The 72,089-nt window shown below is 34.5% G+C and overlaps 3 protein-coding genes and 1 long non-coding RNA gene across 5 annotated transcripts; 2 read left to right on the top strand and 2 right to left on the bottom strand.

Annotated features, from left to right (window-relative positions):
• Positions 1-1,194: 1,194 nt before the first annotated feature.
• On the bottom strand, positions 1,195-14,161 carry LOC117326824 (zinc finger protein 239-like). Its single transcript, XM_033883563.1, has 3 exons — positions 14,099-14,161; positions 5,880-5,948; positions 1,195-4,178 (listed from the first exon to the last, which is right to left on the bottom strand). The coding sequence occupies exon 3, from the start codon at positions 3,955-3,957 to the stop codon at positions 2,827-2,829; it is 1,131 nt and encodes a 376-aa protein (XP_033739454.1). The 5' UTR covers positions 3,958-4,178; positions 5,880-5,948; positions 14,099-14,161; the 3' UTR covers positions 1,195-2,826.
• A 12,781-nt stretch (positions 14,162-26,942) lies between these two features.
• On the top strand, positions 26,943-48,167 carry LOC117326822 (NXPE family member 3-like). Its single transcript, XM_033883560.1, has 6 exons — positions 26,943-27,042; positions 29,968-30,088; positions 38,466-38,546; positions 39,258-40,022; positions 40,380-40,426; positions 47,352-48,167. Exons 2-6 carry the CDS (start codon positions 30,024-30,026, stop codon positions 48,149-48,151), a joined length of 1,758 nt encoding a protein of 585 aa, XP_033739451.1. The 5' UTR covers positions 26,943-27,042; positions 29,968-30,023; the 3' UTR covers positions 48,152-48,167.
• A 5,575-nt stretch (positions 48,168-53,742) lies between these two features.
• Positions 53,743-60,569, top strand: LOC117326823 (NXPE family member 3-like). Of its 2 annotated transcripts, XM_033883562.1 has the most exons (6): positions 53,743-54,939; positions 56,423-56,599; positions 57,799-57,879; positions 58,448-59,212; positions 59,596-59,642; positions 60,231-60,569. In XM_033883562.1, the coding sequence occupies exons 2-6, from the start codon at positions 56,535-56,537 to the stop codon at positions 60,383-60,385; spliced, it is 1,113 nt and encodes a 370-aa protein (XP_033739453.1). In that variant the 5' UTR covers positions 53,743-54,939; positions 56,423-56,534; the 3' UTR covers positions 60,386-60,569. The 2 variants fall into 2 exon arrangements, with proteins under 2 accessions (XP_033739453.1, XP_033739452.1); XM_033883561.1 differs by lacking the exon at positions 53,743-54,939 and having other exon boundaries at positions 55,023-56,599.
• A 7,537-nt stretch (positions 60,570-68,106) lies between these two features.
• On the bottom strand, positions 68,107-71,734 carry LOC117326825. The gene is made up of 3 exons (XR_004532517.1): positions 71,635-71,734; positions 69,026-69,163; positions 68,107-68,219 (listed from the first exon to the last, which is right to left on the bottom strand). It is a non-coding gene; the product is annotated as an uncharacterized LOC117326825 (long non-coding RNA).
• Positions 71,735-72,089: the final 355 nt, after the last annotated feature.

Below are 72,089 nucleotides of genomic sequence, written 5' to 3'. Positions count from 1 at the left end.
TAGTTTAAACAAGGTGAATCTTCTTCCACCATGAATTATCTTCATGTATAATGAGATCAAATGACCATTTATCCTTGTATTCAGTGTTTATTGTTAAATGTTTGGTAAATAAATCATATTAAGAGATGCTTTTATGTTAATTTTTCATAACTTTAAGGATATGGTTTGGACAATGTGGAAGTCTTAGAATATAAATTATGCATTTTCAACAAACGTCTTGCAAGACAGTCACATCTCACTTGCCCCCACAATAGTGAGAGGCACCGTAACACTGTACATCTATTTTGGTAAAATATTATAAAAGCGTAGTCTAACTTGAATTGCTAAAGAGTAATTATTGTACTGATTTACACACGACTGTCAATCATACTCTTGTGTAATATAATCACTTACTAACATTGCCATTAACAGGGTTCTGTTAATATTGCTTTACATGACAGGTACATTTTTTTCTAACATTTTCAATGTATTTCTACATTTAAGATACGTGCATTTGAGTAAAACAGATTTGAAACAGAACTAACAAGAACACAGACAATTGTTGATATGTGAAATACATGAGGTGTACATAGTCACACAATTTGAATATGAATTAGATAATCAATAGGAATACTAAACATAAAAATGTTCTTTCAAAGAAAAATAGAGATATAAAAGTATAACTATGTTAATGTACACGTAGATTGTATTAACGTACTGTGACCAACTGAACCGCCGTGGGTCTGCATACGTTACAGGATTTAGCTACATCAATTCAGATGTTGTACAACGTTTCCGAGGTTTGACTTAAATTTATTTGTCAATTATGGACAAAGTTCCATCTTTTAAGCCTTAGTAGTCCCAATGACATTGCTAATAGCAGTCGATATCTCCTTAACAAGAAAACACGAACGTCGAGGTTCATATAAGATCCGTCATATGTTTACATCATTTGGCCGGAACACTCAAATACGAGCAATCAGATTGGTCGATAAGATATTAGATAGGACGCCTCTCATTAGTCGACCAATCGCCAAGCTTCTTTTTCGAAGAGTTAAAAATTCGATGGGGTAAACTAAACTCTCGTGATGCCTTTTGTACTTAAGAGCTATGAAATACATTTTCACTTACGTCGAAAAAAAAAGCACACTGTTTGGTATTGATGTTGTATGGTTTCCTCAGTCAGACCTGCAGCATAGTAAAATTGACCAATGCTTCAAGTTTTGATTGAAAATAGTCATTTTATTTAAACGGCATAACATATAATATACATTTTACAAATCTTGTAACAAGCCCCTCCAAAGGATGCAAATTTAAAGACGTATAACAAAAAGTGGCTCCCTGATGCAACCACCAAAAACATGGCTTTACCGGGACAACACTTGCATCGTCCAAATCATTCCCGCCTATTTGCAGAATAACATCAGGTTTAAAGTGTGCAACAAATTTTGAAAACTCCCCTGACATCATATCGCGCACCCTCCCGCCATCCTCTGCCTTTAAATGAAACCAAAACATTGGACAAACACATATTATTAATCCAGTCTGATTTAGACCCGTTCACCGCCTCTCCGATAACTACGCCCCATCATTAGCACCTTCACATGCACGACAAAGCAAAAAGGTTGTGACCCGGAAGATAAACAAAATGGCGAACGTGAACTAAATCAATACTAAAATGGCGCCTACCTTTTGGCCTTCTTGAATTTTCTGAGCGAGTGATGCTTTCCAAAGTCACATTATCAAATATCCCTCGGTATCGATAGTATCCAAAAGGGACACATCACAGAAAATGCCACGTTACACCAAGGAAAATACAACATAATAAAATACACCATCAACATAAATGCACTTTCATACTCTGTATTAATTTTTTTATCGTGAAACGGCCGCCACTACGAGCAGCTCCCAATTGGTAATATTCAAGTTGTGTCTTGTAAATAGTACCTAAAAGGTTCACAACAGTTCACAACATTATTAGTTTACTTCAATAAATTATCGTGCACATATACTCTGAACGACGTACTTCAATGAATTTGAAACTCCTTGGAAGAGAAAATGTATACTGAATATTTCTTTTTCGTGTTATAGTACTTTGCTTGTAACTTTGATCTTTTTCATGAACGTATGTATACTTCAACTGCAGCATATAGGCCTATATGAACAGAAAGAAAATGCAAAACGAATTGTGAAAGGAAATATAATTGAAATGAAAGTGAAACGTTATGACATAATATCTCCAGGTGATTGCAATATGGCAGGCGTAAACGACTCCTTAAAATGACTAATACTAATCAACACAAACAACTATCATGATTCACCAGCAAGTTAAAGTTACAACCGCGACAATAATGTCACAAAATTGCTGTCCTAATTGGGAAAACTACATAAGTGAGCTTTAACGCTATATCACTTTCAGCGTTTTAATTTTTCTCCTGTATGTACTCGGCTATGTGCCGACAGGTGACCGCTCTGAGTAAACCTCTTATCACACATGTCATACTTAAATCGTTTCTCTCCTGAATGTATTTTTCCATGCTGCCAATGGCCACTTCTTTGAGTAAACACCTTACCACAGATGTCACATCTACAAGGTTTCTCTCCTGTGTGTATTCTGATACGATTCAAGAGTTTACGGTTCGTTCTAAACCCCTTCCCACACACGTCACACTTAAATGGTTTATCTATCGAATGTGTTTTGACATGTATCGGCAGATAGTTTTTTGAAGTAAACCCCTTCCCACACACGTCACACTTAAATGGTTTATCTATTGAATGTGTTTTGACATGTATTGACAGATATGTTTTTAAGTAAACCCCTTCCCACTCACGTCACACTTAAATGGTTTATCTATTGGATGTGTTTTGACATGCATTGACAGATAGTTTTTTTGAAGTTAACCCCTTCCCACTCACGTCACACTTAAATGGTTTATCTATTGAATGTGTTTTGACATGCATTGACAGATAGTTTTTTGAAGTAAACCCCTTCCCACACACGTCACACTTAAATGGTTTATATATTGAATGTGTTTTGACATGTATTGACAAATACTTTTTTGAAGTATACCCCTTCCCACACACGTCACACTTAAATGGTTTCTCTATTGAATGTGTTTTGACATGTATTGGCAGATAGTTTTTTGAAGTAAACCCCTTCCCACACACGTCACACTTAAATGGTTTATCTATTGAATGTGTTTTGACATGTATTGGCAGATAGTTTTTTGAAGTGAACCCCTTCCCACACACGTCACACTTAAATGGTTTCTCTATTGAATGTGTTTTGACATGTATTGGCAGATAGTTTTTTGAAGTAAACCCCTTCCCACACACGTCACACTTAAATGGTTTCTCTATTGAATGTGTTTTGACATGTATTGGCAGATAGTTTTTTGAAGTAAACCCCTTCCCACACACGTCACACTTAAATGGTTTATCTATTGAATGTGATTTGACATGTATTGGCAGATAGTTTTTTGAAGTAAACCCCTTCCCACACACGTCACACTTAAATGGTTTATCTATCGAATGTGTTTTGACATGAATCGGCAGATAGTTTTTTGAAGTAAACCCCTTCCCACACACGTCACACTTAAATGGTTTATCTATCGAATGTGTTTTGACATGTATCGGCAGATAGTTTTTTGAAGTAAACCCCTTCCCACACACGTCACACTTAAATGGTTTATCTATCGAATGTGTTTTGACATGTTGAGACAATGTATTGTCATGAACAAAGTCCTTACGACACATGCCATTCTTTAATTGTTTTTCTACTGTAGCATGTATTCTGACATGTCTTGACAGGTGATTGCTCTGGGAAAACTTTTTATCACACAATTCACACTTAAACGGCGCATGTTCTGTGTGTGCCCATATATGTGCCAAAAGGTTATTGCTCTGAAAAAACTCCCTTCCACAGAATATACATCTATACAAATTCTCTTTTGTGTGTGTTTCGACAGTTTCTGCCATGCTGCTGCTACATACAATTCCGTTTTAGAGATATCGATGCCACATCTTTGTATGCAGTCTAGATTCACACGGAAATCCTTACGTTCCATATCACATGTATGGCGACCATTGTACGTAGTCAAGATTCACACGGAAATCCTTTCGCAGACACCACTTTGTCTATGACGTGAAGACTAGAGTACTTCAACTACCACAGCTTCTCGTCTTGTCTCGTGTTGCTTCTGCAAGTTAATGGAGACTTTGAAACGAATATCACAGTATTTTAAGGAACAAGCCAATTCGTATAATCTATATCTCCCGCTTTCCCCATTTAGGCAATTAATGTTGTTATCAAATTTCAAGAAAATTCAATAATATATGTTGCAGTTATTGCACAGAAACGTAAAAAAAAAATACATTTTTTGTCAATCAAGAGGCCGTAACTCAACCAAATAATGTTCACGAAAAATGGCGATTAAGCTTGGCCGGGCTATTAGGTATTTAATAATGTTACAAAGTTTCAAGAAAATCCGATGCTATTTGCTACTGTTGCTAGTGCACGGAAACGAAGTGTGACAGACAGAAAGACAGACATGCAGACAAATGGACAGACAGACTGACTGATGGACGGACGGATAAACCCAAATTTATATCCCCGTTTAGGTGAAAGCGGGGGATAATAATGTATTTGTGTCGCCGGGGTATTCTCTGAACGCCACCATATATTTCAACAATAGGTAGGTGTTGTTTAAAAAAAACACAGTAGGGAGTAAATTATTAATTGTATCGCCATGTATCGTTTCGCTCAGAGAAGTTACGAAATATTTTGACGTGTACAGATCTAGAATTTATGCCTCTGAATACATGCATTTTGTATCGAAAGACTTGATACCAAAAACCACACGTATCTATGTTCGATTCCTTGTGTCCACGCCGGTCCAGATAAGTCCAAGCGATTCTCTACACTAGTTAATCTACCAGCATATAGTAACATTACCAACATGTCATTGAAATATCGAAAGGTTACTTACCACAATCTATCGAAAGGTTACTTACCACAATCTATCGAAAGGTTACTTACCACAATCTTTCGAAAGGTTACTTACCACAATCTATCGAAAGGTTACTTACCACAATCTATCGAAAGGTTACTTACCACAATCTTTCGAAAGGTTACTTACCACAATCTAGAGAAAGGTTACTTACCACAATCTATCGAAAGGTCACTTACCACAATCTAGAGAAAGGTTACTTACCGCAATCTATCGAAAGGTCACTTACCACAATATATCGAAAGGTCACTTACCATAATCTATCGAAAGGTCACTTACCACAATCTTTCGAAAGGTTACTTACCACAATCTATCGAAAGGTTACTTACCACAATCTATCGAAAGGTCACTTACCACAATCTCAGATTGTGGTAAGTGACCTTTCGATAGATTAAATCTATCGAAAGGTCACTTACCACAATCTATCGAAAGGTTACTTACCACAATCTTTCGAAAGGTTACTTACCACAATCTATCGAAAGGTTACTTACCACAATCTATCGAAAGGTTACTTACCACAATCTATCGAAAGGTTACTTACCACAATCTATCGAAAGGTTACTTACCACAATCTATCGAAAGGTTACTTACCACAATCTATCGAAAGGTCACTTACCACAATCTATCGAAAGGTTACTTACCACAATCTTTCGAAAGGTTACTTACCACAATCTATCGAAAGGTTACTTACCACAATCTATCGAAAGGTTACTTACGACAATCTAGAGAAAGGTCACTTACCACAATCTAGAGAAAGGTCACTTACCACAATCTAGAGAAAGGTCACTTACCACAATCTATCGAAAGGTCACTTACCACAATCTAGAGAAAGGTTACTTACCACAATCTATCGAAAGGTCACTTACCATAATCTAGAGAAAGGTCACTTACCACAATCTAGAGAAAGGTCACTTACGACAATCTAGAGAAGTGTAATGAGAGATTGCCGCCGAGACATACCTGTAATACAAAATAATGTCCAAATGAAATAAAGTGTTCAAGAATATTGGTTTAAAAAAAAAATCGGAATATCAGCAAGAATTTCTCATTTTATTTATTTAAGGTAATTACGCCGATCTGTCTGAAGGATCGCCTAATTTCTGATAAACTTGTGATCGAAATATTTTTATTGTTGTGACACAATAGATAGCTCGAGGGGGCTTGGCCAACGGTAACCAGAAAGTCCACCCCGATAAAAAAGAATAACCATAAGCCTGACCTCGTCTGATCATAAATTCAAATTCATTTATTTTTACTTTGTATGGACATGTATATTAATTAATACAGTTTACTAATCTTGAAACAAAATGCAGTTGTACTTAATAAAATATAATTGAATTTTTACCTAAAAATCTGACTTATTACACTTATCCAATGAATACTAACTTAGCCTATCAAATAAATGAATCAGTTATTTAACCATAAGTTATTGTTTTTTTTATTTGAACGTCGGATTCATGCAGTTTCTGTTGATATAAGTACCCCATCTATATGTTTTTGTTATATGTAATATTTGGTAAATTGAAAAATTGCTTGAACATATTTACCCTACCGATGATATCATATGACGTGTTTTATTAATGAAGGTTTTGACCAGTGGTTTAATTGCGAAAACACTCTGCATAAGCAGGTAACTTTCGTTTTGCGGGCGGTTGGAGCCATGAGTAAGCTAGAACAAATTAGAAAATCTGTAGATGCTGTTACATTACAGTATCGTCGAACATATATTGTGCTTTTATTAAAATAGGTGTTTCAGAATCATATATATTGTGTTCAATAGCTGTATAAATGTGTAAAGCTACACAAAATGTCAAAACATTGAAAATAACTCTCATTTACCTCTCACTATATTGCATGTAAATCCCATCTTTCTGTTACACATAAAGCTGTGAGTGATGCTTTATTACAAGTTTTTCAATACAATTCATTAAGTGTATGAGGAAAACATATGATTTGTGTTTACACTCCAGGAGAAAAGCTAGTTCTATTTTTAGATTTCTTTTGCAAACAATTCAGTTTTTTACAGAATGAAACTGAAAAAGTTCATATCAATTAATAAACCTGTACCTATCATACTTACAAAAGCATAGCGGGACTTGAATTATATTCAAGTACATAGATTTGAATGTTACGTTATAGGAACCAGTCGTCCTAGTTCCTTTGACTATGGTGACTTATGGAAATCCTCGATGCATGACAGGGATTCCATGTCACATAAGTATATAGAAAGTAAGACACCATGATACCATGAAAATCCACGATGTATGACAGGGATTTCATTTCACATTAAGTGAACAGAGTATAGGACAGTATATGGTGACATTGAAAACCTTTATGTGTGACAGGGATTTCATTTCACCTAAGTATACATAGATTAGGACGCAGTGGTGACTTAGATATCATTGCAGTATGAAAGGAATTTCATGTTAAATATGAATAGAATGTACATAGACTATGATGACTTTGAAATCCTGAATTTATGACAGGGATTTAAGTCACAAAAGTATACAGAGACAGAAGATCATGATGACGTGAAAATCCTCGATGCTTGACAGGAATTTCACGTCACATAAGTAAACACTACTAAAATATACAATGGCGACATGAACATCCTTGCAGTATAATGGGAATGGCATGTCATATAAGCACACATATGGTGGCATGGATATGCCATCACATAACGAGATAATTTTGTCAACATAGCGAGATAAATATACCATATAGCGAGATAATAAAACGACATAGCGAGATAAAACAACCGACATAGCGAGATAATTTAATGCGTTTACGAAGTCGCTATCTCGACATCTCGCCGCATTAGATGCTACTACTGACATGGATTTTTTTTCTTGTCAACGTCACGTGACCCCCCATTCGGAAGTTCAGCGCACCAGTGCACACGAGGCTTGGACAGGGAAGCTGAACGGCCCAACACCTACAACAAACAGGTAAACTAAGCATGTTAGATACCTATGGCAAATGTTAGAATTATCCCTGTGCAAGCTTCGTGTGTACTGGCGCGCTGAACTTCCGAATGAAGGTCACGTGACGGTGACAGGAAAAAAATCCATGTCATTAGTACTTAGCATCTAATGCGGCGAGATGTCGATATAGCGACTTCGTAAACGCTTTAAGTTATCTCGCTATGTCGGTTGTTTTATCTCGCTATGTCGTTTTATTATCTCGCTATATGGTATATTTATCTCGCTATGTTGACAAAATTATCTCGTTATGTGGTGGCAGATCCATGCCACCATACATACATGATATAAAACGCCACGTTATTCGTTTGACGCGAACATGCATATGGTGTATTACAAAGCGGATAATTCTTTTTGATGGAGAAAAATTAATGTCTTCTAATGCGTTTAAGCATTGATAACAAAATTATATCAGTTTGAATCATTTTTGGTGATAATAAGACTGCATTTAAATCAGGAATATAATTGTATTATTGTGTCATTTGAATAAGATACATCAACTTATTCAGCTTGCATTCAATCTTAACATTTAGCATTTACCGCTACATTGACCATACTTCATCTTGACCAGTAACGCCACCTGTCACGGCATATCCGGGGGCAAAAGAATATTATACGGCTATGCTGAACCCCCCCCCCCCCCCCCCCCCCCCCCTAAAAAAACGACAGTGTTAAAAGGGCATTCTTTCGTTTAAATAAAGTTTAGGTCGCTGAAGAGCCCAAATAGTTTTATTTGATATTTTGTCTTTATTTCATCATGTTTATTTACTTTTTATCTACATATTTATTTGTTTAATTTACTATTTATTCAGTTTTTGTATTACAGTTTGAATGTACGAACATTTATTACAATGCTAAATGAAACTATACCGTGAAAAGTTGAAATATGACCTATCATAAACATCTATTATAGAGCCACCTATAACAGGCAGCGTCGCTAGTTATCATGTCATCAAAACATTTAACAAGAGATCCCAGAGGGATCTTGGCGCCCACCATTGAATGATCTTCATAGGTTCCATGTCAGATTGATCTTTTCTCTACTTTTCCCTTCATTTTACTAATCTGTGCAAATCGAGACATCCCTCCAGTACTTTTCAAACAAGGGAATCCTAGCTATATAAGAAAGTTGAGATTTAACGATAATGGCTGTTTGTTTGCCAGGGTGTTTTCAGGACAGACTGGTCCAAAAATGCAATACAAGGAACCAAGGGGAACCTACTTATGAAATTTGAGAAAGATCCATTCAGTACTTTGAGAAATAGAGATAACAAACTTCAATTGTCAAAATCCAAGATGGCGGTCTGTCGGCCATGTTGTTTTCCGATTGGTCTCAAATTGCAATATGCATAACTAGGCACCAAGGGAAACCTTCATATGAAATTTGAGAAAGATCCCTTCAGCACTTTCTCAGAAATAGCGATAACAAACTTCAATTGTCAAAATCCAAGATGGCTGCCTGTTGGCCATGTTGTTTTCCGATTGGTCTCAAAATGCAATATGCATAACTAGGCACCAACGGAAACCTACATATGAAATTTGAGAAAGATCCCTTCAGTACTTTCTCAGAAATAGCGATAACAAACTTCAATGGTCAAAATCCAAGATGGCTGCCTGTCGGCCATGTTGTTTTCCGATTGATCTCAAAACGCAATATGCATAACTAGGCACCACGGGGGCCTACATATGAAATTTGAGAAAGATCCCTTCAGTACTTTCTCAGAAATAGCGATAACAAACTTCAATTGTCAAAATCCAAGATGGCTGCCTGTCGGCCATGTTGTTTTCCGATTGGTCTCAAAACGCAATATGCATAACTAGGCACCAAGGGAAACCTACATATGAAATTTGAGAAAGATCCCTTAAGTACTTTCTCAGAAATAGCGATAACAAACTTCAATTGTCAAAATCCAAGATGGCTGCCTGTCGGCCATGTTGTTTTCCGATTGGTCTCAAAAGGCAATATGCATAACTAGGCACCAAGGGGAACCTACATATGAAATTTGAGAATGATCCCTTCAGGACTTTCTCAGAAATAGCGATAACAAACTTCAATTGTCAAAATCGAAGATGGCTGCCTGTCGGCCATGTTGTTTTCCGATTGGTCTCAAAACGCAATATGCATAACTAGGCACCAAGGGGAACCTACATATGAAATTTGAGAAAGATCCCTTCAGTACTTTCTCAGAAATAGCGATAACAAACTTCAATTGTCAAAATCCAAGATGGCTGCCTGTCGGCCATATTGTTTTCCGATTGGTCTCAAAACGCAATATGCATAACTAGGCACCAAGGGGAACCTACATATGAAATTTGAGAAAGATCCCTTAGGTACTTTCTCAGAAATAGCGATAACAAACTTCAATTGTCAAAATCCAAGATGGCTGCCTGTCGGCCATATTGTTTTCCGATTGGTCTCAAAACGCAATATGCGTAACTAGGCACCAAGGGGAACCTATATATGAAATTTGAGAAAGATCCCTTCAGTACTTTCTCAGAAATAGCGATAACAAGAATTGTTTACGGACGGACGGACGGACGGACGGACGACGGACCACGGACGCAGGGCGATTTGAATAGCCCACCATCTGATGATGGTGGGCTAAAAATGTGACATCCCTCCGACGCACAATCGATAAAAGTATCATATTTTAAGGCCTGATAATCTTTCTTTTTTTTCGATACGTATTTACTTTTTCGCTTGGAAATTTAGAAAATCATCCATTTTAAATACATGTAACTATAGATTCTGACTCATACAATCTAATAATTCTATGTCGTATTCTAGCCCCTGCGAGATGATATTCATGAGTTCATGAATGTTCATGAATCATTCATGAACTTTCAAGAATACTGTAAGTTTTTGATTCATGAAAAATTTTTCATGAATATTCATCAAATACCTCTCATGATCTCTTCATGAACTTTTATGAATAATTTTACAAATTCATTAAGATTCATGATCGTTCATCATATGTGATTATGAACTATTCAAGAACTTTCATGCATAGATGATATTCATCAAATTTCATCAAAATGAATGAAATAGTAAGACAGTTGATAATGAATTTTGAAGAACTTTAATGAATGAGAATTTTATGTGATTATGAACTATTCATGAATTTTCATGCATTGATGATATTCATTAAAATTCATCAAAATGAATAAAATAGTAATGAATTTTGAAGAATTTTAATGAATGAGAATTTGACTTTAAAATTGAACATTTTCTTGAATAAAAAATACCTTACATTTTAAATTGAATAACAAACTTAATGTCTAGAAAGTTTTTAAATTTAATTCCATGTCTATATTACAATTTTGTTGTTGGCTTAAAGAAGAATAAGGAAACTACAGGCTTACTAAACCCTTTACAATAAGAAAACTTCAAATTCCCCGACAAATTTTCCCACCAAATTTTTCTCGCCCAAAAACTTCTAGCAGGAGAGTTCCAATACATGGCAGTCATGAGGCTTTTCTCACAGAGATAAGTAACATGTTATTTTACAAATGAAGGCAAATATTTATCTTTCATACCTGCTTCGTGATCAATACAACACTACCAGGAAATGAAATATTCAACTCTGGAAATATGTCGACCTGTTTATAGGTAAGAATTAACTTAAAACCAATCACCATGCATGTGATCTAAATTTACCCAGTCCACATAATATTCAAACAGCTTTGGCATTTCTTAAATTGCATTACCCATTTAACTAAATTGTACAAACACACATCATATGAATTAATGCAATAATGAACATAAATCACTCTTATCTGAAGAATATTAAAAGGATTTTGCGTCCAAATGATTGTGTACATATACTCATTTCAATCAGTTATGCATTTCAAAACAAGTGATGGATCCATTTGAATGCAATTTTTAATGGAAGGACTACAAGAATATTGTCAAACATGCATAGTGATACAGTTCATGACAAACTTTGATGAAATTAAGTGGTAAAATGCATGCAAATTCATTTTCTAAATAAGTTCATAACTCATGAATTAATCATGAATTATCATGAATAAAATAGTTCATGAATATTCATGAACTATGATGATTTTATGAATGAAAATCTTGATTTCAGGATTAATGAATATTCATGAACTAATCATGAATTGTCATGAATGAAAAAGTTCATGAGTTTTCATCATAGTTTTAAGTTCATGAATATTCATGAACTAATCAATATTCATGAACTAATCATGAATTGTCATGAATGAAAAAGTTCATGAACATTCATGAACTATGATTTCATGAATGAAAAACTTTCTTACATAATTCATGAATATTCATGAACATAACTTGAAAAAAATGTTCATGAAGTTTTAAGTTCGTGAATTTCATGAAAATATTCATGAATAAATCAAGAATATTCATGAATTTTGTTCATGAATAATTCATGAACTATTCATGAATGTTCATGAATTATTCATAATCGTTTCACAGGAGAATTCATCGCTCCCGTTTAACCAATCGAAACATATTTTCCACAGTTAAACCATTTGTCTGCTGTTGTTAATAAGGTAGGAATATTTTCCAGATTTTCCTATTCTCTCCATATGCTGATGTTAACTGCTTTTCCAAGGATACTGACAAATCATTCTGCTTAGTAATACCTATCAAAATATCAAGTACATATATCTCATTACCATCTACCTCTTGTACTGATACTACCCATTGGTCGTCACCTGTATGATGAGTTTTAAATTTGCTGCTGATGCTGTTGTTGGTTTCATTCTTATTATTAATTTGATCCCACTTATCATTTTTTCAAAATTGGAGCTTAGTCTGTATGCAGCATACCGTTTTTATGGGGAAACTGTTTCTTTAAAATGTCCTGAACATAACACATAGTATTTCCGTAAAGCTTTCTATCCATCAAAATATCATTTTTTTCTTTAAACTTATTGTATTCTTACCGTTATCCATCCAGATGCGTTTTGTTTCTACTGGTTTATAAATTAATATCCTATCATCTGAAAGATCGTCTAAAAAGTGCTTACAGTGCCTTTAGGTTGTGTCTTTTTTGGCAATGACAATCTTTTCATATTAGGTTATGTGATATCGATAATCTAGATTTTTCGGATTACCGATGTCTGCAATATCATGGAAAGGAGAGGTTGGATTTGACTTAAATAGGAGAAGATATTAAAGTGCTTGGTGTTGAACACAACAGAACCGATTCGCCAACTTAGTTTATTTACTGTCTGGTAAAGGAATGATATGTTATCATCTCTATCCGCAATTAAAACCCCCCATTAAAAACAACTTTAGTTTAGCCGTTACATAAATAAGTAATTCAGTTGCAATACACAGATTTCGGGATCAGTCATACACCTTTAGCTCGTGCTGGGTGTACGGGATCGAGTTATCTGCCCTATTTGCGGGCTCGGGTATAAAATACAAGACCAGTGATCGTTTACGCATGCAGTTACAAAAAGGTCAGGATTTTGATTACATCGAATTCATAATTTTGAAAACAGCTAGATTTACTTGGTGTGTATGTAAAACTTTTCACAAAAAGTGTGTATCTCGAATAATTAGCAAAAAACTTAAATAGTCACGCCTTGTGCTGGCTGCACAAAATCAACCCATAGAAACAGAAAAATCGTCGATTACTAATGTTAGAATACTTCTCAGAAAATTTTGTATGGATAGCTGATTAACAACAGCAAGAATCGATGTATAAAAAACACTTTGATCAAGTAAGTCTTTGAGGAGAAAAACGAAAATAAGCAAAGCTCGGGCTCGGCTCGCGATCGGTATACACAATTTCACCCCCAACCAATCAATCCGTAGTCCGCGTTGTGATGATACCGACATTATATATAGCCAAGATGAGTTAGCTCGAACTCCGTCAATTTCACTACAAGGCTAAATATTGTTATCAAATAAGGAGATATACACATGTCAAAATTATATAATAAATATATGCATGACAGAAACGGGAATCGCAACAACAGTGGATGATATACAGATAAAAGGTACACTCTATACCGGTAGATACTGCAGCATGATATTCAGTCAACAGTGTTATGTGATTTCTGTTTCACAAGACACCGTTCCGTAAGTGACAGCTGACCTTAAATGTGGACGATAACTTTCCTGAAAAAAAATCTTACCGTTTGCATTCTATCGTACATCTACCTCGTACATCACATGTTTGACCGGAAACCATGTATGCCACTATAATAACCTTTGCGTATTTGAACATTACTTCCGCCGCACTAATATAAATGACGAATGTTATGAAAATACTAAATAAAACCAGATATTTCATTCATTCTGATGGACATTTTATAAATTCGACTGCCATAATTCTAGATGATCTGCATTTTTGCTATTTTAAGCCAGCACGAGTCAGAATAAAAAGTACAGTAAAGGTCGAGAAATATTTCATGAAATAGCGATACTTCAGCAGACAAAAATGCAAAATTGAGAGAGAGAGAGAGAGAGAGAGAGAGAGAGAGAGAGAGAGAGAGAGAGAGAGAGAGAGAGAGAGAGAGAGAGAGTTTGTACTTGTCAGAAAGAGGTGATTGAAAACGCTAATTGATACTTAGAGTGATCGTGGGAACAATGTCTGATGTATGGCCGCAGGTGTGGGATATAATGGCAGGTGTGGGATATAATAGCAGGTGTGGGATATAATAGCTGGTGTGGGATATAATAGCTGGTGTGGGATATAATAGCAGGTGTGGGATATAATAGCAGGTGTGGGATATAATAGCAGGTGTGGGATATAATAGCAGGTGTGGGATATAATAGCTGGTGTGGGATATAATAGCAGGTGTGGGATATAATAGCAGGTGTGGGATATAATAGCTGGTGTGGGATTAGTCCGAATGAGCAATTTTTCCGACCTACCCTCAGGTCGGCGTTTGAACAACATTTACTCCATTTCCTCTCAATCTGACACATAAAAGGTATACATCAATTAAAAGGTAAGATAAAATTTTATTAGCTTACATACATATATTACACACTGGTCATTGTTCACTAAATATATCCGTCCGCATACTTTGCCATCTCGTTTTCAGAGAACTTCAAAGCTACCACCATAGTTAATCACGTGACCCAAATCTCGTCACAAGGGATTTTTGCCCGATCTGTTTACATTGAAATCTCGCGAGATCTTGTGTCCTGACGATGGCGGCCATTTTCAAAACTATGCTGAAAACGGGTTTGAAAAGAATGTTGACGGATATATATAGTGAACGATGACCAGTGAGTAAAATATGTATGTAAGCTAATAAAATAATATCTTACCTTTTAATCGATGTATACATTTTATGTGCCAGGTTGAAGGGAATAAGGGGAAATATTGTTCAAACGCCGACCTGAGGGTGGGTCGGAAAAATTGCTCGTTTTCTGTATGGGTCGAGTTCTGATGTTAAATCGCCACAAGGCAGCTTGAAAGGCGATATTAGCATCAGAACCCTTCGGATTAGTGTGGGATATAATAGCAGGTGTGGGATATAATAGCATGTGTTGGATATAATAGCATGTGTTGGGTATAATAGCAGATGTGGGATATAATAGCAGGTGTGGGATATAATAGCAGGTGTGGGATATAATACCTGGTGTGGGATATAATACCAGGTGTGGGATATAATAGCAGGTGTGGGATATAATAGCAGGTGTGGGATATAATACCTGGTGTGGGATATAATACCAGGTGTGGGATATAATAGCAGGTGTGATATGATTTTGGTCAGTCAGTCGAGTGTGAGCAGCGAGGAGTGGGGATGGGACAGCGTGTGGTTGTTTGATTCATGTACTCACTGTAAATACAGTTGAGTGTAGACTAAAGGTTACACAATGTGCACTCCGAGTGCACTCCGTTTTGACTCGGAGTGCACTCCGTTTGGACTCCACGGAGTGCACTCCAAGTTTACCTGGAGTGCTATCAGGCCCCATCCTACCTGGGTCCACATGTATCACATGTACCTGTAACCAAGTACATATACATAATGTTTATAGATAGATGTATACTCTTATACATTTAGACTCCTTAAACATGTAACAATAAGATATGTGTTACTGTTTTATCTTTGTATATATATCATCTTATTATTTTGTTGGTTCATTTTTCGTTGGTTAACTAACAGCATCTTATATAATTGATTTTTTTATTAGTTAACCCTATATAAAAAGAATAGATCTGGCACTTCGTTGAAAAATGTATGATATAGCATTCCTTTGATTTGAAGAGTTTTAACAAGCCACGTCAATTAGTAGAAAATTGGCAGTTTGTGGTCTCTCAAAATGTAGAGTTTGATTGTGTACTGGATATAACTTGTACTCGAAGTACTAAGTACTGTTTTATATATATTTCAAATACTTTTCTTCCAACAGTTTATATTTATCTTAACATACAATAAAAAAGAAAGTTGTTGGGGTTTTTTTTATCACCTTGATAGCATATTTCTGATCTAATATCTAATTTTGATTTACAGTTTAACATCAGATTAACTTACATTTCTATTTGGTAAACCAACTTTTTTTTTTGTTTTGGTTATACCTGCCTCATTAAATCCAGGTCATACATGGAGTTCTTTTAACAGTTATATAAGATATATACAATCCCCCCTAAGTTGTTTGTGGTCTCTTAAAATGTAGAGTCTGAATGTGTACTGGAACTATCTTGTACTCAAAGTACTACTGTTTTTAATATTTCAAATACTGTACTTCCAACAGTTAATATTTTTATCACCTTGATAGCATATTCCGGATCCAATGCCTAATATTGATTTACAGTTTAACATCAGACTTAAATTTCCAATTGGTAAACCAACTTTGTTTTGTTATACCTGCCTCATAAATCCTGGTCATAAATGGAGTTCTTTTAACAGTTATATAAGATACAATCCCCCCCCCCCCCCCCCACCCCCACCAACTTCCAGGTAAATATTTACCTGTATATCAAGCATGATTACAGGGGTGTGGAGAAAAGACAGACTTGCACTGACCCCAATAATGACCCCTTCCACCAAGTTTACCTCATAAGGTTTGAAGATTTGGACAGGTGTACACACGGTCATCTAACTAGATAAAGACCCCCTTAATTGTTAGATGGAAACTGGTCATCACACCTTACCTTTACCTAGCCCGAGTTACCTCTGGCCCTGACACCATGTCTGGTATGGTGTCAAGGCTAGAGGAAACTCAGGCTGACCTATACCAAGGTCATATAGAATATTGGTACAGACTTGTGACGGTCGATATATGACACTTTTGAAATGATATGATTGTCCATTCCTATTACAGTATTATTAAAACAGTTATAAGTCATTATTATAAAAAAAAATATTTGAAAAAAACAAATTTCAAACTGGTACTATTCCTTTATGTCTTTGATATTATAATGGAAGCATGCATAGAGTATTAGAGGTCAATATGTAAATCAACATAGATTAATATAATTTTCATGTTTGAGTTAAGTAAATACTTATCAAACATTCCATACACCAACTGCAGCTGGCCTTATGTCATTTTTTTTTTGAAAGTTTGAACATTTAACTTTATGATTTTATTATTGGCTTGAACAACCATTGTACATTCATGACCTGTATCTGTATCTGTATCTGTATCTGTTACATATAATGAATGAGTGACACATATCATGATAGATATTGACTGAATGGGAATAGAAAACGATGTAGTTCCAACAATTTTGTAACATAAGGGGAGATAACCAAGAAGTTATAGATGAAAGTGTCAATAAGTTTACAAATATGTTAAATGAATTGTTATTGCCTTTAAATACTATTACAGGTACACCAAGACGGACTAGAAAAACTCGAGTAGAGGACAAGCCGTGGTTTAATGAACTTTGTAAGAAAAGATATACTGATTTCAAAAACGCTTTATTTATTTTCAATTCTGATAAGTCAGAAGAAAATAGAAACATTTTTACATCTAAAAAGCGTATTTATAAAAAAAACTCGAAGCTAAATTAAAACGTGAATATGTAGCTCAACAGGGAAATATGATGGCTTTTCTGAGAAAAAGTAATCCTAAAGCTTTTTACAGTAAATTCAGGAAAAAGAAAAATATTGTTCATGGTAATCTTAACGAACAAGATTTTTACAATTATTTTAGTGAATTATCAACAACAGCACCTGTGGATAATCTAATGGTCAATGATTTTTTAAATGATTATGACATAAATGTACCAAATAATATGTTTCATGAATTAGATAATCAGATATCTGATAGTGAAGTTCTTAAAGCTATCAGAAACTTGAATAATTCTAAGGCTTGTGGGCCAGACTTACTATTAAATGAGTATTTTATTAAAGGAAAAGAGGTACTTTTGCCTTGCTTAGTCAAATTGTTCAATAATATCTTTAAATCTGGTTTTTATCCTTCATCATGGTCATCAGGCAATATTATACCTATCTTCAAGAAAGGTGATAAAAATGATACCAATAATTACAGGGGCATCACACTAGTTAGTTGTTTAGGTAAAATTTTTACATCAATTTTAAATGAGCGCCTAATGAAATTTTATAGTGATTATTCTAAATTAAGTTACGCTCAGTTTGGCTTTAAGAAAAACTTATCTACTGTAGACGCCATTTTTGTTTTACAAACCTTAATAAGTAAAATTTTAAAAAATAGGAAAAGACTATATTGCTGTTTTATTGATTACAAGAAAGCTTTTGATTTTATAAACAGACAAAATTTGTGGTACAAACTTATTAAAGAAGGTGTTGAAGGGAAAATGTTGAATATTATAAGAGCACTTTATAAAAATGTGAAATGTTGTGTCAAATATAATAATAATATGTCCGATTTTTTAAAATGTCAAAATGGGTTATTCCAAGGTGAAATAATGTCACCATTATTGTTCTCCATGTATGTCAACGACTGTGAAATGAATTTCCTAACAGAAGGATGTCCATCTATTGAGTTATATACTATTAACTTGTTTTTAATTATGTATGCTGATGATATGGTTTTAATGGCAGAAACTCCCGAGGGACTGCAAAAAATGTTAGATACTTTATTACTTTACACAAAGAAATGGAACCTTACTGTAAACACTACCAAAACTAAAGTAATGGTTTTCCGAAACGGTGGTAAATTAAGAAAAGAAGAAAAGTGGTTATATGACGGATGTGTATTAGAAACCGTAGATGAATTTAATTATCTGGGGATACAAATGAATTTTAATGGTAAATTTAAGAAAACTCAACAAAAAATTGCTGAACAAGGAAGAAAAGCATTATTTTCAATTTCGGGAGTATCAAAGAAAAATGTTTTAACGTTGAAACCCAACTACATGTTTTTGATACATACGTCGGTAGTATATTTAACTATGGGGCTGAAATTTGGGGTTTTCAGAAAAGACCGGATATAGAGAAAATCCACTTACAGTTTTTAAAAAGATTATTGGGGGTTAAGAAAAGTACTTCTAATTGTATGATTTACCAAGAATTAGGGAGATTACCTTTTGTAATAGTGAGGAAATTTAGAATTTTTAAATATTGGTTGAAATTAAAACAAACCAATAACTGTGTGTTAAATGCTTGTTATCAAGATATGTTAGAAAACGGGAATGAATGGTTGAATGAAGTAAAAGAAGAACTGTATAGAATGGGTGTTGGGTATATATGGCAAAATGGGGATATTTATACAGCTGATTATATTATGAATATTGTTAAATGCAGACTATGTGATATATTTATACAAGAATGTAAAGAAAAAATCAATTCATCTTCCAAGTGTTCACTGTACAAGTTTATTAGTGAAAAGTTCTACTTACAGCCATATTTATCAAAACCAATAGGTACTTCTAATTTAAAAGAAATAACTAGAATTAGATTGTCATCACATAAATTAAATATTGAAATTGGTAGATTTAATAACTTAGAAAGAAATCAAAGAATTTGTTCCTATTGTAACAGTGGAGACATTGAAGATGAATTTCATTTTATTATTAAATGTGAATTTCATTTAGACCTAAGAAAACGTTTTATTAAGAAATATTATTATAATAAACCTAGTATGTACAAATTTATTCAACTTCTAGAAACAGTAAACAAAAAAGATCTTTCAAATTTAGCAAAATATATTAAATACAGTAATAAACAAAGAACAGTTTTTTTATTAGTATAAAAAAAAATGTCCTTCTACACTCTACCTGTTGTACAATGTATGTGTTAGTCCGGTTGTGTGTGAGTGTGTGTATGCGAGTGTGTGGTTTTTGTATTGTATCATTTCTGTACATGTATATATTTGTTGAACCGATGAGCCGTAAGGCTCAAGGAAATAAAGAACTTGAGAACTTGAACAGGTCAGTTTTACAGGTAAATGGTACATAGGTTGCCGTGTCCAACTGCCCTTAGGCAAATTTTACCTCAGGCTCCATAATCTTATTTCCGGGATGAGAACAATGTGTACTAATGTCTAATTACGGGTAGAAGGCTATAGGTTGGTTTGGGAAAAGGTGAATTTACATTTATTATACCATTTGGAATTACACTGAAATTATTATTTTTTTTTTTACTTTAATCTCGTTCTTTACAATTAATTTTTTAAAGCAATGTCTTTATATTTTTGAATATAACAAGATAAGAACTGCATCATTTCTTAATTTGATTTGCATTAATTTTTTTTGAACTTATATCATTCAACATTGTACCTCTACATACCGGACACCTGCATAAACCAGCCAATACGTTTGGTCTCAATTACTTACGGTTTAGACATATTACAATGTAATAAATATAAGAAACAGCTTATTTTACTTTCTAATTTCAGTATAGAATGACTTCATTTCAATAGAGTTGGTCTTCTTAAACCTGTTAACCAATTTGTTAATGGTTTTACTACTTATCTTGACATTTCCACCTTAATTACACTGGTATTTCGTTTATACATGTAATTTTGGTCTGATTAAGGCCTCTCAAATGGAGAGCTACAATCCTTTCCTTCAAGTCAGGAGATAATCTTACTGTTCTGTTAATTGGCCTGAGGTTATAACACTGTGACCCTGTTTTGCACAGCTTCATCATTTGAAGCCATACAGTGACAAAATTGACACAGGTATTTCTGTGAACCCAGGACAGTACATGTAGCTGGCTCCTAAAACGGTTCATTCCCACTCAGCCAACATGTTGTTTTTGCTATATAAACATTACCTGAGTTTACCTGTGGAAAATGTAGGTATAGTCTGTTTCAGTACATGTATACGTATACATGGGATTCAAAGGTGACTAACAACAATAAAATTGAAGAAAATGTTTAAGAATACCTTTAAAAATATACATTGATATTTACGTATTAATAACAGAATACATATAGTGATAATTTGTCACTTATATTAATAATGATATTACACAACACTATAAAATGAAATAATGGGGAAAAATATTCATAATAAAAATGCACCATATACATGTATAGGTAACAATGATATACAGTGTACTTTCAATCATTTTTTTCTTGGTTTTTTTTCCCCTTTCAATTAGATATGATTACTATATTATAATAAGCAACTAATTCTTACTAATTGAGTTACTGTTTCAAAAAAAAAAAAATAATAAAAAAAAATAAAGGTGCATTTTTTTATAATCACATAAAGAGTTAACAGCATAAACTTCAATGATATGTAGTCAAAACATTTTACCAATTCCATTAGTTATTTTTCTCTGAACACTGACTTGACGTTACTGAAAATAGATTATAGATTGCAATTGCAATGGCAAATGCCCAGATTAGGGTTGATTTCTTGGAGAATGGTAGAGTATCAAGCTGGAGGTAAACCATGCGCAAAGAAGAGGAAAAATCGCCAACTGAAATCGAGACTCCAGACTCTCAAGATGAGACTACGAAACAACACCATGGATGTGACTGCATATGCTGATGCAACTTCACATCTTATCCACTTGGAGTAATAAATCCAGGATAATAACAATTATATACACGTGTATCATATACTTGCAATTGTGTTTCCTGAACATTAACATTCAATATCATAAAGCGACCTAAGTGATTATGATATACTTTGAGAAATGGAACTTGTGTATTCTAAACATTATATACAAGTGTAATTTAACATTCAATTTCATAAAGTAACTTGAACTTGCAAGGGCTATGATTACCATATACTCGTGTTAAAGGAAGTGACAATTATATAGACTAGTGTTTCTTTGTAATAACAAGATTAAACTATTTATTACGTGAATAATTTCGTATGTGAAGACTGCATATATGAGAACCGCCGATATGATTAAACAGTGACTATGGTGATATTGTGAACTTTATCCGTGATTTCTAGGATTATACTGATTTATGCTTTATTATTCAATCAGTTTCATGATCATACGTTATCTAAATTGTTTTACTTGAACTATTAAAATGTCATTTAAAGTGTTTTTGTTTTTAATCGTTTTCTATTAAGTACATTATATCAGAGACTTGTATATCACATATACAAACAATATACAAGTCTATGATTATATATACCTGATATATATCACAACTTATTGATAATGTGCCATTGCAATGTAAAGGTTAAAATTGAACAAATGTATTTTCTGTTTTATTTATAACACATATTAGTTATGATAAAGTGTGAAATTTATAACAATGAAAGATATAGAAATTTATGAAAATTTGAGTTATTCGATTTTAATATTTTTTAATTATATAAAAGTATTTGTGATCTATATATATATATATTTAGTATACATTATCTATAAACTGTTAACAGCATGTAGCACAGGTAATACAGGTAACCTGAGAATCAAATACTTCTCCAAAACAGGCTATAACTTACCTGTAATTAGTGCCTATTGTTCTCTATTGTTCCTACCCCCAATGTTAAAATAGGATATGTTGGCTGAGTGGGAAGACACCCCTAAAACTCACCTGGCACAGTTATCAGGGGTGTCAGACCAGAGTCAGTCATGCATGACCAATAATAATAGCAATTAAACAGATACTGTCATTCATTATGGGTAGTCCAGAACTGCATACTTGTGTGTACGTTATGTCAGAACATTAATTTAACTAGGTAATGCTCGTAAATGTATATTTTTCTAATGAAACTAAAATGATTGTTTATTTTATAACTACTTGCCTGAATTGAGTACATGTATGTAGAGAATGTCTTATTAAAAAAACACATAATTCATTAAATACTGTAAACTTTCAATAACATAATATAGATATATTATCTAAACTTCCTTTACAGTCATGATATATGTTCAGTAATAAATATTCTAATTGAAATAATTTTCAATTCCTTAATAAAATGAAATACAATTTACTTACATCTTAATGAAATATGAAATAATAAGCAATTAACTTTCATCGAAACCTGATTATAGCATAAATTGTATAACTGTCTTTTATGGATCTTAATAAATATAAATTTAACATGAAGGCATTATTACCATGTATTAACAATAAAAGAAATATTCCTAGTAGACTAAACAAATGTTAATAGTAATATTAACAGAACAAAAGTAATTTGTAAAAATCTATTTATTTATAAGTAAATTATATTAAAAGCATCAAAGTATTAATAAATATATATATAGTCTGATTATAGAACTGGGGTAGGCATGGTGTCTTATAGGACTCCAGGTAGACTCGGAGTCCACTTTGAGTGCACTCCAAGTTTACCTTGAGTCCAAACGGAGTGCACTCCAAGTCCAAATGGAGTGCACTCGGAGTGCACTTGGGTGTAACCTTTAGTCTACACTCAACTGTATATGTGACTTGTAAACAGAACTTGTAAATATGTGAATAAACTGTAAATAGAAAACTGTCGGATTATCGTTGTGAGATAACAAACCAGTTGCTCCGTCACATTATATAATGACTGGTTACACTTTGGGTGAATTCACAGGTAAAGATATCGTCACTTGCGTGTAGACAGGGATTATTGTCCTTTAGTAAGTTGACTTCAGAGCTAAACGCTAGATCTACAGAATGAGCAATATGATCCCAGGCAGAAACTGGAGCATATATTAGTCTATAGAAAGTCCCATATAAAACTGATCTATCAGAAGTATTCAACTGCAACCATACACATTCGACTGAGGATAAATCTAGGTCAAGTCGACGTTGGAGGAAATGCCATTTCTTACATAGACGGACACTCCTTGCCTGCTTGGTCTGCAGTAGCACTAAGAGGATGGTAAATTAGGAAAGTCTAAATCAGACGTTATCTCGTCAAGACTAATCCACGTTCCTGTTAAGAACAGAATAGTCACATTGTTTAATTCACTGACAAGAATGCTAAGCTTTTGTTTCATACTGTGTACGTTTAATTGCACAGAAGAATAGCTGGCGTCGTAAATCAAAGTTGTAAAATACACAGGGGGCTAACTCAATGAAAATGGAATTTACCATACATATTTCGTATTTACTGGATGGACTGGTCAATATACTTAACGATCATATGATTTTTTTCAGAAAAATCGAGATTTAAAAAATTATTAAAAAATCGAGGTAATTACTAATAAAACAGAGAATGCATTTATTAGTAATTACCTCGATTTTTTACTGAAAACTTACTTACTGAAATATAGGACAAGTCAAATTCAGGCTCATTTGGTACAGGGTTTTACTCAACACAGGGGCAAGAGTCAAATACTTATCATAGCATGGTAGGGAGATTAAAAACTCTTAAGCCCATTAGGTACATTCATAGCGGCAAACTTTTTAAACAATCTTGTAAAATACAGTTCCATGCATATATGTGTAGTTACACAATACAGAATGATAATGAATATAAAAAAGACTTATCGAGATACAATGCAGATTAAGGCAGATCAGCATTTAAGTTACAGAGGATAATCTTTGAAGATAAATGAGAAATCACACCAGGATGTAAGGTCAAACAAGACCATCAGAGTACTAAGTAAGAGAGGTTAATCAGTTAATGTATAGATGTGTATAATTACAAAAGAGAAATATGCAAATGGATCGGGCTATAGATGAAAAGCTAAGTATGAAGATTATTGTCATCACCGTACAAATATTAACCAAAAGATCTTCACAACACGATTCAACCTAACGAACATTGAATGGGTGGCAAACTATAGCTAGATATCGATACAAATATAAAATATAAGTACTGGATATGGGCATAACAAAGTAAAAGAATATATGGTAAGTAGCTTGTGATCATAGTACATACACGGATGATCAGGATGGCATGGTATATAAGTTAAGTAGAATTGACTACCACCAATGCATGTCAGAGATATAGGTAGAACACATATGTTAACCTCGATATTGGTGGAGTTAACTCATATATGGACGAGTATTATTCTCATGTTACTAATATCATACCTTACCCAGTCGAAAACTTTCTAGATGGAAATAAAAAGTTACCCAAATTAATGTTAAAATTCCTTGTTAAATGCAATGTTTTGTAAATAATAGATTACAAAAATATATATTTACTAACTCCCCCGTGTGAGGTTCTCATTTTCATTTATTTGGATTTTTCTTTGTTTCCTATTTTTAAGGTGAGTAAAAAGTAAGAGGTTACATTTTGTAATTGTAGAGGGTTAGTTAAGTGGTAATATGGAAGTGGCCTCTAATTGGCCTTGGCGACTGTGAAGATCAGAGATCAGGTTTTAAGTAGTAATTGATAGAGTTAACACCAGTGGAGGTTGTTTAAGCCTGTGGTGTAATTATTAGGTCTGAAGTATGTTAGATGTGAACAGTTGTCAGTTCCTTCTGGGGATGATGTATTGTAACTTGGTGGTCATTCTCAGAGGCTGGTGTATATATATTATCAGAGGCTGGGTTAGGTCCATATGGGTGGTGTATAAATAGACATGTGGTCAGTCTCCAGGACTGGTAAATGCATAGCCGCCTGGTCAGTCTGGGGGACTGGTTTATAAATAGGTATGTGATCATCCAGGGGGTTGCATTGAAATAGATTCTCAGCTCTGGTATAAATAGGTATGTGGTCATTGGGTGGACTGCCTTAAAATAGCTTCCCAGGCTGTGGTATAAATAGGTATGTGGTCATTGGATGGGCTGCATTAAAATAGATTCTCAGGCTGTGGTATAAATAGGTATGAGGTTATGATCTGTTTATAGTTGGTTCCTAGATGATTTATATATAGAACTTGACTATGATGTCATTCTATGATTAGACTGTGTCAGTGGTTAAGTTTAGCATCTATAGTGTAGGTAGTGGGGTTTAGTAAGTGATGTCACTGGTCAAGAATAGTTTGCTGGCCATATATAAAGGCCTGTTCACTTAGAGTAGGGGCTGCTTGTTGAGATTGAGTTGTTCGAAGAGTTTTCAGAGTGAGTCTTTGGAATATGGAGTTAGTTTTAGAGAGTTTTTAGGGTTAGTGTTTGGAGTTGGTCTTATTAACAGAGAGACTTTGGGTTTTATTATCGTAGTTTAGATAGAGAGTATAGAAATGAGTAGTTTAGTTTATGGTTTTGAGTTGTAGTTTAGTTAAGTCATAAGGAATAGCAAGAAACTTGTATTGTGCAGTTATTTTCTTTAAGTTGGTTACTTCTAAAAAGAATTGGAGTGAATTTTATTGGATACTGCTGGACTTGATCTGACTTTAGTCATTTCTTATTTACTTTGTGAATTATTTGTGAATTTATATGTTCTACTCCTGGAGTATATATTGGATTGGAATTTGATATATCTTGATTGGCAAGTACTTTGAATGAAAGTCATATCTTAATAAATCTGAAGGAATTTTACATACCTGTGTATGTTTTTAATTTCATCGATTAACGTAACGATGTGGTGTCAGAAGAAATAAACGGTTAGCAGAAACGCAACAACAGTATAACGTAAATACTATTATTATATTGCTCTTTACGGTCCAGCAGACCAGGACAATGTCCATAGGGTCAATAGTAGGAGGGTAAAAAAAGAAACCGGTATCGACCTACTAGAGCAACGTCACACAAATTCAAAAGATTTATATTTACCTACAGTGAAAAACAAGCTCGTGTTGAATAGGCAAACAACTATACTGACAGACATAAGTAGAGATAAGAGATTTGTTACCCTGGCGGATGTAAACAAATATCCAGCAGTTTATACAAACGTGAGGTAAGTGTTCTGTTATAATATTAATAAAAATATAGATAATATATCTATAACCTGTCAATATAACGAATTCATGTATATTAAATGTTCTGAAAATGATATAGCGCAACTTGCGTCGTATATGACACTCTGATAAGAAGCTCCTTGAATTTTAACTTATAAAAGAAATGCTCTTCGAACTCACTCCGTGTTTGAAACAATGTTCATAACAATTCATATTTCTAAAGCATTTGAATGTAATACATTGGAATATTACACTATATAACATGTTAACCTGTGATAATACAGTATATAACATGTTAACCTGTGATATTACAGTATATAACGTGTTAACCTGTGATATTACAGTATATGACGTTTTAACATGTGATATTACAGTATATAACGTGTTAACCTGTGATAATACAGTATATAACGTGTTAACCTGTGATAATACAGTATATAACGTGTTAACCTGTGATATTACAGTATATAACGTGTTAACCTGTGATATTACAGTATATGACGTTTTAACATGTGATATTACAGTATATAGCGTGTTAACCTGTGATATTACAGTATATAACGTGTTAACCTGTGATATTACAGTATATAACGTGTTAACCTGTGATATTACAGTATATAACATGTTAACCTGTAATATTACAATATATAACGTGTTAACCTGTGATATTACAGGTTAACCTGTGATATTACAGTATATAACGTGTTAACCTGTAATATTACAATATATAACGTGTTAACCTGTGATATTACAGTATATAACGTGTTAACCCGTAATATTACAATATATAACGTGTTAACCTGTGATAATACAGTATATAACGTGTTAACCTGTGATAATACAGTATATAACGTGTTAACCTGTAATATTACAATATATAACGTGTTAACCTGTGATATTACAGTATATAACGTGTTAACCTGTGATATTACAGTATATGACGTTTTAACATGTGATATTACAGTATATAACGTGTTAACCTGTGATATTACAGTATATAACGTGTTAACCTGTGATATTACAGTATATAACATGTTAACCTGTAATATTACAATATATAACGTGTTAACCTGTGATATTACAGTATATAACAGGTTAACCTGTGATATTACAGTATATAACGTGTTAACCTGTAATATTACAATATATAACGTGTTAACCTGTGATATTACAGTATATAACGTGTTAACCTGTGATATTACAGTATATGACGTTTTAACATGTGATATTACAGTATATAACGTGTTAACCTGTGATAATACAGTATATAACGTGTTAACCTGTGATAATACAGTATATAACGTGTTAACCTGTGATATTACAGTATATAACGTGTTAACCTGTGATATTACAGTATATGACGTTTTAACATGTGATATTACAGTATATAGCGTGTTAACCTGTGATATTACAGTATATAACGTGTTAACCTGTGATATTACAGTATATAACGTGTTAACCTGTGATATTACAGTATATAACATGTTAACCTGTAATATTACAATATATAACGTGTTAACCTGTGATATTACAGGTTAACCTGTGATATTACAGTATATAACGTGTTAACCTGTAATATTACAATATATAACGTGTTAACCTGTGATATTACAGTATATAACGTGTTAACCCGTAATATTACAATATATAACGTGTTAACCTGTGATAATACAGTATATAACGTGTTAACCTGTGATAATACAGTATATAACGTGTTAACCTGTAATATTACAATATATAACGTGTTAACCTGTGATATTACAGTATATAACGTGTTAACCTGTGATATTACAGTATATGACGTTTTAACATGTGATATTACAGTATATAACGTGTTAACCTGTGATATTACAGTATATAACGTGTTAACCTGTGATATTACAGTATATAACATGTTAACCTGTAATATTACAATATATAACGTGTTAACCTGTGATATTACAGTATATAACAGGTTAACCTGTGATATTACAGTATATAACGTGTTAACCTGTAATATTACAATATATAACGTGTTAACCTGTGATATTACAGTATATAACGTGTTAACCCGTAATATTACAGTATATAACGTGTTAACCTGTGATAATACAGTATATAACGTGTTAACCTGTGATAATACAGTATATAACGTGTTAACCTGTAATATTACAATATATAACGTGTTAACCTGTGATATTACAGTAGATAACGTGTTAACCTGTGATAATACAGTATATAACGTGTTAACCTGTAATATTACAATATATAACGTGTTAACCTGTGATATTACAGTATATAACGTGTTAACCTGTGATAATACAGTATATAACGTGTTAACCTGTGATAATACAGTATATAACGTGTTAACCTGTGATATTACAGTATATAACATGTTAACCTGTGATATTACAGTATATAACATGTTAACCTGTGATATTACAGTATATAACAGGTTAACCTGTGGTATTACAGTATATAACATGTTAACCTGTGATATTACAGTATATAACTTGTTTACCTGTGATATTACAGTATATAACTTGTTTACCTGTGATATAACATACCTAACGCGTTAAACTATGATATTACATCATATAACATAAAACGTTGGATCAACGTTGAAAACATGACGTTAAATTGTGGTACGTTGTCCCAACTTTCAAAATCAAATATAAATTCAACGTTTAATCAACGTTGGTCCTCAACGTTGGTCCTCAACGTTGAATCAACGTCAATGTGCCTGCGGGATATAGTTACCTCAGGGCATGGTGCGATAAATATTTGTCCTTGTTGTTATAAGAATAAGGAAGAACATACAGAAGAGTTACGAAGGTTCCAATATAACTATGTATTACTTTGATGTTCCCGTTGTTCAGTTATCAAGTCTCGCTGTTGGATTTGTTGGTATGCCTGCATACGATCGAAGATAATCTTATACACAGCAAAAATTCCGAGACCCCCAAAGGACGAAGAGGACACGTTTACTGGTGATACCATCATGTGTAGACGCCCTTTAGCGAAGTGGTTTCTTGCCGTAGCTATCATGGGGACTTTCTTCGTCACGTACGTATTCCGATTTATCTCCCTAACAAAGTACAATATATATCTGGTTTGTTTACATTCGATACTAATATGGTGGTACATTGCGTTGTTATACTAAACAGGCAATGCCTGGAAAGAGCGCAGCTACATTTTATCTCTTACTCTTAGTATACTTTTACTCTAAATGTACCTATTGCTATATAGTGTGGTCACAGGCATCTACATCTGTAGAATATTCATGAAAAATAACCACTTTCATGAGTCTGATACTGACAAGCCGTTTGCCTTTTACCAGCATATTTTGAATGGTGATACATATATCAACACAATTATTTATGTTTGTAATTCAGATCTCTATTTATTTAATAATTATATATACTCTCCATATTTTAAATGCAGATATATATATCTAATACATTAACACATATATCTGTATTTTTAATTTAATTACAAACTTACAAAATGTATATCTCTTATTCAAATCCAGATTAATTTCTAATTTTTATTGGAAAATACTGCAAGACAGTTGAATAAAATTTGTTCAAAGTTTAGCTTAACAGTTATGTATCCACGCAAGGCTAGAAATGTGGAATCCTGACAAATATATATAGACAGTAATTGGTAATAAAAAGGCGTTTGTCTTAGCAGTTACTGGTTTATAATGAGAAAATGTGACAGGTGGGCAGATTATTTTGAGCTTCTGAAGAGTATAAAATATTCCGACTGCAGCAATGAAAATTGGTGTAAACATAAGTTTTTACATCAAAACTAAATTTGAAATAGCTTGAAACATTAACCTGTGTGGATTTTATATCAATCCAAGTGTGCACTACCTTGGAGTAATCTGAGACAGAACAATTTCTGACCAACATTCTGTATCTCAGTATGGATTATTGGGAAACCAAATGCCCAGATAATTCATTAAGAGTACAACAAGAATCCTCATGAAATAAACATTCAAACTAAATCACATTCTTTAGTAAATATGTCGTTCCAAAGTTAGGGGATAGTTTTTGGTTTAACTGGACTCTGATGAAGGATCGAGAATTGGAAGTATTAAATTAGATGGTCATTGGACAAACTTAATTTTGATAATTTCTTGTCTGAAAGTTTAAGACACAGATATCTTACTGTGAAACTGCATATGATGCTTTATGTAAAGATTTGTTACCTACTCATGATTGATTTGGAATGTTTGTCAATCTTCCGTCTGGTCTTCAGAATGGCCATATACATATAATTTGAAGATGCATACACTGTACATATCACATTCACACTCTAATATGTAATAAAAAATGTGGCTTTTATTTCAAATTGAAAACAAAATAATCAGAATCCTTAGACTAGAAGCGACACATTTGTTAATGTTATCACCAGTAATAACTCAAGACATATAATTATATTCCCCAATAAAATTTATTTGATCTAATCTAAACAAAAAAGAGATAATTTCATTTACACGGCATAACTGTGAAGTATGAAAACTTGCAAATGCTTTGTTACATTCAAATCTATTACAGATTTATGATGAAGTTTCCAATGTACATATACAAAACTTGGTTGACAGGGATTTTGGCGCCATTTTACCTTTAAAGGGGCATTCTTTCGTTTGAATAAAGGTTAGGTTTTCAAAATTAAACTTAATGGAAAATACAAATGTATGTGTTTCCCCCCAAGTTGTAAAAGTTATAATCTTACATTGATAAGGCAGTTTTACACTTAAGGTAAAACAAAGTTCTTGGAGTTTAAGTCCAGACAATTTTTAATTTGACCCAAAATATCATTTTTAATTACCGCTTTTTCGCCTTAATTTCATTACATGTAGGCACAGACACTCATATAATCTTCATTCGGACCAAATTTCATCAACAGAAATTGTACATGTTTCTGTTGCCCTAAAGAAGGACTGCAACTTTAAATGATTGTCTTATGAAAAGACTGATCTTTTCTCTACTTTTGCCTCAAAATCCAAGATGATTTCATGTCAGCCATGTTGATTCCTAGACAAAACTCAAAATTGAATCAACTATTTACTGATACAGTTTGAAAATGATAATATTTATGAAGAAATAGTGATATCGGCCATTTTGCACCCCATCCCCCTTCAGTCTCAAAACTATAGTATATGGTTCAACTAGGGGCCAAGGGGAACCTACATAATCATTATCAAGAATCAGAAATATAATTCAGTACTTCTGAATAGTGATAACAAACTTCAAACGTAAAAATCCAAGATGGCCACCTGTCAACCATTTTGTTTTCCCAATCTATCTAAAAATTATTGGCACAACTAGGGACAAAGGGGAACCTACTCATCAAGTCTTAAGAAATATCCTTTTGCATTTATACTTCTCAAAAATAGGGATATTATCCAGATCAAAATCAAATTGAATGTGATAAACTAGGGACCATTAGGAACCACAATGATTTTTAAATAGTGATAACAAAATTCATATGTTGAAATCCAAGATGGCTACCTGTACCTGTCAGCCATTTTGTTTGCAATATATACTTGAGGAGCTTATGTAATATAAAGAAACAAGATATAAAACTGATAAGGTTTTAAATCTACACGTATAATAACAGGTATAGGTTCTAGTGTTTGTCCGAATTCCCAAATAGGTGTTATGTGGATTCATTTTTCCTAATTTGATCCTAGAATCAGATTACCAAAACCCTCTGAAAAGAAATGTTACTGTCAATCACATATTGAGGTGACTAAATGGCAAAACTACCAAGCATCAACTTATCAATCAATGGCAATGTTTTATTATTATAGCATTCGGCCTGATATTGTGACGTCTGTATATCTGGATCCCTGGATGACATCAAGATGTATATATATATGGGACAGTGGTGGCCGAGTGGTAAAGGTGTCCCGAAACTTTATCACTGGCCCTCAACTTCTGGGTCGACAGTTTGAATCCAATGTGACTGTTGGCTGAAGTATGGTAAACATGCTCTAATGTGTCAGTCTTTTAAACCAGTATAAAAGTTTATTATCTGGGGACCTAAGGTTTGCATATGTTGGATTTGTTCCTGGTCAGCTTGAACTTTTCAGCTGTTGGTAAACTGATCGGACACTTGTGGAGTATAGAGCATCTGTTTGTACATGTACTATCCTTAAAATTGACACCTGGATGTCAGACTTGTGTGCTTCCATCTGTAGCTTGGTTGAATAAACTAAAATGTATAAAATACACATCTGAGGAAGGGTTATAATTAAGTTGAAACATTCATTTCTCATAATAATGATTACGGAATATGTAATTTTCATCTTCATAATTTAAGCTCCTGCAAAGTGAATTTAGCAACACTGGACATTTACCTAATCGGCAGAAAACACAAAAAAGACTTGCAATTTGTCACACATACATTTTAGCTTATAATTACTGGTAAACTTGATTTTGATGGCATAAAACTTCACATATATCCAGAAATCAATCATAATCATGCATAATTCAAGTGTGGAAATTTTGCTTTGGAAATTGCTGTGTTTAATGTCCTAATAACAGCAAGAGTAACCTTGTAGTAGTTGGTGAATACCTCATCTAATAACATACTGGATGCCTGTAATACATGTCAATTACATATTATCTGGGATCAAGAGCGTTTGAATTAGGGGTTGATTGTTTTGCCTAACCATAAGTTATAATAACAGCACAGACCAGTCCGTCTCTCAGCTTGACTTTCCAAGAAACACAAACTGCCATGGGTAGGGAATGTCAAACTATGCACCTCTGACTTTTAAACAACTGAGTGGTCACTGAACTATAAGCCATGCCCAACTATAAGGCCCTCTCCCTAGCTAGTCTCATAACAAAAACAATAAATTGATCGGTCAAAAAACACTGGCTTCTTCTCCCTTGCATTAGAGAATAAGAACAATACTTATTTTCAAGGATTGCAATAGTATCATTTGAAAAAAAAAAATTCAAATTGTACAAAGTAAGATACATCTACAATGGTTCGAATTATTATTTTTTTGTAAACTGGGTAGCTAGAGCCTAGATATTTCCACAAAATCTTCAACTGCAGCATTTAATTTCCATGCCAGTGACTGTAGTATGTATTTTAAGTGCATGGCTTTCAATTCCGGAGGAAAGTCTTCTCGTCCTACCTTTTCTTTTATAGTGACAAATAAAAATTTGTAATCTAAGTTTAATGTAAGTGTTGTTCCAAGAAATTGATTTAATCAATGAATGGTCATTCAGTTCCTGTAAAATAATCACAGGGTTTTATTTTCATAATTAGTTATAATAATTTAAAGAAACAAACAAAATTATATATATACATATATGATGCATAGCAATTGCAATTACCTGTTTATACAATGTTTTAGATTCTAAAACCTATTTCATTATAAATACATTAATCACTAGGAAGTAAAGAGACAGAGTAGACTTCCCTGTTAGGGCTATCCGCAACCCTTAGAAAACTCTGGCTTTGCTACATGTAAATTGTACAATTTCTTTTTTGTTTTGTTTTTTGGAACAGACATATTCTAGTATCTTTCAAATCATGTAAGCTATAAAACTAACTATCAGTTGAATAGCTATTATTATACACATCTATATTTTAATGTTTTATTTTTATTTATTTATTTTGTGTCTGTGTATGTCTTTTACTGTTGGAAATGTACATGTACATATTAAAAAAAAAATACCTGCACCACTAGAGTGTTGTGAAACATACATTATTACATACTGTACATATATTTACACATTACATGTAAACACACTTTTGTAGATCTGCCATAGTACATGTACATTCCAATGTGATTAAAATACATTATCATAAGTATTATATCTACAACAGGTGATATCCAAGGACAAAATGTTAAAAGGAAATAAGAGGTTACTGTACCTTTGTAATGCCAACGATACTGACATATACATAAACATCTTGGAGTCACATTCAATTCTAAAGGCACATGGAGCAATCATATCCAAGATATTTATGAAAAAGGTTATAAAAGATTAAACATTTTAAGAATGCTCAAACATAAAATTGATAGGAACTCATTAATTACACTATATTGTTCATATGTTAGACCAATTTTAGAATATTCAGATGCTGTTTGGGATAATTGTACTACTGCAGAGTCGAAATTACTTGAATCAATTCAAACTGAAGCAATAAAAATTATAACTGGGTTAAGAAGTGGAACATCTCATCATAAACTTTATATTGAAACTAATTTAGAACCACTTATTGAAAGACGTCGCAAACATAAACTTATCCTAATGTATAAAATATTGAATAAAATGACTATTTGATATTGTTAGACCCTATATTAATAATAATGCTCCACATCATAATCTCAGAAATCATAGATTCTTTAATACTAGAGGGTGACACCTGAAGGATGTCACAGATGGAATGAAGTGTAGTAAGGGGCGATAACTCTGTGTGAGCATGATTTGTCAAAATCGCTCAATATCTAAGTTTCGACCAATAAAAATACTTTTTTTTTGTTGGTTTAAACATTTAAATGGTTCATAATTATAGTGACAAATAGGATTTGGGCACAAGTTTTCAAACTTATCGAGGCCTTCTCCTGAACATACATCAAACGTTTACAGTGAAGCAAGGCTGCATATTAGCTATAAATAAATTTGTGAATACTTTACAGTGAATTAGAATTACAATTACAAGTTGACCTTGTTATCTAGAGCTCTCCTGATTGCTAGAAATGGGACTGAAAAAAGACTGTTGTTCGTAAAGGCAACAAAACCCATCAATTAAGTTAAATTTGCAGTTCCCATATAGCAAATCTAATTGAAATTGAACATTATATACATTTCGACCAATCAGAGGCCAGAAATTGGTGACCATTTTGTTTAAATGTGAAAGTGAGGCTACGAGAGCGACAAGTGTTCAATGATGTTCCTACATATCAAATTTCATCAACATCGGACAATATCTAAATTTGAACCAATTTATTTCATTTCTCCTTTCACAACGTAATTCATATATCAGAGAAGTTGCAAAGTAGTAGTCTTGTGTGTGTGTTCGTTCACGAGATAGTGTCCGAGAGAACACGCTTCCGTGTACATTTGTCACCTCAATCGAAATCGAAATATCAATCAATTAAATTCGGAGACAAAGCAGGCCTATCACTACAGTAAATATCAAATAAACAGGAACTATTCTTCGTGCATATTTACCGTCGTCTGTTTACATCAACGTTAACAAACAAGTTTACTTACCGTCAGCGTTAGGCCTACGAGGCTTCGGGAATTTGCTTGACATTCTGAACGCCGGGTTGATTTTTCGCATGCATGTTTGTGAAAAGCGACATACAATGATCGTGACAAAGCATCTATATTCTGGAGCATTGCCTTTGATATTGAAAAATAGCAATATAAACTGGCAGTGACAATAAAATACAACTGAACCCAGCTCACCGAGCACTTCAATCAACCGGCGCTTTCACAACAAACTTTCGTGACGAGTTCAGGTTGGGCGTTACGTCATCAAAACATGCGATCGTCTGCTGTAGCAAAATACCCCTGTCGAGTGGAAAAATACTGAGAAGGTCGAAAAAATAGGGCATTTTCAAAACAATATTGTGACCGTACTGATAAAGATATCGAAAAACTAAACAGACGATTTTCTCCAGGAAACATTTATCTACTTATATGTGCATTGTATATGTTTCTGGATTTTTTTTTCGAATTTTGAGGGCGGTTTAAACAGAAACTCTTAGTCAAAATGACGATTTTGGCGTGTTTGGCCCCAAATATCTCCATAACTAGATTTTTCCCAGATATACCGAATATTTCAGGACGTAGATCACACCGAGTTTTACAAGTGTGGAAAGTCTCATCAAGAAGTTACGGACAGTTTTCTTTGCCCTCAAATCGCGACTATATCCGGCAAAATAGGCAGAAGTAGCCGTGTATACATTACGTTCCGTAAGGAACGATAACTCTGTTATCTCCTCCTTACTGCACTTCATTCCATATTTTTAAATCTAAATTAATAGAAATAGACCTTTAAACACTGATACTACTCATTTATTTAAACTATGCTCACCTAGAAAATTAAATATCACTCTTTTAAGAAACTCTGCTAGCAACTTAAATTATCACAGATTAATAGATCATCTAATTCCAAATTCAGCCTGTTCCTGTGGTTATTACTCTGAGGATCTAGAGCATTACTTCTTCTATTGTCCAAATTACAACCATATAAGGCACTTTATACATGACATATTTATACAAGTTGGTTTTATACATATTAACTTATTAACATGTGGTAACTATGAACTTTCACTTGATATTAACAAATTTGTATTAAGTAATGTAGAAAGATTTATAACTAATTCGAGAAGGTTTTAATTCTCTTTGAGAATTTTGTATAATTATCCATTTTATATATATATATATATATATATAATGTTTACGTATATAAATAAAAATATTTCCTGAACTTTTGATACTTTTCAACTATAAACTATTCCATTAAACTATGAATGACTACTTAAAATATTACAATGATGTGTGTATGAGTGTATGAGTGTATGTGCAAATGTTATAAATAACCCTAATTATATAGTTCTATTGTTCAATTTGTCTAGAAAAATTCTATCAATATTATATTATCAAAATGTCATTTATGTGGGAGAAGACTGATATAGGCAAAGCCTGTTGTCAAATCCCTTTGTACTATAACATCTTGTATAATAAAATTTGTTGAAATGAAATGAAATACTGACATCTCCTGCACTGTGTTTCACGGCTCTGTCGATGTCCACGCCTTTGAAATTGCCAACATCACTCGCTCTTTTGACTGAACCATCCTTTGTATAAACGACAGCATACTGGGGTAGCGTAATAATGCCCTCTTCTCTATTCTGTTAATTGTTTGACAACTACTGTAGAAGTGTAGCCCTACAGTAGAGTTAGAGCTGACTCCGGTGCATTAGAAGACCCGAAATTAGAATATCATTAATAATATCAGCCTTCTTCTTTGAGAGTCGTAGAGTAGACATACCAAGTGTTTACAAAACGATACGATAGTGACGTGGCCCTGTGGTCTAATCCGTATTGTGTGCCGAGTGATTTTTCAAACATTCGCGGCTCGCCATATTGTTTACCAGCGGGTTGCCTTCCGGAAGTGTTTATGTGCAGGTGCGAAAATAACCACGAAAAGGTCTATAATGAACTCCCCGTGACAAAAGCAAACTAGATTATATTGACATGTATTCCCAAGCCCGCACATCAAATTTTGGAAACTTCTCTCGCCTGCCTGAATATCCAATCAGCAAGCTTTCCTTTTACATCTTCTTCCCAAAAGGTTAAACCCATACTCCATTTTTTATTTAGTTCTATGGTGCCTATATTACAGGATATGAACATAATGGACCCTGTCCTCGTTACTTCTCCTACAGGTTACAGTGGCTGAATCTCATCCCCGTACATATCATGTCTCGGATCCCACAGTTCCCAACAATTAATGATGTTACCAAAATGTAAGTTCAAAATCTCAAAAATAAAGAATATCTAATACGATATCCGCACGCCACCTGGTGTTAAAACATTTTACAAATTGCTCAAAAATAAACAATATTTGAGCAGTTATTCAATAAATTTACTGTGATGAGTTATTAAAGGTCGAAAATCATACTTGACCACTTATGAAATAAAAAAAAGTTTGTGATCACAAAACTCTCATAATATCCAAACAATGTATACATGCATGTTTTTAATATTTTAACCATACCAGGTTCAGTGTAAAGTAGTAAATCCGTACCAATGTAACAGTCGGGGTGAGGTTTAGAGATATCAACATTTTGGGACCCTCTCTGGTATGTACAGTGCAAAGTAGTAAATCTTGTACCAAAGAAACCGTCGGGGCGAGGTTTGGAGAAGTCAAATTGTGGGAGCCCTCTCCGGCGTGTCAAAACTCTAGTAGGCAAATTTGGGTGCTATTCATTGCTTTAAACCAGCGACATAGCATTGATATCTCATGCTTTCATTTTCGATTGTTTAATCAGTGACGTTGCCATATCATTTATATACACTGCCAGACATCGAGTTAAAAAAGAAAGAATATGTAATCAATCAGTTACTTTATCTAATGTCATTTTATTGTTTAATATATCATAATGTCAATATAGCGTGTATTCTTTAAGAATTACACATTTAAATAAATTGTTGTTGTGTTGCTATTTCGTTGGCAGACAGAATGTGTCTTTAACCTCATCGAAAGGATATATCAAAGAAACACGAGCAGGAACTGTCCATTCTTTTAAAGACGAAATCATACAATCCAAAAGCAAAATTGTCATGAAGACTATATTGAGATCGCCGATGGCGGCTATTTCAAGGAATATTCTGGATCGCTATCTTGAGTATCGTCAGATAAAGAGAGTGCAAAGTTTTAAGGAACTTTATGATCCTCGTTTTTCTGTGGTAGAGATTGACAGGAAATCAGGGTCTTTAATAGCTGGTTCAAAACTCACCATCAGAATATCTCTTTATAATGGTTTTAATCAGTCTTTGACTCAGGGAGGCGACCTACTCAATATTTGGCTTCGAAATGCAAAAGGAACCTCCGCTGTGGCTGGTCACGTAGTCGACCATATGAACGGAAATTACACAGGTCATGTGATGGCGTTTTGGGCAGGAAATGTTATTTTGAAATTGACTGTCACAAACACAAAAGAAGGAATCGGTTTATATACCAACTACGTGCATGAGCGTGGAGCTTATCAATTCATAAAGGCAACATTTTCAAATGGCAATAAAACTGAGATGACACTATGTGCAGCATCAAAGTCTAACTGGCTGGAAAAAAGATACGGAGGCTTATGTAACCTTACGAAGGAAAATTACAACATATCTTTTTTCTGCGGGAAGCCAAGGTCCCTTTCATGTACGAGCTGGCTTAAATATTCCCGTGATAATGATCTGCATTTTGACCTAAATACATCGAAAATACTCAGGTAAGTGGAAATTTAATTAACACAAATGATGTAAGGTATGCTATTTCGAGGATGCAATTGATGACAACAACATATTTTCATATCATTTTTTTTTGTAACTTAAATTTACACGTTTGCTGGAAAAATAGACTTGATATACCAAGTTACAATGTATATATATTATGATTACATATCATCTGCATGTAAATGTCTGTTTGTTTGTATACACTGATAGAAGTAATTGAATGTTGATGAATCTTACTAAGAAATGCAGACAATCAGCTTGGCAGTATCAAAACGGAATGGGATATATGTATATGTAAGCAAATTGATGTGTATCATGATGAAGGTGTTTAAAGTGAGAATGTTTCCTTTCAGTTACAAGGACAGGCTGTTGAAGCGGATTAAACTGACCATTATTCCAAGTAGGTGTTTTATTTATTTTTATTTTTATTTCTTTTGAGTTTTTTTTCGCTGTTATGTCCGCGATTTAGCGAGTTACGTCTGCTTAGGCATGAATTCCATGTTAAAATGAGTTTATAGTTTGCGAATAACCTTTGAGTTTCTTTCTATTTGAAGTCATCGCATGCAAACCGGGACACAGTAACGATACTAGACCACAGACTTTTTGTGACATCAAGCTACATATGTAAGCAGCCCGTATCGCCCGTATCTGGGCGAACTATCAACTCTATCGCCAAAACCAAAGCCTTTTAAAATAAAGTCCTTACATTTTCTTGGTTTTATTTCCTTGACCTTCAGGGTTAATGTTTTCACTTTGTAACAGACATTCAGTAGTTTGGTTGTCCTATGTATGACAGCTGATGACTACGTCTTCCGTGATCTTCAGGGTGGATGGTTTCACTTTTTGAAAAGCATTTGATATTTTTGATATCTTCTACGTGTAAGTAGTTAATATTGCTCTTGTGCTTAAAAATATCTAAACCGTGGAATATGTAAATGAGTATATAAAAATAATTCTAGCATTAATGCATAAGTTCTACTTGATTTTTATGGATGGATTTGTTTGTTTGCTCTCAATTAGTACTTAAGTACGTTGCATTAGCAGTTACATCCACGTGGAGACGTGACCAGCACGAGACGGTATATTAACACTTGGACTGCAAATCTAGCCAGTGCAATCCATTATCACATTTTATATTGTGAATAAACTTGATAACCTCTTTATATATTTAGAAGCTAGAGAAAAGTACCGTACATTCTTTCAAATATTTATCTTAAGTTATACTACAGCGTGCAAAAGTTGGCCTTATTGCCAAATCGGCATTGAATTAGCATTTTGTTTCCATTTTTTGACAAGTTCAAGAATTCTTACAAGAATGTATTGCTGCATATTAAGGGGTCATAAAAATAGGCCTAAGGCGCTGCAGACAATAGTTAGTTCACAACTTAGATGTCACTGGCAGGCGGAAAGACAAGGGAGGAGAAAAATCATTCAGGCGAAGGGTCTGGGGGCCCCAGGATCTATCCAAGAGATGGTGCAAAATCATGTATTCTAAGAAAGTGATCAATGGTATATATTATCTATATTTACAGTGTGTTTCTTTGTTTTTTTTTATTTTAATTCTTTTTTTAAACCTGATTTTTGTACGTAAGAAAGGAAACAAGGCAGGGGTCTGGGGGCCGCACAGGTTGGGGACTTCTCAACAAAAGTGGTGTATTATTATAAAATTCTGTGAGTTTTAGTTGTTTGTTTCATCTTCAGGATATTTTGTCCATGATTAACTGTTCTAGGGTCAAGAAGATAAGGCGGGGAGTCTGGGGCCATGCTTTTTTTCTTCTGAATGGTGTTTTCATCATTAATTCTTTTAACGTGTACTAAAAAGAAAACGGCATGGATCTGGTTTCCGCCCAAGAAGCTCTTGATAAAATGGTGTATTTTCATCAGATTGTGGAAGTTTCAGGATCACATTTTTTCTACTTTAAATTTTCGCGACTTTCTAAATGAAATTTTAGGATTAACTGTTTAGAGGGCGTGGAACATTGAAGAAAATAAAGCGGGGATCTCGGAGCAGCCCACGACCAATTGGTTTTAAAACAGAGCTAATAAAATGATAATATCTGTTATGATAATTTTTAAAGGTGTCCACATAAACTTCAAAAACTGCAGAGTTTTCAGATTACATAGAGCACATAAGATCCCTTTCTCTCTCAATTTGTTGTAGTGCATTCTTTGTTTTAGATTTGCAAATACTAAGGCAGCAGGATAGTGTTCCGATCGGGATTTTTTTATGTGTCTTACTAAGAGTATAAAGTGTATATGTAGACAGAGAGAAAGTTGCAGTGGAAACGACTGAAAACTGTAAGGGAGGCTGAGAAAAGAAAAGAATGTTTGACAAAAGAACTGAGTGAAATATTTCCCACATATGAAAAAACAATTCTTTATGTTATTTTTAATTTGCATCTTTTTGTGTAGTGTCCTTTTGCTCACAGACACTTTAACCATTATGGAGCTCACCATTCTTACGTGGAACGTTAGAGGTCCCATCTCTTCGTCCCTGTGTGTTAACCGATTACTAGATTCTACGAGGTGTGACATTGCGATTCTCACGGAGCTCAGACTCCCTCCAAATTGCATAGACTTTCCAAGTTCTGTCAGTGCTGATTTCAGTGCCTTCCCTGGCCATGACGGAAAGCGCGATGTATTATGTGGAAGTGTTGGTCTTGCTATTCTTGTGAATAAAAGTTTGTTGTACTCCATTTCACATCAACAAATAGAATTGCCGGTATAGCAATTCATCGTCGGAATGATTGTCCGGTTTTCGTTCTTGGAACTTACTTGCCGAGCGACAGTAACATGCAAGACTACTCACGTGAAATCGAGTGTCTTGCCGATCTCGTCTACTATTACTCGAACATGGGCGAGGTAATTGTGGCAGGTGACCTCAATGCCCAATACGATACCAGGCCGAAGTCTTCTGTCGCCAGACAGAAGCAATCAAAGCTACATACATTCATATCAGAATGTAACTTGACTGCTATTAACAAATCGAGTAAGACAACTGGATCTCATTTTACCTTTGTACCTACAGAAGTGACACTCGATTATATCCTTATCCAGGACTCACACCTTGAATGCGTTACGGAATGCTCTATTCTCGATTCTGATGACGTGTCAATTACGTCAGATCACCTTGTAATTATAGCCAATGTAGTGTTGCCTTCTGTAAAGCGTTTTCGTCCTGCGATCCATATACCGAACCTGAAATGGAAGAGCGCATCAATACACGACTTGGTTAATTTCCAACTGAGTTTAAACAATTCACTTGAGGCTCTAGGTACATTCGAAGTTTCTAGTTCGAGTGACGTTGATAATTACTGCAGCCGTATTACGGACGCTATTATTAACTGTGCCCGCGTACATATACCTTTAGCTAATTTCAATCCTCATCGGAAGCCATACTGGACGCGAGAGGTTCGAGAAGCACACCGCGCTGCGCGTCATGCAAGACGTTATTGGTTAATGGATGGTAGACCGCGTGGAAGCCAGTTTGATTCATTTAAACACTATAAGTCTGCTAAACGAGCGTTCAGACGTACTCAAAAAGCAGCTTATGAGAGCTATCGGCAAACTCTTCACGACGAATTAAACAAATCCGCCGAGTGCGATAATAGACTATTCTGGAAGGCATTGCAGAAGCTAAAGGGTATGTCTAAGACGTGTTGTAGCTCTGTGGTTCACAATGGCGAGGTTGTGAGAACCCCGGAAGGCATTGCCGACGCCTTTGCCGAGTACTTCAGCTCGGTCTATTGTGGACACCCTGACGACAGTACTCCATCACCCACTGATAAAGTGATTTCACTTTTTGATCAATTAGACTGTAGAATCACATTTCCTGACGTTGAAGCTGCTATCCGCTCTCTAAAATGCAGTAAGGCCCCAGGTATCGACTGCGTCCAGAATGAACACTTGAAATATGGCGGTCGTCGTCTTATTTTATCGTTAGTGAAATTGTTCAATCATGTGTTATCTCTCCAGCACTGTCCAGACGTTTGGAAAAGGGGTTTGATCATACCGATACACAAAGGAGGTTCTAAGAGCAAAACGGACATGGGCAACTACAGGCCAGTATCACTATTATGCTCTCTCTACAAACTTTTTGAAAATATTATCAACTCCAAACTTCAGTCATGCTTAAGCTTGCGTAAGGATGTATTCCCTTGCCAACAGCAATACGGGTTCCGTAAGCATTTAGGATGCTCAACAGCTTCTTTTCACACACAGGAAGTGGTATTCTCCATCGTGGAAAAGCATAGTACAGCGTATGTCGCCTACCTTGATACCAGGAAGGCATTTGACACCGTCTGGCACCAAGGTCTATTCTATAAGTTAGCTTGTATTGGATTAAGTGGGCCAATATTCAACGTCATTCGTGATTCCTACGGAGGTATGTCCAGCGCTGTTTCGTGCAATGGTGTTACGTCAAGATGGTTCGCCGTCAACTCGGGAGTTAGGCAGGGTGGAGTCAGCTCCACTTTTCTGTATCAAGTTTTCATTGACAATCTTCAGGTAAACCTGCAGAATTCCAATTACGGAGCGAACATCCTATCAATACCAGCCGGGAATCCTACTCTTGCAGACGACATTGTTCTGATCTCCCTGTCGCCTTCCGCTCTTCAGCATATGCTGGATACATGCTATGCATACAGTGTTTCGTGGAAATTTGCTTTCAACAACGCAAAATCTTCTATATTAGTTTTTGGGAACTTTGTCCCAAGGAGCCTTGAGTTCAAGTGGATCTTGGGAGCGGAGACAATCAATCCACAAACCTCACAAGTCCATCTCGGAACAGTGCATTCTTCTACCCTCTCGAATAATGAGAGAATCGCCCGGGCTTGTCAGAAAGGCCGTAAACTGCTCCATGCCATTATTGGTCTCGATAATCGGAATACCTGTGACATTCACCCCATGGTGAAGATAAATCTGTACAGGAAGATGATCCTATCATCGATCCTTTATGGTTGCGAAAACTGGTGCCAATTGTCTATTACAAATACTCTATCAATACGTCGGTTCCAACACTATGCTTTAAAGCATATACTTCATCTCAAAAGGTCAACGAGATCGGATATGATCGAAAGTATGCTCGGAGTTATAAGGATTGACGCGGAGATATGTAAGCGGAAAATGATTTTTCTTCAAAAACTCATTTCCTTGGACTGCTGTTTTAACATCAAGCAGATTTTTCTCGTCCGTCTGTTCCAATACTTCCTTGCCAGTAATGGGAATCAACGAGGTTTCATCCCGGACGTGGTGAACATTCTCATCCGGTATGATCTTATGCATTATCTGGAATCGTATCTAAGGACTCGATGCTTCCCTGCTAAGTATGAGTGGAAGACTCTTGTTAATCGCGCTGTTCTCTCGCACGAGGACAGGTCACTTCGCTGTAGACTAGACAGTGATCAAGACTTCGAGAGATACAAGCTTATTCATAACCAGTACAGAACGTTTCACTTCTTAAAATTTCAAGCTGATGTACAGACGAGGGATACATATTTTTATGCGAACTCATTACGTCTGTCCCAACTAAAGTGCCTTCATTCTGCCTCCGATGCAACCACGTAATTGATGACGTTACTGCTCACGTTGTTGCCTCATGTAATCTAACTTCTCACTTGAGAGAGAGCTTCCTAGACGATCTTCTTGAGTGTTTTGGAGCTGACTGCGTTACTCGCTTAATGACTATGGACGATGAACTGTTTCTTCGATCCATTCTTGGAGCTAAAGTGCCTGACGTTTATCTGGACCAAGACCCTTTCAAGCGGATGTGTCTTGCATACCTAATGCTCGCCTTTAAAACTGACACAGTGATTAATTGACCACGAAACGCGTCACGTGAGCGCCCCCATTAAGGGTGGCGAGTGCTTAACGGCGTGACTTATTTCTTATTCTTTATATGACATTCTGAATGCTTTTTTTTTTTTTTTTTTTTTGTCTACTTTATTGTCAAACAAAATCTCCGGTAAGGAGGAAATAAAGAATGATGATGATGATCACCTTTAAACCTCGTTGCTAGGAGATTCTCTTCTACGCACTACCTGTTGAAATCAACAAGCTGTAGCCATTGTCTTGAAAATGAGACATATTCAATACTCCCGTAATTGTTATATATACATGTACATATGTATATGTACATTTTGTATTATGGTGAAAGTATAAAAGCTGTATAAGTCTGGTTTGGGGCGTAGCCCCGATTTTTTTATAAATATTTCTACCCACTATATGATTTGCACTGCTATCTGATGATGGAATTCTTTGTTTTAATTCTTGCGAAAAATGTTCACTCGGCAAATCTTGGAGAGAGAAGGGGTATTTTATCTGGCGAAATAAAATACTGCTGCCACACAGATTAGTGAGTAGAGCTACAATCAATTAATCTAACAGTTGGTTTACAATACACATGTTTTCGTAACGGTATTGTAGTTGTCATTATTTTCATCTCAATTTTCTACATTTGATCAAAATTATTTTTAAGGTGTTACAACGACCGTCTTCGGCGTTGCCATGACAGCCGATCCGGCTGCGATCACGATTGCACTGACAAATTGCAAGTTAAAGTCTTATGCGTACCTTGTCGTTTTGCGTAACACTGCATTAATTCATAGCATTGTTAGATGTGTATAATATCTCATCAATTAAAACATAAGAAAACTAACAAAAATACTGAAAACGCAAAGCGCAGTCTTCATGTTAGGCATTGCAGACACTACGCGGGACTTTTAATGTAACGTCATCATAATGTACTATTTACACTAATGTACAACATTTTGATATTTTTCATTAATACGCTAATGAACAACATAATTAGGCGAAATATTACACCATGCGTAGGGCACCTAACGGCAACCACTTACCAAAATATCATCAAAATGATGTTAAATTTCACGTAGTATATATATAAATAGCTTTCATTTCTATTTAATGTGAACGGCAACGGAAATAAATGGAATTGCTATTAAAACGATGATCATGCAACCAATATCTTTCGGCATACAATTTTTTGTTAAAATCGTTAAACAAATTAAGGACATTCTTAGAAAAAAACCCCGTTCAAATGGTAAGTTAAGTATATAGCAGAATCACAATGTGTGGAAATCTATTTGACCCAGCAGTGTGTGTATCATTTGGAATACAATTACATGCATTCTTCATATTGACACCTGATGTCATTTTGTTTACTCAGTCAATTGTTTCTATACTAGCCGTTACATGGCTCTACCTGTACCTAATTAAGTTAGACAATTAGTAAGTTAACGATTTCCACAATACGATATTCTCTTGATAATAAGATTGACCACTTCAATGATGAACTAATTTTGTTTTAGGTGCCAATGGCGATCTAGACTACCCGATGCCTAAAACACCATGCAAAGATTTGCCTCCCGCTTTAACATGGAACAGCACAGTACCATCCGGTTTCCTCCACAGAGGAAAGTATCACAATCTTATATGTCGACAAACAGTAGATCCCAGTTGTGAAAAATATCGGACATGTCTAAAAGACCGACACGTTATTTCCATTGGTGATTCTACAACAAGACAATGGTTCATCCGTCTGGCGACAGTTTTGGGAATAAGCGGTTCAATTGGTATTCCATCAAATAAAGTATGGCAAAAGTTTGCTCGTGCGTACAACCATACAATGGGACTTGACACGGAATGGCAACCGCATGAACTTCCATTCTTCGGGTGGAATGCGAACAGAAAGAACAATAAGTCTGTAGCTAACAGACTAGACAGGATTCCAAGTAGCAGCGCCGCCATCGTAATTATCCACTGGTACGCCCATATCGCGGCGTGTTGTGACCACATAGCCTTAAGGCAACGTGTGCGCAATGCCAAAGCGGCTATGACGAGGCTCCTGGAGAGGTCCCCGAATGTTCAAATTTTCATTAAAGGTCCTCACCTCGTGACATATGCACATGCTTTGGCACCATTTAAATATATTGGTATGTTCGTAGAACAGGTTTTACTGGAAGAGCTTAGTAATTTTACCGATAGAATTATCTACCTTGACCAGTGGGACATGTCGGTAGCAACAGAAAACATCGATATACATCCTGACTCCACGTTGGACGATCTTTCACTAAACAACCTCATCAATTTTGCATGTAAATTACACTGAGTTAATATAAACCTTTAACTTTGGATACCCGTTGAAAATTTGTCCTAGATCAGTTTTCAACGTTAGCTAGTAATTGCATTTGAATTTTGAATGTCGTATGTCAAGCTATACGGCATTCAAAAGTTACCTCATCGCTTGACGCTGAACTTTGAACTAGTGCCCTGGACATTTGGTGTTGTCGATTCGGCCACATTAATCGAGTCGACAAGGCGAGTTTTGTTACAAAATTATAAACCATTTATAATGGGGTCAGTTTAAAACGGGATCCATATTATACGGGTCGGAGTGAGGAATGGACTAATGTTTCATTTTGCAACGGTATTCAGAGTCAATATTCAACGTTGAAACTGATCCCGTGTCGCTAGTGTATATACAATTGTACAATGATGATCTTTTAATTAGACATTTTTGTATCTGTTTACTGATTTCAGTAATTAAGATCACAACAAACTTTTACTGACATCCATTTCTGATTTAGTGCGCCCTTGAAATAATTTTTGAAATTTCATTTCTGCTACGGAAAACTATATCATTATTGTATTGATATTGGATATTTTCGTACGAAAATTAGATGTGTCATATATGATTCCCCCATATGAAGAAAACTGCTTTTTATATAACGTATGGAAGTTAATATTATGATACCATACACGTTTTACTGTCTTTATCACTGCTTAAATTGCGTCCAACATCATCATTTGCCGATACATCCAAACTTAGTTAAAACATGTTTTATTTGAAAATATTCAAAAGATATGTCAGAAACGCCCACATTTAAAAAGTGGTAAATACAAATTATACTGCCTATATTATGGAGGGTTAAAAGGGACATAGTTCTATGTTTAACTTTTCTTGTTTGTTTAACCATTTAACTTATTGTTTTGATTATTGTTCCTTTATCTTTTATTTTTTCATTTCTTTATTTTTACATAGTGATAAGTGTTGATATTTAATTTCTTTTATTCAGCGTTAGAAAGTTTGTGTTTCTTTGTTTTATATCCCTATTGCTGCAGACTGATGCTATAAACTAAGTAAAATTGTGTTTAACAATTTTAGATATTAGTCGGCTATTTCTATTTTGTGACCAAAAACTTTGATTTAATATGTCATTTTTTCAGTTTCTGCTTGATAGTTTTATGGTTTTCAAATTTAGTGGTTTAATATCGCATTTTCTTCTTTTCCTATTTGGTTATTTAAGTATATTTTATTTCACAACAACAATGTTAGTGTTTCAGAATTATGTCCCAAAAAACCCTTGATGCATTTTTTCAAACTATTCTAACACCAGGGGGCAGTAAAATCTAAACATAAATATATTATCACGGGGCGCTCCCCAACAACCATCGACTGGTAACTTCATATTATGATTTTATCAAAACGGTTAAATCCTAGGCATTGTGTTTATTAGATATGTAATTATTAGTATTGAGACACCGTTTGTGTACCAATAAAATGTTTGTTTTTGACGATTTTTCCGTGTCGTTTTACGACATCGCTCAACTTTTGTGAAGGAAGTGGGTCAATCAGCTAGACCAGCGTTCATCTTTTCGATAACAAATCTAAACTCTTATGGAGTCGTATACGTAGGTTTCCAGTAGGTTTCCTAGGTCTAGTGTAAATGTTACGTGTTCATTAACGTTTTAGAGACAGGCGACGTTTAAATATATAATATTTAATTTCTTTATTGTTTGTTTGTTTAATGAAATTACTCTGTCGTTAGTTTATGCTTTGATGTCTTGATCAGCTGATATTTGTTTATGTTGTGGAGCACCGACGTTTCGGGAATATCTCATACATATTAGCTTACGATGACACGAACTTTCAAGGAACTACTGTACATGTACTTCAGTACACACTAGCAGTATATTGAACAATTCTTTTTCAGTAATAGAAGTTTTTTTCTCAAATTCTTAATGAAATATATATGTTCTAATGCTTTAAATTTTGAAATTAAAGTCTCTGACCTGCCCTTTATTGAGATGGTTCTTAGGACAGTGTCAAATTATATCATCTTTTGCATTGATTAATAAATGAAATAAGTTTTCAAATATATTAAAACCCTTCACTTTTATGCACCAAAGAAAACAATATGCAAGAAAGCTGTTCTGACAAATTTTAAGCTAAAATATTATCAATTATTATGTTGCATTAGGAAAAATTCTGTTGCTTTGGGTGTATAGAATAATGTCAGGCATTTTTATTTTATCTTTTAAAATTAAATCAATTTCAATTTATTACAAAAAAGTATAAGATAGAAAATTATTTGACAAAATCAAAGAGTTACCAGGTTTTAGCTATCACAATTTTACAAAATAGTTGACTTCGAAATTTCATGAATTAGTAAATTTTCAAATATCTAGTATCTGTAAGTTGCTTTATTATCAATTCCATATCAACATATTTCAACCCTTTGCTTACATGTGCCAAAGAAAACCATGTGCGAGAAACCTGTTCTGAGAAAAAATTACTAAAATTATGTCGATTGTTATATCACATTAAGTTAATTAACTAATTTAGGGTGTGGAACCATGTTGTAGTTTTGTTTTGTCTTTTGAATTTGTATAATCAGTTTCAACTGATTACAAAAGGATAATAGAAAACTACTTGTCAAAATTAAAGAATTACTAATATTTTGTTATCACTATTTTACAAAATAGTTTTTCTCCAAAATTTCATCTGCACATAGGTAGCAATTGGTAAATTTTGAAATATCTTTGCTTTAAATACCATTCCGACATATTTCAACCTTTCGCTTACATATACCAAAGAAAACAATGTGCAAGACACCAATTCTGACAAATTTATCTTAAGTTTTTGGAACTGTTATGTATTTATTGTGTTGCACTAAGTTAAATTCAATGTTGGGGAACAATGTAGTTTTTTTTATCTTTTGAATTTAAACTTTACTTATATAAAGGTATTATAGAAAATTATTTGACAAATTCAAACAATGACCAGGATTTAATGATAACCATTCTACAAGATAGTCTTCTTCATAATGTCATCTCCACACAGGTGAAATACAGTAACACTACAGTAGGACTAGTGTACATGTAAATAGTTTATATGTTTCTTTTTTTAGGCCAACACCACCATATGCAAACATTTACATTAGGAAGGGTGTTACAAATTGTTGGCCAAAGACTGCAGTTAATTTCCCTCTATATTCTACTGAAGAAACAGATTCAGGATTTTGAAACTTTACATGAAATCTGGTTTTAATTTCATATTGTAGAACTACTCTCTCGATTTCAAACCATTTAGATATAAATGAAAATTAAAAAGTTTTAAACAGGTACTGAAATTGCAGGCCTTAGACCGCAAGTAATTACCCTCTATGTTCTACTTAAAAAAAATCATTAAAATGTTTTTGAGACATTGCATAAAATATGGTTTTCCTTTCATTTTGTAGAACTACTCTCTCAATTTCAAACCATTTAGATATTAAGAAACAAATTTTCCACAATTTTCACTTCTTTGGTACTATTGCCACTGTAAGATAGTTTATTAATTATTTATTATTGAGGGGCCGCGATGGCCGAGTGGTTAAGGTGTCATGACACTTAATATCACTAGCCATCCACCTCTGGATTGCTAGTTCGCAGCCAACGTGGGAAGTTAACTGGCCATGGTACTGACAGTAGGCCGGTAGTGTTTCTCCTGGTACTCCGGCTTTCCTCCACCTCTAAACCTGACACGTCCTTAAATGAACTTAGCTGTTAACAGGACGTTAAACCAAATACAACAAGTATATTAGTATTATATATATAGAAGAAGTATAGTTTGAACAGTTATCCTGCAGAAGAAAAGGGAAGCTGACAATCAGGCCGGTATGTGTTGTCATGGTTATGTCTTTGGGCAAGGCCACTTTACCCTTTTTGTTCTGGATGGCATGCAATGGGCCTCTTGTATGTTGTTCAGTGAGGTAGTCACCAACTACTACAAGGAGACCCAGCCTCAGACTTAAAGATGCTACTTATTTTTCAGAATCTGGGCAAACTGGTCTACACTGCTCCCTTACAAGAAGTTTAAATCATTTATTTGAAAAGAAAATATTATTTATTTTGCTTGGTAAGCTCCATTTCCTGGATGGCATGTGGACAGACACTGGTCTGCTGCATGTTGTTCAGAGGTAGTCACTAACTACTACAAGGAGACCCTGCCTCAAACTGACTGGCTATTCAAAGGGTGATAAACAAAGCTAACAAATAATAAAGCAAATAATGTATAAGAGTACGAGATAATTTGCCACTTAATTTTCAGAAACTCCAGGGCAAACTGGTGTACACTGCTACCTGATAAAAGGTTGAAAAAAGTTATTTAGAAATAAAAATATGATTTATTATGCATGGTTAAGCTTCCTTTACATGAATTATTGTTCAAATTCATATAAATAATTTAAAACTTGCTAATCACTTAATTTTCATCTGTGATAGAAAAAGGGAGATAGCTCGCTCACCTGCTCTTGATATTCAATTACCTGGGTAATAAGATATTTCCCTAAAGTTCTATTCATGATCGATAAATTATCTATATGATGATGATTGATAATGAACTTATTAGTGATTCCCAACACTACTGAAGAAGTTTTCGAATAAAAAAAAATAGACAATCTCCCAATTTGCTCGACACAGACCACTGACACAGACGCTTGATACTGACTTTGAACTATGGGGAAAGTCCCGAAATGAAATTTACAATTTAATATATTGAATCAATTTTCGGCAATATCATCGGTTGATATATCCGAAGTCTTGGAACTGGCAGCACGGGCGCTGTATGATATGCGGAACTACGAAAACCAGTCTAGTACTTCGAGCTCTAGGCCTACTGCCTGTGCCATTCAACCGGAGCAGACACGAAAAACCGGGCTCGGTGTCGTAAACACTTTTTTTTCGAACTAGGATTTTATCATCTGAGGATATAATATTGATATTATTTCGAAAATTAAGGATAGAAAGCAGTGAGTGTATAATTTAGGGCCTAAGCTTAATCCAATCAATGATGAAGTGTTTCAGTCGGGCATTGGTAGGAATTTGAGAGTCATTGTTGCCATGGCTACTGTAGGGAGTAATCCTTACTTCCGAAGCGATTGATTTGAGCACCCTCTGCCGTTAGAATGAAGATGAAAAATGCATAAGGGTTTTTTGGGACATAATTCTAACTTTCTATTTCTTACTTTTCCCCTTTCTTTCTCTCTTTCTTTTTAGTTTTCATCTTTCATGTAACATGTTTTAGCAATAATAGTTATTTTACAAGTTGTTAAATTGGAGAACAATACAGTTATATTTCAAACTTTAAAGTTTAAATATGAAATCTAAGAAACAGTAAAAAAAAAAAAAAAAAAAAAAAGATAAAATGCGAAATTGAAGATAAAATGTTAAAATAAAGAGTTTTGAATTCAAAAAAGTAATAACGTAAAATGAAGCATTAAAATTGTGAGAAATAAAGCAGTAATGACAAATAATGAGAAGTTGAAATTAGAAAAGTAAAAAAAAAGTAAGAAAAAAGAATGAAAATATTATGTTTGACTTATGTCCCTTTTAACCCTCCATACCATATAAAACGTATCTGCCTATATATAGCTAGATGTCTATAGAAAGCTAGCCGAGTACATTTTTTTTGCAATCACGACTATTCATAGCCTGTGGTGTACTTTTTGTATACATTTTTGAAAAGTGCCGTTTGACACTAAAGCGCTTCAGTATATATTCAGCCTGGTGTATACACAAGGAAATTTTGGGAGTACCCTGTGGTGACGCAATTTTATATTTACAGCTTGAAGAGGGTGTTTTTTTATATATATATACACGTTTAACACGCAAACGAAATATTGTATGATGCATATTTTGTATATTATGTACCATTATTTGAAAAAGAAATTAATCTTTACTGTACAAACAACAAAAAGTGTCACATCGACGATTTTCCATTAAAAGTACATGGAATAATGAATGAGAAAAAAACCCCAAAACGTATGAATACTTACACTTTCATTAACTTGCTATTAATGATGCTAAGTTTACACTCCAAATCATACCGTGCTGTGTTAGTTGTGTGGTTATACTATGGCCCCTTATCCGTATATGGCACTTTGTCAATATTTAGTTCTGTGTCATGTGTTCTAATCTAGTGTCCGGTGTCCGATTTCTAGTGTCCTTAATCTTCTTATGCTACTAATATAATGACTTAACAAGTAGGGAAATTTCTAGATGGAAATAAAAAATACCCAAATTAATGTTAAAACCCTTGTTAAATGTAATGTTTTTTAAATGATAGATGACAACAAATATATTTACTATCTCCACCCCACACCCTTCCCACCACCAACTCCAATCCTTTCTATGTCACTATTGGAAGGCAAGACTAGTTCCTACACTCAAAACTTCCAACAGAGTATTTAGTTTCACTGAAGTGGTACAAGCTAGCACGCCGATTTGTGTCAACGAATTACCTTAATAAGCTGTATAACGTAATTATTATTATATTGCTCTTTACGGTCCATCAAACCAGGACAATGGCAATCAGGTCAATAGTTGGAGTGTAAAAAAGAAATATAAAACACAACAAAAATTTAAAAGCCGGTATCGACCTACTTGACAAATGTCACACAAATTCAAAAGATTTATATTTACCTATAGTTAAAAACAAGCTCAATCGTGTTAAATAGGCCAACTATTTTGAGGTAATTCAGTATTTTGATTATGCTGACAGACACAAATAGAGATAAGAGATTAGTTACTCTGGTGGATGTGAACACATATCCAGCAGTTCAATACAAACGCGAGGTAAGTTTTCTGTCTTGATATCAATACATGATTATATATATATATATATAATCTACCAATATTATGATTGTACTAAAGGTTCTGAAAATAAATTTGGGTCCAGTTGCGCATGCTGCGTCGTATATGACACTCTGACAGCAAGATAATTGATTTTTAATGTATGAAATGCATGTATAAAGTTTCTGATACCGTTGTATAATATTTCATTTCCCATTCAAGCGATTATTTTTAGGCCTGGACTCAAGCTTTTTCTATATGGGACTCACTCTAATATTGAGCACCCAATATATCTTTGTTTGCTCTTCGGACTTGACTCGCCTGAAATAATATTACCAAATTCCTACAAGTATTCTTGTATAACATTGTTAATCATTATATGGTATTGTTATGTGAAATTATATTATATAGCATTGTATAAATCTGCAGTCTTACATTAATGTAAAATATCAGATAACAATGCATTTTACTGAAGCATCACAATGCAATACATTGAGATATTAAATTTGGATAGCATGTTAACATTGGATATACATTATATAACGTGTTTAACTGCGATATTTCATTTTAGATGGACAGTTAGATTAGATAATGTTTACACGTCAGTGGTACCGACCACGTGTTAGCGATTCGTAACAGGTTTATGAATGTGAATCATTCTATACCAGTGTGTTATTTACGAGCAGGATAGCTTTTAACTTTCAAAAAAGAGTTCAAGTTCTAGCTTGTTTAAGTTGTTTTGTGTTTGTTTAACAATTGCTATGTACATATAGCGGTGTACAGATAAAACGCTACATAATAGGTTTGGTATATATCGTGGATATCAATATATCGATCGACCCTCGAAAAACTTCCCCCAAATCTAGTTTCTCCAAGGAAAATTTCGCCTCAGGAAACGTTTGTCTCAGTCAAAAATAGCCCACAAACGATTTGCCCTCTGATGATTACTGTTTTTTTTTATCCTGAGTGGTGTAGAAAATGGCGAATATTATTTAACAAATATAAGGCTTAGGTCATATGTTAGGTTTAGATTGAAGCTGTGGTGATATATCTGACAAACATTTACAAACTCATATTGTTACCCCAGGGTATGGTTCGATAATTATGTGTCCTTGCTGTTATGAAAATAAGGAAAATCCACAAGTCAGGTCTCGAGTGGGCTGATATCGAACGTTCCGGCGATTTTTTCAGTAAACTTTAAAATTCGTTGGTGGAACTATTTTTTGGGTGAATGCCACGATATTAATTGGTTACGAGTGAAGGTTAATCCAAACAACAGACTTGTAAACATTTTCCGTAAAGATCTTGAAGAAGTTGTGATTCGTTAGACACAATATTACTTTGAAACATGACGAAGATGGTTAACATTTTTACCCAACTGCAAAGTTTATTCACGTAGCTATAGTGTTCGCCTTGAAGAACCTAACAGAAGAGTTACGGATGTTTCAATATAACTATGTATTTACTTGATGTTTCTTTTGTTCAGATATCAAGTTTCACTATTGGATTTGTTTGTATACCTGCATACGATTGAAGATAACCATATTCACAACAAAAGACTATCGACGAGGAGGACATTTTATAGTGACGGTGCCATAATGTTTAAACCCCTTTTAACAAAGCTGTTTCTTGCCGTAGCTATCATGGGGACTTTATTTGTCACGTACGTATTCCGGTTTATCGCCGTAACAAAGCACAATAGCTAGGGTGTTTATGGTTTACATGTATATAAACGATCCCTAAGCGGCGAGACCCTGGGTAGATATAACTACTATAAACTATATCCATTAATACTGACTATCAGAATAAATCACACCGATCGATAATGAATGCTTATTGTTATTTTGATGATAGTGAAAACACTTTAGTTTATGAGGGTTGCATATTTAGGTTGAGCTAATCTTCCATATGGCCTTCAAGCAAGATAATTCAATATGATGTAACTAACGCATTGTGAATATCAATCTTGAGAGAAGTGCCCTCTGACACATAATTGTATACATTGCCTGTTACCACTATAATGTATAGTGAATTGGTTGATCAGAGAAACACATCATGATGTATCGTAGTGTCTTGTTGGGTGTAAGGAGGGCAGTAGGTGATATACACAAGATAGAACACGATTTCAACCACAATACGCTGTGCTATTCTACTCTCAATCCATGGTATAAATGTGCCGACGGTTAGATATATTTGTTAGTGGAATATGACCTTCCGGTCTTTCATTGGTCAAGAATTCGAACTTTGATTCGAGCTGCAATTGTTATTGACGTTATCAATAATTGAATGACGTCACATCATCGGGTTCCCACCTTCACCTGTACACATTGTTTGCATACGCGAAATAAGACACTGCCACGTTTCCCTTTGATTCAAGCCGATATCATTGTGGTAGAAACAGTTCATACGACTTGTGACTTTTGGATATGGAATTTATTTCACACTCCCTAAGGCTCTTGTCTTTTGTAACTTGGGAAAATAACCTACTCGTGTGAAATAAATTCCATATCCAACAACCACTCGTTGTGTAACCTCTATTTATCTACCACCTTACTTCATCTGACAATCGCCTCACTAAAATCGCTTGCAATGTAAATAAAGATAGCAAAATTCCAATCCAGAGATCCTGTACATTTGTGTATCACAATGAATATTTGTTCTGTCCATAAGCTACCACTTGCTATTGAGCGATCGATTGTTGTGAAAGTGTGTACGTCGTACCCATACCCATACTTGATAATTACATATCAAATCTTCGGCCCAAACAGGGAAAACCGACACTCTTTTTTTGATTAAGTTCTGTGATCTCAATATGACAGGATATGAACATAATGGATCCTATACACATTACTTATCCTACAGGTCAGAGTGGCTGAATGTCATCCCTGTACATGTCATGTTTCGGATCCAACAGTTCCCGACAGTAAACGATGTTATCAGAAGGTAAGCTCAAAATCAACAGCAATTTAAGTGAAATATCTCATAAAGAACAGCTAGCACGATAGGTGAGGACGCCAACTGAGAAATGTTAAAACATTTTAAATTGTCTCAAAAATGAATGATATTTGTAGCAATTATTCCACTAATTTACTGTGATGTGTCATTATCGTTTAAGGATAAATGATCAAAAGTCATACTAGACCACTTATGAAATCAAAATAAAGTTGGTGTACAAGATACCTCATGAACCCGCATTATGGGACCGTCTCCGGCGTGTCAATTATCTAGTAGGCATATTAGGTTGTGTTTCATTGCCTTAGATTGACGACATTATATCGATATTATATATATTGATTTTCGAATATTCACCAGTGATGTTACAAGATCATTTATGTAAAGACGTTAAAAACAGATAACACCCGAGTTTCGGAGTTAAAAATGAAATATTTTATCAATCAGTTACTTTGTTAATTGTCGTTTTATTGTTCGATATATCAGAATGTCAACAGCGTGCATTCTATAAGTAAAACACATAAGAATAAACTGTTGTGTGTTGCTATTTCGTTGGCAGACAGAATGTGTCTTTAACCTCATCGAAAGGATATATCAAAGAAACACGAGCAGGAACTGTCCATTCTTTCAAAGACGAAATCGTACAATACAAAAGCAAAATTGTCATGAAGACTATATTGAAATCGCCGATGGCGGCTATTTCAAGGAATATTCTGGATCGTTATCTTGAGTATCGTCAGATACAGAGAGTGCAAAGTTTTAAGGAACTTTATGATCCTCGCTTTTCTGTGGTAGAGATTGACAGGAAATCAGGGTCTTTAATAGCTGGTTCAAAACTCACGATCAGAATATCTCTTTATAATGGTTTCAATCAGTCTTTGACTCAGGGAGGCGACCTACTCAATATTTGGCTTCGAAATGCCGAAGGAACCTCGACTGTGGCTGGTCACGTAGTCGACCATATGAACGGAAATTACACAGGTCATGTGATGGCGTTTTGGGCAGGAAATGTTATTTTGAAATTGACTGTCACAAACACAAAAGAAGGAATCGGTTTATATACCAACTACGTGCATGAGCGTGGAGCTTATCAATTCATAAAGGCAACATTTTCAAATGGCAATAAAACTGAGATGACACTGTGTGCAGCATCAAAGACTAACTGGCTGGAAAAAAGATACGGAGGCTTATGTAACCTTACGAAGGAAAATTACAACTTATCTTTTTTCTGCGGGAAGCCAAGGTCTCTTTCATGTACGAGCTGGCTAAAATATTCATATGATAGTGCACTACATTTTGACCTCAATTCATCGCAAATACTCGGGTAAGTGAAAATATAATTAACACAAATGATGTAAGGTATGCTATTCAGAGGATGCAATCGATGGTGACAACAACATGTTTTTATTTCATTATAAGTAAAATTTACACCTTCCCCTGGACAAATATATTAGGCTTTTCATATACTCCGTATTACATATATCTTGATTACATATCATCTGTATATACATGCTTGTCGGTTTGTACACTAGTAAAAGTAATTATATAATGATAAATCTTACCAAGGTTTTAAACAATCAGCTTGGCAGTATCATAACGGCCTAAAGAGAGTTAGTGCTATAGCCACCTACCAACAAAGAATGGGATATAAATGTAAGCAAATTTGTATGTTGATGAAGGTGTTAATGTGAGAATGTTTTTGTTCAGTTACAAGGACAGGTTGTTGAAGCAGATCAAACTGACCATTGTTCCAAGTAAGTGTCTCGTTTCTTTTTATTTCTTGTTATTTTGTTTCGTCGTTCAAAAATTCACACAAGAATGTATGTCAGTTGTCAATAATTGTGTAACTTGTCGTTTTGTGTAAAACTACATTTATGTCTGGCATTCCTATAAGTTATTTTAAAATAACCCATCAATTAAAACATTAGAAAACTAACAAAAACACTGAAAACGCACAGAGTCAACGCGGAACAAGTAATGTAACGTCATCATAATGTACAATTTGCAATTTACATTTTTTATTAATACGCTAATGAACAACCGAATGAGGCGCAATATTACGCCACATGAGTTGGACACATTACAGCAATCCCTGGTGTTCACATTACTTGGATTTTATAATAGATCTTTGTTTACATGCCGGATCATTTAGAAGGCAACTCTTTTTTATATGGAAACATGATGTCATTCTTTGTAGTTTTTCAATTGTTTCCATGTATAAGCATTTCAATGGCTCTTAACCTGAGTTCGACAATCAGAAAGATAACAATTTCCACATTACGATATTCTCTTGATTATAGGCTTAATCACTTCACTGATAAAGTAATATTTTCCTGTTTTAGGTGATAATGGCGATCTAGACTACCCGATGCCTAAAACACCATGCAAAGATTTGCCTCCCGCTTTAACATGGAACAGCACAGTACCATCCGGCTTTCCTCCACAGAGGAAAGTATCACAACCTTATATGTCGACAAACAGTAGATCCCAATTCTGAAAAATATCGGGCATGTCTAAAAGACCGACACGTTATTTCCATTGGTGATTCTACAACAAGACAATGGTTCCTCCGTCTGGCGACAGTTTTGGGAATAAGCGGTTCGATTGGTATTCCATCAAATAAAGTATGGCAAAAGTTTGCTCGTGCATACAACCATACAATGGGACTTGACACGGAATGGCAACCGCATGAACATCCATTCTTTGGGTGGATTGCGGACAGAAAGAATATAAAGTCTGTAGCTAACAGACTAGACAGAATTCCAAGTAGCAGCACCGCCATCGTTATTATCCACTGGTACGCCCATATCGGCAGGTGTTGTGACCACAAAGCCTTCAGGGAACGTGTGCGTAGTGCCAAAGCGGCTATAACGAGGCTCCTAGACAGGTCCCCGGATGTTCAAATTTTCATTAAAGGTCCTCACCTCGTGACATATGTCCATGCTTTGGCACCATTTAAATATATTGGTATGTTCGTAGAACAGGTTTTACTGGAAGAGTTAATTAATTTTACAGATAGAATTTTCTACCTTGACCAGTGGGACATGTCGGTAGCAAAAGAAAACATCGATATTCATCCTGACTCCACGTTGGACGATCTTTCACTAAACAACCTCATCAATTTTGTATGTAAATTACATTGAATTAAAATGAACCTGAATTACGTTTTGCGGAGTACTGCGCTAGTGTTATGTTGAAAATTGACTCTAGATCAGTTGAATATGGACTCTAAATGTTGTTGAAAAATCACAGGCCAATTATCAAAGGGTGGTCTTTTGAAAATTGACCATTCAAAACTTCGTTGATTTGATCGCCTCTCTCCCCGCCCTCTTCTGAGCAGATATTGGAATAACATAAGCTCCCAATTCAGAGTCCTGTAGTAATGTCCATGACCGTTCGTGTGCATATTTTGTTCCTATTGAAAACTTTTATATTGTTTAGACACACTCTCAGGCCAAAGGATATCCAGACTAGGTCGTTTAAAACGAGAGTTTCGAGATAGTGAAATGACGTAAAATGACATGGTGCGAGTACGATATTCTCACCAAACAGCGGGAGGTCGGACAATCCGGGATAATCCTACTCATGTAAGTTATAGTCATTTTCTCTATACCGTAGCTCCAGTGTTGTTAGTGGTAAACCGACGTTGTTTATGACCTTGGAGCCATATGATTGATCCCCAGACTTCCTATTGTATACGACAACAATATTCGAATGACATCACGCAGTCCAATATTCGAATGACATCACGCAGTCCAATATTCGAATGACATCACGCAGTCCAATATTCGAATGACATCACGCAGTCCAATATTCGAATGACATCACGCAGTCCAATATTCGAATGCCATCACGCAGTCCAATATTCGAATGACATCACGCAGTCCAATATTCGAATGACATCACGCAGTCCAATATTCGAATGACATCACGCCGTTGGGTCCTGACATGTAATTTGATGTACAGAAGACTTCTGCAATATCTGATATGAGAAAATCGTTTTTTTTTTAATATCAGATATCAAGAATTGATATCAGAAATTTTTTGAGATCAAAACTTGTGTTTCAATATATGAAAAACAATAATATGTATCTGATATCAGAACATTTGTTTGATCTCAGAAAACATTAATGCATGTACTTTGTCCATCCTGAAACCCGGCACATATATCGAAAAATATGGAAACGACATATTTACACATACATGTAAAGATATGTTATCAACATTGATTAAGACCCGATTCGATTGATCAGTTATTCGATTGGGATAAACTCTTTTAATAAATTGTCTTCTTGATTTTGTGACGTGGCACAGACTACAAGAATGAAGCGGGATCAAGTGTTTCCCACTGAGAGGAGCGTGAAGCACGCGTAAATTCTACCGCGAAAGCTTGATGACGTGCTTTCCACCGAATTGGAACATGAATTGCCTTGAATTTACGGGGACATAAGAATCAGTTATAGTGTAGTTTGGCCTATGTCTGCTCATAAGTACCATAGCGCTTTGCAAAGATAAAGTGTTGGGAATAAAGATATTAAGTTGTATTACATACGTTTTAAGCTCCAGTTAGCGACGATCTACACAGCCGTACCAGAGATATAATGACAAATACACAAAGTAACGAGCGACTTTGAAATGTGACCTTGGATCATCCGAAACGTATCATACAACAAGAATATTACTTAAGGGTGATCATATGCCAGTATGCTATTAATGAGTTTAAATATTCTAAATCGTGTAACGATTTGTCACCCCTAACGTTTTATACTCCTACGTTTTAATTGGCACTCGCAAACCACAAACAAATATATAATATAACAGTGTGAGAGGTAATGCTTACGGAACCACAAACAAATATATAATATAACAGTGTGAGAGGTAATACTTACAGATCCACAAACAAATATATAATATCACAGTGTGAGAGGTAATGCTTACGGAACCACAAACAAATATATAATATCACAGTGTGAGAGGTAATGCTTACGGAACCACAAACAAATATATAATATAACAGTGTGAGTGGTAATACTTACGGAACCACAAACAAATATATAATATCAGTGTGAGAGGTAATGCTTACGGAACCACAAACAAATATATAATATCAGTGTGAGAGGTAATGCTTACGGAACCACAAACAAATATAAAATATCAGTGTGAGAGGTAATACTTACGGAACCACAAACAAATATATAATATCAGTGTGAGAGGTAATACTTACGGAACCACAAACAAATATATAATATCAGTGTGAGAGGTAATACTTACGGAACCACAAACAAATATATAATATCAGTGTGAGAGGTAATGCTTACGGAACCACAAACAAATATATAACATCAGTGTGAGAGGTAATACTTACGGAACCACAAACAAATATATAATATCAGTGTGAGAGGTAATACTTACGGAACCACAAACAAATATATAATATCACAGTGTGAGAGGTAATACTTACGGAATAAGGATGCAGCATTACATTTGTTTGGAAAGTGGGAGGGCCAGAACAATATATCGCTCGTGAAAAGGGAAATCAAATTGATATAATAATATCTTGATTTGAAATCTTTCGTTCAGGAAAAAGGCATATAGCCAGAATACAACATTTCCTATACCAGTTAGTTAAAATTGCTCGTAAAAACGGCAGATCCATAATTTAAATGTATCATAGATAAAACATGATATTTATCTGAAATCCTTCGCAGGTGAACAGTGAGCTACATTTGAAAATTCATCGAGATTCAAAGTTGGTACAGATTTAGCAAATCTAGGTTTTGCCCTTCACGTATGTCATGGGCATGACAATCATAATTCGTATATACAACTCGTTAACCGTTCCTGTTCTACTTATCCCGAATTCTTGAATATTTGATAACATTTTCATTACAAGGAAATAAATCATACAGTGTACTTGCAGTTATGCTATAGAGAGAAGTGGTGAAGCCAGTGACCTTGTAAACCTCCATCTCCTGATAGAAGACTGATCCTACCCAGCTCGAATTATTCGATGACCTTGTAAACCAATCATGATATGACATTGAGCCTACCCCGTTCGAATCAGACATTTGCTTTATTGTTATCATATTTTTTTTGCATTCAACGACGATATCAAGTAGAATCTCTACAATCCGGAACTCTCTACAAACCGGCCTTATTTTCTGGTCCTACAGGTGTCCGGTTTAGACAGAGTGCACTGTAGTAGAAAATCAAAAAGCCTAGTTATTTTAAACAAAGAGTGATCAGCTGCCAGTTCCCCCATTTGGGACCCCTAGCAGCAATGTTCACATTGAAGATATATACAGTGTATACAGACAGGTACAAACCATACAATTAAATTAATTAAAAATCAACCACTAATTATACGTACTCCAAATTAAACTCATCTCTTTATCATCACTATCTGAACCTTGTTATTGAAAATCAACTCTAAACGATGTTCCAGTCATTAGATATCTTGTTCACAAACAAAAAATTATGTACTTTTTCATAGCTCATCAGGTGATAATTGCTGTGGTGGCAATCTTGTAAATTCAATGAATTTTTGAAACAACACTTCTCATTCAGAAATGTCACTAGAACATTCCTAGAAAGTCTTCTTACTACGAAGCAAATACAAATAATAAATACAAATATCTAGTCAGGATCTTCTAACTAATCATTCAATGCAAATTTCAACACTCTCGGTTAAAAAAAGTTAACGGACGACGGACGACGCACGACAGACGCCGGACGAGGTGAGCTAAAAAAGAAAAGAAAAAACAAACCAAAAAACAAGTATTGTTAGACAAATATAGTAGTGTATCTCGAGCACAATCTGGTTTTAGAAAAGGATACTCCACCACTGAAAATATTTTCATATTACATGTTTTTATCTCGATCTATTTCTCTAAAAAAATATATATACTGTTCAATAAGACAAAAAAAATATTTTTTGAAAAACGTAAAAATAGAAGACAGATTCACTTTACCATACTCGATGAGCAAATACATCGCGAGAATGTTTATCCTTATCTTGGCACACTATACAACATTTGCTAAAACAAGGACAATGTAGCTGAACAAGCAACGAAAGCATTATTTGCATTGTATACAAAAATAAGAAACATCCCTTTATCTATAGACTTGCAACTTAAATTGTTCGATTCACTGGTTACCCCGATGCTACTTTATGGCTGAGAAATCTGGGAATATGAAAACGTAAGTATAATTGAAAATATTCATTTACAATTTTGTAAGAAAATTTTAGATATAAGAAGCAGTACACCAAATTACATGGTTTATGGTGAACTTGAAAAATTTCTACTTGAAATTGAAATAAAATTAAGGATGCTATTGTTTCGGCATAAATTAATCACAGGAGGCGACAAACTTTTAATACATTATATCGCTTAATACTAAAAATGCAAGAGAATCAAGTAGCCGACTTTAAATGGCTTAGCTATTTAAAACAAATACTAATGATACCAAAACACTTGTACATTAAATAAAACTGTTTTTAAAACACTGCCTTAAAAGACGTTTATGTGACCAATTCATTTAAAGCTGGTTTTCTACTATCCAATCATCGTCTCGTGGACAATTTTATTCTATCTTTAAAAACAGTTTAGCATGGAGTCTTATCTAATTAAGCTTAATTCCCAAGAGCGCATGATTATCAGCAAATTTAGAATGTCGCATTTAAAGTTACTTGTTGAAACTGGTAGATGTATTGGTATATCATGTATTCTACCATGTTTGCTATGCAACGCCAGTTTTGATTGGTTTAAAACCATGTATTATTTTCCAATAATACACGCTCGTGTCAATAACACACGCTCGTGAGTCAAGGCTGTTACAATGTTATGTATCTAATATTCACCCAGAAAGAATACGGTTACTGTAGCCGAGTGGGCTAATGGGTTAGTCTTTGATCATTTTTTATCACGACGCGAGTTCGAATCATACGAAGGCCGTTGTTTTTTTTCATCCTTTTTTAAATTTTTTTAAAAAATCAATGCCATATGATAGATGTTCTTGATTGTAGTACTGTAGTGCCTGTAAAGAAATGTATATTTGATCAACAAAATATTGCAATACTCAAGAAATAAATTACCAGGTTTTCCCGGGGTTTCTTTGCCGTTTTTCTATTAGAAAGAGGTAGATCTTAGAACTAAACAGTACATGGTAGAATAGAAATAATCAACTCTGACCCGTGTATTGTTGCAGGATATACAACTAGGACTTGGATATTTTGCAATTAAATTAATAACGAAGGCCGCAGGCCTGAGTTATTAATTAAAATTGCAAAATATCCCGAGTTGTATATCCTGCAACAATACACGAATCATCGTTAATTATTTCTTAATTTATATATGATGGTATTTAAAGAAATGAAATCTTGCCAAAACAATAAACCTGGGAACTACTCTATATACATTGTATATGCGTTGTTAACAGAAAGCACCTGGATTGAATGTCAATGTAAGTTTGATATCTCCTGTGCTTCTCGCCTATTTCTATTGTTCATAAATTTATAATGTACAATGAAGTCGAAAACACTATCTGCCGAAATCCAGGCTTCTGTCGACTTGTTCATGGGGATACTACACATTAAATTTGAAGAAATAACGATTACAATCCTTTATTGTTAAACATTCGAAATTGCCAGATCCTTCAAAAATTGAGCTTTTCCAATCAGTCTCAGTAATGTTCATAATCAACTGCTTGTAATATGTACCAAAATGAAAAAATCGAACCTGAATTGGAAAAAATATCCTTCTAATACTTGTCAGGAAATATTAATTAAATGACAAAGTACAACAAACTTTAACTGAACAAATACTAAATGGCTATACCTGTCAACCATTTGGTTTAATTTTTGACCATCAAAATTAAACAAAGATCAAGGACCCGAGGAAAATCTGAAATTGGATCTTTCGATAAGTTCAATTCTTCAATGGACAGACGATAAACCACGAAGGATATATATTATAACTGCATGAAAATGTCCACATGATGTGTTCACTTGATAATCAAAGAATTATTGTCCACAATCAGAACATAACTGAATAAGTGAGGTTTCTTTGCTGAAACATTAACTTTACAAATAAGATTACTAATTAATTAATTGATGATAATATATATATCCTGTTAATATTTTTCTCTTTTTTTTTATGCTCTGAAACCTCGTTATTGAGTTAACAAATTATAAGGAATGTCAAAACAACAGGTTTCGTGTACTTCAATCACTAAAATATATGCAACGAAAAAATGGATATCGCATTAAAGATTCAGACTATATTACTGAGTTTTAAGAAATGTTCAGTACATTAAAATTGCTTTATTTAAAGACTGATGTCACACTTTAACACGTGACTTCCATTGTGTATTTTCACATATGTCAACAGCTGATCAAACTGTTCCCATTAAACCTGTTACCACAGACGATGTTCATCCACTGGTTTCTCTCCTGTGTGTGTTTTGACATGTGTTGACAGTGTACTGTTTCTGGTAAACTGTAGACCACAGATATCACACATAAACAGCTTCAATGGTTTTACTCCATCATGTTTTTCAACATGTCTCGACAAGTCAGCATTTCGGGAAAACTCCTTACCACAGATGTCACACTTATATGGTTTCTCTCCTGTATGTGTCCTGACATGTGCCAGCAAATCACTGTTCCGATAAAACTCCCTACCACAGACGCCACACTTAAAAGGCTTCTCTCCTGTATGTGTTTTAGCATGTGTCTTCAGGGTATGTTTTCGGGCAAACTGTTTTCCACAGATATCACACTTAAACAGTTGTAATGCCTTGATTCCTTTATGTATTTCAACATGTCTTGTCAGATCAGCATTCCGAGAAAACCCCTTACCACAGATATCACACACACATGGTTTCTCTCCCGTATGTATTCTGACATGTCTCGAGAGGTCAGCATTCCTCGTAAACTCTCTTCCACAGATGTCACATTTATATGGTTTTTCTCCTGTATGAGTTCTTACATGTATCAATAGGTGACTGTTCTGAGCAAAAGTCTTATCACACATGTCACACGTAAATGACTTTACTCCTGTGTGTGTTCTGACAAGGTCTACCATCCTGCTAAGAGAACACAACAGATTTAAACCAGGTGATTACATGTGACTATACATAAACTGTTGATGTAGTCTTTTGTTAAGAGCTGTCCCTCTATGTACCAGGTGTCTAGATTCTTGAGAAAATCATTGTTCACGCTTGTGTCATGTACTTCCGGTTCAAGCCTTGATATACATGTTTCTGTTGTAAACACTGTCAATAAAATCAATGTCACACCTGTTCATTCCTGCCTCTCTGTGTGTTTGCATCTGTAAGGTAAAGTAAAGTTTTAAATCCAGAGTAACTAGACACTTTATCACAGGAAGTATGCATCTAAACAATGGTACCTTATCTAATTGTTGTTTCATGTAGCATATCTAACATTATACCAGACATCACACTTTTCCATGTTTGATTTACAGATCTGTAACTTGGATGATTCACTAATCTTTGGTACACCTGTGTCTCCACCATCTCTAACAAACAACAGGCCCATTGGACCTTAATCAACAGCCACCTGAGTTTTGAAATATTGCTGTCAACCTGTCAAGTCTTGACTCTTTTTTTGACCCCACCCATGAGCCCCTGGGGATCAGTTTGGCCAACATTTACATACCGTCAAGCTTCCAAAACTGCTATTTCTAACAAAGTGAGAAAGAATTCTAACAGAAATCAAACAAATGATGGTTAAATATATAAATAATAGTAAAGGTTACCCACTCCATACAGGGGCAAACAGGAGACCCCAGGGTAATGAAACTCACAGTTTTGGTAAAGCACCTTAAGACCCTTTCATCTATGAAGAGTATTTCATTCCAGACCCTTCCATCTATGAAGAGTATTTGATTCTATCTGATGTTGGTCTTGAGAAGAAGATTTTTGAAATTTCAGTCAATTTGACCCCTCAGTTATCTGGGGGTTGGGGGCCAAATACATGTAATTCACAATTTCGGTTGACCTTTGGCCATATGGAGGGCACTGGAAAATTTCAGTCAAATTGGTCAACAGATTTCTGAGAAGTCGAAAATATATCAATCGTTTACGGAGGCATGACAGACGATGCCCGATGACTTACGAAAGATGGTTATAATTAGAGTAGGTCACTTAAGACGTTGTCGCAGGTGACCTAAAAATCATCAGAAGAATAAAGCTTCTTCATCTGAATCTAGTTAACTGTAGTACAGAAATGTCTCTACACAACCCTCAAAGAGATCTGAAACAAACACAAAAAGATGTCAAAACGAAGTAAAGATATGAGTTATATCTCTGGACAAGAATATTGACTTTTATTTTACCAGTGAAATATAGAAAATTATTCATTCTATAAAAGTGATATTTTTCACTTTTTCTGATATCACCAATCAAAACAGTGCTTACTAACAACAATGGGGAAAATTAAAAGCTGACTAGTATGTTATGCTTTAAAAATGTAATAAGCAGAACAGTGTCTTCAGTACATTGAATAATAACAAATTCAAATCACTTGTGTGGCTGTTCATGCGTAAAATATAAAAAAAAATAGCCCCAATCGTGAAATATATTTGGTATTACTGAAGACACTGTTATATATCCCCTATAAAATATTCAATTATGACTCGGGATGAGTGTAACTTATAATATAGATGAGACTACTTTTTTTATGAGGCCAAACAAATTAAAGGTCAGTGGAAGTCAGCCAGCGGTCAAATAGCTGTGAGCAATTTAATTTGTATTCCAATATGTTTTGCACTCTTTAAATAAAAGCACAGTAAAGACATACACTGCTTCACAATGATGTACATGTTAATGCATAACTCATAATCATATGCCCTGGAGACACACAGACAGACAGATGGTTGCTGGAAATTAAAGGGTCATCATTACATTATATACAGGATGTACTCCAAAACAGTATACCTCTAACAATATTTGATTTGCCCTTTGGTATGTAATTGACATTCTTTGATGCTCTCAAAGCACCTCTCTTGCTCAGTCAGTAATACATTAATAATCATTAATGCAAATTCTAGAGTTGAACGAATGAACAGTTTCTGTATTTTCAACGGCTGCCATGTGCACACAAATGTCCATATTAATTAACAATAGCAGTTTATTGCATTTTTTCTAGTGAAATATATAAATTTATTAAACTAATAAAACTTATGTTTTCACTGCAGCTATGAGCGGAGATAGATAAATTGGTTATTTTGTTGTATTTCTGAAATATTCTGACTAGTTTTTGACAAAATACTCACTTGACATTAGCTATTCATGCACAGATTCTCCGATAACAGCAGAAAACGCTAAAATTGTGCTGATCATGATTAGTCCTTTACAAATGGTACTATCAAGTTAAATTATGTTGATGTGGAGTAATGTCAAGACTCATTGAGAGACGACTTCATGAATTATAAATTACGTTACTGATTCCCACACTTTTAGACACTTAAATTTTTCGATGTTTTTCATTTTGTTTTTTTACATAAAATGCAATAAATTTGGCAGAATATATTGATTTTTTTTTCACTCATGCCTCGCACTCCTGAAATATATGTTATATTCACTGGGAAACAATTCAATATCCTCCTATACTAAAATTATAGTGTAATAACCCAATCTTATGACAATGGCCCAATAACTCTATACAGTTAGGAGTGTTATATTAGTTACAGGTAAAACCGATCTTAGCCAGGAGGATAGAGATATACCAGGCCACATGTACCTGTGATGGCGGATAAACTTTGCTGGGTGTGGGATAGGGTGAAGTGGGACAGGAGTACAGCTATAAGCCTATCTACATGTATCTGGTGTTGTAAAACACACATTGTTGCATGCTATGCTCTACACATACATGTGATAATATACAAGAATGACATGTAATTATATGTCTCCCTGTACCACTTTGTCAATATAGTCTAGCAGTCTTACCAGTAAGCAAATTCAAAAATTCACTTCAATATCAGTCTTTTTCTCAAAAGCAACCAAAAAACATCCAGATAATAGTACCGAATTTAAAGAACCCTATATTCAGTATACATTTAAGACACATGTAGCATTGTGCAAAAGAAATATCACGTTTCACAAAATCTCTTATTCTCAAAATTCACTTAAGCATGTCATTTTTACATTAAAAAACACTCTTTCTATATTCTTTCCAAAACTTTAAAAAGTTCAGATTCCCAGCATTCCTAATATCCAGTAACTGGCCTGGATCATAATGATAAATTCTGGATAAAATACTGTAAACGAAGGCTGTGTTGAGGAACTTGAGATGTCAACTATTTGAGCTAACTATATACCAAGCTTGGTTAAAGTCGGATCTACACTTTTTGAGAAGGTATCTCAATCCGTAGTCTGTACTGATCTCAATCCGTATTCCGCGTTGATGAACTGTCTGTCCGTAGTACTATAGTCCAGTCACTGATATATCTAGGCCTAGGTTACAGAAGAGATAGTGCATGTTAGTTAAGTGTATTTACAAAGTATAGTGGTACGGATTAACAGGAGGCTTATAGCAGAGTCTTTCTTATTCGGAAATAAAAGATAAACAAAACCCAATGAAAAGAAACAATAAAAGTGGCAACTTGGTATGTTGACAGCGGTGTTTAAAATTCTACTCGACAACCGATCGCTCTGAGACACAACAAACAAAAGGATGTGATCTTAAATAAGTCGCAATTAATAAAACTGGTATTACCAACTTACCATTTGCATTCTCTCCATGACGAATAAATACACTCCATTAGTGGCGTCAAGCTGGATGGCTCGATGCCACGAAATGACATACGCCTAATGCACTGAAGTGTTATCCACTCCAAACCTACATTTATCGGCTGTAGTAGCCTGATTTCTATGTTATGATTAAAACCCACTGTTATGTTTTTTTTTTTTTATGTTTTGTTTTTTTTTAGTTTTCTTTATATCAAACTACGAAATCATATATTAGAAATGGAACGTTTAGTTAAATATTTCTGAAAAATAATTAATTAAACATCAATTTTAACAATATCACGCGACTGTGGAAAGCATATATATATATCGAAAGATGGGTGTGTTGGAGGACAGAGCGACAACAACGTGTGCAATTAATTCATCATCTTCCTGGACATGATCATAATATATTTTTCGTTGATACATTTTGTAGTGAATCTCTTTCTTCT

This window comes from Pecten maximus, chromosome 5 (assembly GCF_902652985.1).
Source record: "Pecten maximus chromosome 5, xPecMax1.1, whole genome shotgun sequence".
NCBI lineage: Eukaryota > Metazoa > Mollusca > Bivalvia > Pectinida > Pectinidae > Pecten > Pecten maximus.
The sequence above is the reverse complement of the archived record's forward strand: the minus strand, read 5'-3'. Positions and strand labels throughout refer to the sequence as shown.

Bases quoted from the DNA above. Each gene is read 5' to 3' on its own strand.
- LOC117326824 (XM_033883563.1), bottom strand. From the start codon at position 3,957: ATGGCAGAAACTGTCGAAACACACACAAAAGAGAATTTGTATAGATGT.
- LOC117326822 (XM_033883560.1), top strand. From the start codon at position 30,024: ATGTGTAGACGCCCTTTAGCGAAGTGGTTTCTTGCCGTAGCTATCATG. The intron at 30,089-38,465 runs GTACGTATTCCG...CTTCTCCTACAG, and splicing joins ATGGGGACTTTCTTCGTCAC to GTTACAGTGGCTGAATCTCA. The intron at 40,023-40,379 runs GTAAGTGGAAAT...GTTTCCTTTCAG, and splicing joins AATACATCGAAAATACTCAG to TTACAAGGACAGGCTGTTGA.
- LOC117326823 (XM_033883561.1), top strand. From the start codon at position 56,406: ATGTTTCTTTTGTTCAGATATCAAGTTTCACTATTGGATTTGTTTGTA. The intron at 56,600-57,798 runs GTACGTATTCCG...CTTATCCTACAG, and splicing joins ATGGGGACTTTATTTGTCAC to GTCAGAGTGGCTGAATGTCA. The intron at 59,643-60,230 runs GTAAGTGTCTCG...TTCCTGTTTTAG, and splicing joins CAAACTGACCATTGTTCCAA to GTGATAATGGCGATCTAGAC.